The sequence below is a fragment of the Lagenorhynchus albirostris genome, chromosome 3 (genome assembly GCF_949774975.1).
Source record: "Lagenorhynchus albirostris chromosome 3, mLagAlb1.1, whole genome shotgun sequence".
Taxonomy (NCBI): Eukaryota; Metazoa; Chordata; class Mammalia; order Artiodactyla; family Delphinidae; genus Lagenorhynchus; species Lagenorhynchus albirostris.
The window spans coordinates 156,799,372-156,871,460 of NC_083097.1; the positions used below are offsets into that span (position 1 = coordinate 156,799,372).

At 40.3% G+C, this 72,089-nt stretch overlaps 1 protein-coding gene across 4 annotated transcripts; it reads right to left on the reverse strand.

Moving 5' to 3' along the window:
- Positions 1 to 1,973: 1,973 nt before the first annotated feature.
- On the reverse strand, positions 1,974 to 56,454 carry NLRP3 (NLR family pyrin domain containing 3). Of its 4 annotated transcripts, XM_060146608.1 has the most exons (9): positions 56,171 to 56,454; positions 52,436 to 52,545; positions 50,146 to 51,919; positions 45,918 to 46,085; positions 43,096 to 43,266; positions 41,877 to 42,047; positions 6,514 to 6,684; positions 5,839 to 6,009; positions 1,974 to 2,634 (listed from the first exon to the last, which is right to left on the reverse strand). In XM_060146608.1, the coding sequence occupies exons 1-9, from the start codon at positions 56,452 to 56,454 to the stop codon at positions 2,535 to 2,537; spliced, it is 3,120 nt and encodes a 1,039-aa protein (XP_060002591.1). In that variant the 3' UTR covers positions 1,974 to 2,534. The 4 variants fall into 4 exon arrangements, with proteins under 4 accessions (XP_060002591.1, XP_060002592.1, XP_060002593.1 ...); XM_060146609.1 differs by lacking the exon at positions 45,918 to 46,085; XM_060146610.1 differs by lacking the exon at positions 41,877 to 42,047.
- Between the last annotated feature and the right edge of the window lie 15,635 nt (positions 56,455 to 72,089).

Genomic DNA, 72,089 nt, shown 5'->3' on the forward strand with positions numbered 1-72,089 from the left:
AAAAATGCTCTTTGCTCTTCTTTTGTTTGCATACTTAATAATTCTTATTGCTATGATTAATGGGATTTTAAAAAATAAATTTATTCGTTTATTTCTGGCTACATTGGGTCTTCGTTGCTGTGCATGGGCTTTCTCTAGCTGTGACGAGCAGGGGCTACTCTTCGTTGCAGTGTGTGAGCTTCGCATTGTGGTGGCTTCTCTTGTTGCAGAGCACAGGCTCTAGGTGCACGGGCTTCAGTAGTTGTGGTGCACGGGCTTAGCTGCTCCGCAGCATGTGGTATCTTCCCAGACGAGAGCTTGAAACCATGTCCCCTGCATTAGTGGGTGGATTCTTAACCACTGCACCAGCAAGGAAGTCCCTTGATTTATAGGATTTTATTATATTTTAAATTGCAAGTGCTTAGAAATACTGCTGTTTTGATTATTTAAACCTTTTATTTGGAAATATGTCATATGTACATAAAAGATGCAAGAATAAGAACAGTCTAAAGAATAATTCCATAACCCTCCCACCCCAAGATTTACCCGTTGTCAACACTGACATTGACATTCTTGAAGAATATAGTCCCCTCCCCCTTTTAATAGAACTTCCTCATTTGCAGTTTGTCTGGTGTTTGCTGATGATTAAATTCCAGGTTCTCAAACAGAAACACACAGTAGTGATATTGGTTCCATCTCAAGTCATCTCACCTGAAAGCAGACATCCACCTGCCCTCACTGATATTTTTTATTTGATGGTCAGGTACTGTCCAATTTCTGCCCTTTATATAGTTACTATTTTTCTTTTGCAACTGATTAGCCAGCTGTAAAAAGATAATTTCAGACTACACAAGAATACTGCTTATCATTTAAATTTCCTATTAGGTTTTACCACCCATTGCTGCTTCATGTCTCACCCAATTTTAATTGTGATGGTTGCAACGAATGATTTCTTTCCAACTGCACGTGTTGATGTTTGTATATTGATTTTCTGTCCATCACCTTTACTTATTTTTTAGTTCTACTAGTGTGGAAAACCTCATGGAATTTTCCAAATTAATAGTTACATTGTGGGGTATTTATCTGTTAAGATATTCCTCTTGACCACTGAAAGGTAAACTCTTAATCCAGTTTTGAGATCTTAATGAACAGAAATTTTTCTTCTGTCTTTCCAGCTTAGCTGTGTTTTTCTAATTATGTTTTATCCTGCATGTCAAGGTGTTTGTGGCAGAGAGGCAGTCTGCAATATCTCACTTCACTAAGATGCAAAAAAGCAAATATAGAGATCAGAGTTACTCAAAAGTGCTAGTCCTAGACTAGAAAAAGAATTTGCACCAGAATATAAATCACATACTGCTTCCCTTACTGAAAAAGTCTTATCATGAAAAAAGTCAGCTCATCTAAAAAGCATACTTAGTAATTCGATTGATTTACATTCTTGCAAAATCTCCTTACATCAACAGTCCATAGGCTATACTTTGACAAGCAGAGGTCTAGATGACTCATTTGAAAAAGAAAGTGGTATTTCCATCCTGAAAAATTCCATGTGGTTTAAGAGTTGCTCCATGTGTGGAGAAGCAATCGTTCAATATATATTAATGATTTAATGCTATGTGAAGTGTGGTAGATGAAATGCTCCTGGAATGTGATAAATCCAAGATAAGTTCTTATAACTGAAGGCAAAATGCATCTTCTACGTAATACTTCTATTTATGAATATAGGCTCCCTCTACTCTAAAACTTTCTTTTGCATGATTTCAACCTCCTGTCCTACCAGAGCTGAAATTTCAACCATCAGAGTTAGGATAAGACATTTTTTTTTCCTTATTCATTACAATTGAATCGTTTGGCAAAGAGACTTTTTTAATACATGAAGCAATTTAATTTATCTTTAGTAGTTTAGATAAATAAGTAAAAAGATTTCTAGGCACCCTCTCTTAAAATTAAGGAAAGGAAACAAATTAACTCAATAAATACAATAAAGTTTTTCTATTTTCCAAATTTTCAACCAGCTACAATACAATAAAATGAATTATTTTATTAGAAAATATAAATGTTCAAAGATTAAAAATAAATAAGTTGCCGCCACAAAATTGCAACATAATATACAGTTAACTCATTCTGTTCTGGTCAGTTAAGAGAAAGATGGCAGGAGGAATGATACAGTCAAAAGTAACCAAAAAGGGGGGGGGGGCAAGATATGAGGGAAAGGAGAGCTAGAGCAAAAAGAGAAAAAGAAAGAAAAAGTGCTTTATTGAATGAGTTAGTTACATGAGGTCACCAAGAGGAACACATCCTCTGACTGAGGCACTATGGTGAGACCTGTGTTGTTTGATGATTTTATTGCCCTGGTGTCTTCAACCCAGAGGTAAAGGAGATGCTCACATCCTCTAGGCAAAGGCACCATCAGCAAGCTTCCACTCTTCCTCACTGGACCAGAAGAATCACAGTGTGGTGGTCTTAACCCTGCTGGAGGAGTATTCACTACCACTTATCCACACCTAGATGGCAGGGGAGGCAAAGAACCTTGGCGTCTGGCAGCCCTGCTTCCACCACTACCGAGCAGGCTCAAAGACAATGGTCAACTCAGGCTTTTCTTCTTGAAGTGTTTCTAACGCACGTTTTGTATCGTAATTGAAATACATTCCACACAACCTGTAAAAGTAAATAGAGAAGCTTTGGATTGTACTCTTCAAATAAACACTTTCAGTTTTTGGCTTTAAAAATCTCATCTCCTCACTTAGCCTCACACGTCTAAGCTTTCCAATGCTGCACTTCATGCCTAATGTGGTTTCTGTGATATTCAATATTTTTAACCTTCGAGTTTGGAAATGTTTAAACATGTGCAAATATCGAGAGAATAGTATAATGAATCCCATTACCCATGTTTGACAGTTAACAGCTCATGGCCAATCTTGTTTCATCTATCACCCACCCACTCCTCACATCAGTGGATTATCTTAAACACAGCAGTTCATGCATCTATAAGTATTTCAATGTGTGAAACTAAATGCAGACATTTAAAACATAACTGCAATGCCATTAGCACATCCAAAAAAGTTAACAATAATTTCTAAATATCAATATATGTCCAATCAGTGTTTAAACTTCCTCAATTGTCTGATAAAACTTTTATATTATGTTCATTTAATCAGGAGCCATATAAAGTCCACACATTGGGAATTCCCTGGCAATCCAGTGGTTAAGACTTGGTGCTTTCACTGCCATGGCCCAGGTTCAATTGCTGGTGGGGGAACTAAGATCCTGAAAGTCGCACAACGCAGCCAAAAAGAAAAGGTCCACACATTGTAATTGCTTGGTATGCCTCTCAAGTCTTCTTTGATATCAGTTCTTCCTCCTTCTCTCTTTTTTAAATTTCCCTTGCAACTTAACTAAGAAATCATACCATTTGTCCTGAATCATTTCTAATAATCTTGATTTGGTTGTGTTATGGACTGTTTGTGTTCCTTCAAAATTCATATGTTAAAGCCCTAACCCTCAATGTGATGGTATTTGGATATGAGGTCTTTGGGAGGTAATGAGGGTTAGATGAGGTCATGGGGGTGGGTCCTCATGATGGGATTAGTGCCCTTATAATAAGAGATACCACAGCACACACTCTCTGTCTATCTCTGTCTCTGTCTCTGTCTCTGTCTCTGTCTCTCTCTCTCTCTCTCTCTCTCTCTCTCTCTCTCTGTGTGTGTGTGTGTGTGTGTGTGTACACAGGAGGACACAACAAGCCCAGAAGAGAGCTCTCATCAGAAACCAAATCAGCCAGCACCATGATCCTGGGTGTTCCAGCTGCCAGAACTGTGAGAAATAAATGTCTATGATTTGCTTAAGGCACCTAGTCTATGCTATTTTGTTATGGCAACCTGAGCTCACAAGACAGGTTGACTGCATCCATGGATTCCCCAGTCTATTTTGAGCCTGTCCCTTATCTCCAGAGTGTCCTTCAGGGCTAGGTCAATTAGCCCACATACAGCAATGTCCCCAGCTTCATCCTGACCAATAATTCCTTTTGTTCCTATTTCTCTTAGCTCTAGAAATGGCTTTTCTTGCAAGAAACATGCTCCACTCTGTCCACACAAGGATACAACGCTGATCTGAACTACTGTTTATTCAAACCTGTATTCCAATTGGTTCTCAGCCTTGAGGCCATGGACAAGGACACAAATTTCTGGGCTAACAGAATTTATAAACTAGGGGTAAGATATAGATAATAAATAAACAAGAAAATGATATAGCATGTATTATGATGGTCAACGCTATGGAGGAAAATAAGCAGAGAAGAAGAAAGGCATGCTGGGCTGTTATTTTCAGTAGGATGGGTACAGTCAGACTCACAGAGAAAACCCTGAGCAGAGAATTTAATGATGCACAGGAATAAGGCATGTGGATATCAAAGGGGGGAAGTTCCAGGCAGAGGGAACTGCAAGTGCATAGTTTCGGAGGTGACAGTGTTTTTCGAAATAGCAAGGAAACCAGTGAGCGTGGAGCAGAAGGAACTAGCGTTAGAAGATGACTTTGCAAAAACAGCAGGAGCCAGATCACATGGGGCCTTAGACACTGCCATGAGTTTGTGGCTCTTACTTTGTGATAGAAGCATGTTGGTCGGAGTGATATGCTCTGATGTTTTAGCTACACCCTCCATCTGCAATGGTAGATGCAGAGTAGCCTGACAGAATGCTACCAGGACAGTCCAGACAAGAGGTGACGATGGTTTGAACTAGGGTAGGAGCCATGAAGCTGGCAAAAGTGGTCAATGAGTGGGCATGCTGTGAAAGCAGAGTTAACAGGACATGCCAGTGGATTGGATATGTGCATAAGGAAAAAGATGTGTCAAAGATGACACCAGGATTGTTTTGACCTGAACAATTCAGATTGAGTTACCATTGACTGAGATAGGGAAGAAGCAGATTTTAGACAGAAGGGAACAGCACAGGTTTGGATTTGGACATGTGAAATTTGGGAGGCTTATTAGACATCCAAGTAGAAAGGTGAGACAAGCATTTGAACATGGAATTCATGGAGATATGAACTGGGGGGAGGGGAACAGCACATATATGATAAAACCAGAAGACTAGACTGTGATGTAAACAAGGGAGAAAGTGTAAAGGAGAAAACTTAACCCAGTGATTGAGTCCTGGGGATTCAGTATGTAAAGGTCAGAATGATGAAGGGATGCCAGAGGAGACTGAGCAGAAACAGCCAATGTAGTAGGAGAAAATCCAGAGGAAAGTGTGTTGACCCTAAAACCAAGTGAAAGAAATGTCTTTAGTGGAGACTGTGATCGTCAGAGCTGACAGAACTTATGAAACTAATTAGGAAGCTTTTACTAGCAAGGTAATGTGTACCTCAGTGGTATCATTGATGATGGAAAGGAGCCAACGGTCCCAACACCCTGAAGACAGGCCAAAGTTTATGGAATTTCTAATCTTGATGTTTCTGGAGCACTTTCTATTTAGAAATTCTCCGAAACAAGACCAACAACACCCCTACTATGCAAGGACCTTTGCAATAAGGATGACCCATGGACAGGTCTAGTTCTACAAAGTATGATACCTTGCACAGAAATACAATTCCCTTTGGCTATTTTTCATTGGGACTTGTGTTTCTTTCAGGAATATGGATGAAAGGTCTTTTCACACCCAGATGAACCTTGATTATTCTAAATGTCTGGATGAAATTGAATACATAGTTCATGACTCAATTATTGTATACATATATAAATCTGCAACTGGCCCAGGCCCAACCTCACCCAGAGTGCAAATGAAACCAACTTGGATTTTGCAAACTGGCCAACTTTTCCTTAGCAATAGGAGCCCTGCCACACAAATCTCTACAGAGCACACTTACTTCAGGCATTTCAGGAGGCAGCCCTGCTGTTTCAGCACTTCACAGAGTAGCATGACCCCCAGATCACCCAGGTCATTGTTGCCTAGGCTCAACTTTCGCAGGCTCTGGTTAGAAGTCAGAAGTGTGGAAAGACCCCAGCAGCAGTGTGACGTGAGGCTGCAGTTGTCTAATCTGCAAGAAAGAAGGTGATTTCAAGAAAATGTCCCCTTAAATTATCCTCTGCAGGTCTTCCAGATCTTAGCCTGCAATATTTCAAATGCAGGAAAGGCTCAGGATTAACAAGCTTGGAACTGTCTTATGTGCCAAGGGTTATCATACTCTCCTCTTCAGATGAGAATATTTTTTCCAGTCTACTGGATTTTGTAGTTCAAATGATTAACAGCAGTTTATGAAATGATTTTTCCCAAATTCTGTGTCTCCCCCCAGATTTTCCTAAAACACTAGTGCCATACCACCCCCACTCTTTTGTGGTAGAGGGATTTATGGTGAAAGGAACTTCAGTATTTACCTTTACACCATCTAAAAGTACAGGTCCTCCTAGTCCCATAATCCTGTAAGAAGCCAAGCCCTAGGAAGACTCTCAGCTATAGATGATCTCATCAACATTCCCCTCAACTATCCCCTTCCCTGTAGCCACCATGCATTCCCATTACTGTAATAAGCTCAGAGACTTACTCCAACACCTGAAGCTTGCAGTGGGCATGTAAGAGTCCCTTACAGAGTAGCTTGACCCCCACGTCTCCAAGAGCATTGCCCTGTAGGTAAAGGTGTGTGAGATTCTTGTTTGTGCTGAGCACCGAGCACAGAGCTACACAACCACCTGACGTAATGCCAGAATTCACCAACCTGTAGAAGGAACAGGGAGAAGAATCCTCAGTGCCCAGACTTCCTTGAACATTGCACAGCTGTCTCAACACAGGAACTTCATTTTATCTGAAAAGCTTCATGCTTCAAGTTAAAGGCCAGCATCTTGGATATAATCTGAGGAGAGCAAGACTCTCTATCTCTTGCCCCATAAGAGAGACAAATGATTTCTTAGCAGATGCTTTCCTGGGATCAGCAGGAGAGACAGAGCAAAAGCAATTCCCTCCACATTCCTCCTTCTTACACGTATTCCCTCTGACCATACATGTTCCTCACTACCACTTCTTCCAGAAAGACATCCCAGATTGTCTCTTACTAATAATTCTCATTATTATTATATTAACACTGCAGAGGCCTACCTTATTTGATTCTTATACCAACCAAGCAAGGTGGCAGTGCAGCTGTAACTATTGAATATTTTCTACAGATTAGAAAGCTGAAGCTCATCAAATCATGTGTTGCTTTTAAGGTCAAAGAGAGAGTATTTGGTAGAGAGGGGACCCAGACTTACACCTTCTAGAGCCATCCCCTGCTCTATTGGCCCTTCTGTCCATTGCACACTAACTTCTGCCTTTTAAATGGCCTCTCAGAGTACAAAGCCCTAGGTTTGCATTATTTGCAGTGGAACTAAGATTTTTGATGTACTACTCTTGGGTCAAGTTGAGAATATACTATCACCTAACAAGAGCATAAGGGCTCTGAAATGGAGAGCTGTGTCACTCCTGCCTAGAAGCTCAGAGAGTAATATACAGTATACAGAAAGTCACATGGGCTAGGCCTTCAACAAAGCTTTGATTTAAGAATATCTCATGTGGTCACATTTCCTTCTTAACAATGACATGTTTTTAAGTTCCAAGGTGCCTTAGAATCAGAAAAAATAGAAAGACAGAAAGAAGTGGTTCAGACAGCATAGCATGAACAGATGACCAAAAGGAAACAGAAATAATTATCCATCCACTAGTCTCCATCTTCCCAGTGAAGAATGAATCACAACAAAAAAGACTGAGTAAGCAAGACAAAGAGGGAAACGAAGCCCAAGAGGGATGAACAAAAACAACCGAGTGGGTTATAGTAAGTTCTTCTTTCTAGCTAAGGAGAATCTTATCAGAGGATCTTCAGTGAACATGCAGAAGGGATTTTCAGGATTTCTGGCTGTCATAGACTGAATGTTTGTAGTCCCCCCTCCTCCAAATTTCATATGTTGAAATCTTAACTCTCAATGTGACGGTATGATTGAGTTGGCCACAAAGTTCATTTGGGTTTTTCTGTAACATCTTATGGAAAAATCCGAAAGAACTTTTTGGCCAATCCAATGGAATGTGGGGGCTTTAAGACGTGATTAGATCTTGAGGGTAGAATCCTCATGATGGGATTAGTGCCCTTTTAAAAGAGACCCCAGTGAGCTGCCTCCCCACTATCACCATGTGAGAACACAGCAAGAGTGGCTGTGTGCAAGCCAAGAATAGAGTCCTCACCAGGAACCAGGTGATCTACAGGCACCTTGGTCTTGGATTTCTAGCCACCAGAACTGTGAGAAATAAATGTTTGTTGTTTGAGCCACCTAGTCCATGGTATTTTTGTTACTGCAGCCCAAATAGACTAAGACACTGGCAAAGATGAAGACCATTCCAGAAGACTAGAGATGGTCCTCAAAAAGGAAAAGAAAGAATATTTTGAAAGTTACAGAATAGTAAGATTTACTACTATTTCCAGAAAAGGGCTAAAAAGTATTAGGAACAGCTGTTTGAGGAGAAGTGAAGTGGCAGCAATTACAAGTAGATAGGGTGGTTTTGTTAAGAATAAGTCACATCGGGATTATCAAAATGTTGGTAACCACTGAGACTGAGTGATGGGTACATAGAGTACATAATGAAATGTTTAGAAAATCAAACAACCAAGCCCTACCAACCAAACCACTAGATTAGAAGAATGTAACCAACATCATATATCTTGGTTTCACCCAATCCATTCGACTCAGATCTACATTTACTGAACATAGATGTCTTTCCATGTACTATCTTGTTACTGATTTTTTTTTAATTTACTAATGATATGTCTTATGTCACAAAAATGTCTCACAAAGAAAATTGAGGAAGAAGATTTAACATTTATTGAGTATCTACTAACTGCTTGGCTGTGTGATGATGACTTTAAATAGGATTACTTCATTGAATTATTACAAAACAAAGATGCACGTGTTGTTTTTATATCTATTTCTAAATAGAAAAACTGAGGATCAGAGAAATCAGTTGAAGAATAAGAAGGAGTTTTCTAGATGGTCAGTAGGAATGGGAGAGTAAGGGTAACCCTCAGGCAAAAGGAAAATGGTATACAAGGGTGAAGAAGGGGGAAAGAGTGGGCCAGGTTCTTAGAACTAAAACTTCAGTATGACTCAAAAGAGTGAGAGGTGTGGTAGGCAAGAGGGAAGAAGCAGCAATCTAGGGCTGATCAGGGATAGCCTTGTGTGCCAAGCTAAGATATACCAAATTTACCCTGATTTCAAAGAAGAACGTTTGAAGGTTTTTTGAGCGAAAGCCCAGTATTATCAAATTTGCATTTCAGAAAATTCCCTCTGTTGTTATGTAAAAGAAAGATGAGAGGCAGAGGAAATTGAAAGTAAACACAAGATTAGAATTAGCCTCTGTTTACTTGTCAGCTCTCTGGAAAGTCCCACTATTCAACAAGGCAGAATAGAGAGGACAAGAAAAAGGAGAGGGGTGGGAAAAAAGTTACAAGAAATAAAGAATTTTGCAAATGCTTAGTGTGTGATGCTTGTGTAATATTGTGGAAGGGGCAGGGGCAATATGCAGCCAGAGAGAAAGACCTAAAGTTCAAGAAAAGAAATGTTGGCTATACCTAACAAAATATAAAATGCCTCAAAGTTTTGCCTCATTAATTCCACTTGTAGGTATCTGTCTGAAAACAAATACACACACATAAAGTTGTATATATAAATATGCTTGCTGCAGAGTTATTTGTAATAGTGAAAAAGTAGAAACTCATCCAAAGGTTCATTATTCAATGAGCAGCTAAATATATTACCATAATGTATAGTATAGAGCATTATGCCAAAATCTGTAGATCTGTATATACCAGCATGACAATGTGTCCACAATAAATGAAAAAAGTAAAGCATGGAAAAATGGTCTCATAATGATTCCAGTTTGGATAGACAGAGTGTTTGGGGTTGAATCATGTCCCCCAACATTTCATATATTGAAGTCTTATCCCCCAGTACTTCAGAATATGACCTTATTTAGAAGTAGGGTCATCGAAGATGTAATTAGTTAAAATGAGGTCATTAAGGTAAGCCCTAACCCAATATGACTGATATCCTTATAAAAGGGAGATATTTAAACTCAAAGATAGACACACACCAACGCAGTGAGAACACCATGTGCAGATGAAGGCTAAGACTGAGGTGATACATCTACAGGCCAAGGAATGTCAAAGATTGCCGGTAAACCACCAGAATCGGGAAGAGAAGTATGGAACATATTCTTCCTCACAGCTGTCAGAGGAACAAATCCTGCCGACACCTTGATCTTGGACTTTTAGCCTCCATTACTAAGACAAAATAAATTTTGTTTGGAACATTTTAACAATAGCAGAACATTCTTCTCAAGTGCACATGAAACATTTTCTAGGATAGATCATATGTTAAGCCACAAAACAAGTCTTAGCAAATTCAAGAAGATTGGAATTATACCAAGTATCTTCTCAGACCACAATGGTATGAAACTAGAAATCAATAACAGGAGGATAATTGAAAAACTCAAAAATACATGAAAATTAAACAATGCTCTTCTGAACAACCAATGGGTCAAAGAAAAATTATAGGGGCAATAAAATATCTTGAGTCAAAAACAAATTTAAAACAACATACTAAAACTTATAGGATGCAGGAAAATCATTTCTAATGGGAAAGTTTCTAGCCATAAATGCATACATCAAGAAAATTGAAAGATCTTAATTAAACAACTAACTCTACACCTCAAGGAACTAGAAAAAGAGGAATAAACAAAGCCCAAAGTTAACAAAAGGAAGGAAATAAAAGATTACAGCAGGGCTTCCCTGGTGGCGCAGTGGTTGAGAGTCCGCCTGCCGATGCAGGGGATATGGGTTCGTGCCCCAGTCTGGGAAGATCCCACATGCCATGGAGCAGCTGGGCCTGTGAGCCATGGCCGCTGAGCCCATGCATCTGGAGCCTGTGCTCCGCAACGGGAGAGGCCACAACAGTGAGAGGTCCACATACCACAAAAAAAAAAGAAAGATTACAGCAGAAATAAGTAAAATAAAAAGTAAAAAAATAATAGAAAAAAATAACAAACTAAGAGTTGGACCTTTGAAAAGATAAAATTTACAAACCTTTAGCTAGAAACCTCCCCTCCCAAAAAAAAGGAGAGAGAGAAAGAAAACACAAATCAATAAAATTATAACCCAAAGAGGAGACATTAAAACTGATATCACAAAAATACAAAAGATCATAAGAACTGCTATAAAAAACTATAACAAACTGGACAACCTAGAAGAAATGGAAAAATTCTTAGAAACATACAAGCTACCAAGACTGAATCAGGAAGAAAAAGAAAATCTAACCAGATTAATTACTAGTAAGGAGATTGAATCAGAAATAAAAAAAAAACTCTGAGCAAAAAAAAGGTCCAGGACCAGATGGCTTCACTACTGAATTTTATTAAACATTTAAAGAAGAATTAACACCAATTCTCCACAGACTTTTCCAAACCTCAAAAAGGAGGGAACACTCCCTAACTCATTTTATGAGGCCAGCATTACCTTGATATCAGATAAGACACTATAAGAAAAGAAAACCAGAGACCAATTTCCTTGATGAATATAGATGTAAAAATTCTCAACAAAATACTAGTAAACTGAATTCAGCAGCACGTTATAAGAATCATGCGGGGGTAGAGAAAAAAAAAAAAAAGAATCATGCGGGACTTCCCTGGTGGTCCAGTGGTTAAGAATCTGCCTGCCAATGCAGGGGACACGGGTTCAATCCCTGGTCCAGGAAGATCTCACATGCCGCGGGGCAACTAAGCCCGTGCACCACGACTACTGAGCCTGTGCTCTAGAGCCTGCGAGCTGCAACTACTGAGACCATGTGCCACAACTACTGAAGCCTGTGTGCCTAGAGCCTGTGCTCTGCAATAAGAGAAGCTACTACAATGAGAAGCCCACGCACTGCAATGAAGAGTAGCCCCTGCTCACTGCAACTAGAGAAAGCCCATGCGCAGCAATGAACACCCAGCACAGCCAAAAAAAAAAAAAAAAGAATCATGCAATATGATCAAGTGGAATTTATCTCTGGGATGTAAGGATAGTTCAACATATGCAAATCCATCAATGTGATACATCACATTAATAAAATGAAATAAAAAATCACATGACCACCTCAGTAGATGCAGAAAAAGCATTTGACAAAATTCAACATCTGTTCATGATAAAAACCCTTAACAAATTAGGTATAGAAGGAACATACCCCATCATAATAAAGGCCATATATTACAAGCCCACAATTAACATCATACTCAACAGTGAAATTTTGAAGGATTTTCTCTATAATCAGAAACATGACAAAAGTGCCCACCTTCCCCACTCCTATTCAACATAGTACTGAAATTCCTAGCAAGAGCAATCAGGCCAGAAAAAGAAATAAATGTATCAGAATTGGAAAGGAAGAAGTAAAATTGACTCTACAGATGACATGATTTTTATATAGAAAATCCTAAAGACTCAACCAAAAAACTGTTAGATCTAATCAATGAATTCAGTAAAGTTGCAGGATACAAAATCAACATACAAATGTCAGTAACATTTCATGTAGCGTTGGTGGTATAGTGGTGAGCATAGCTGCCTTCCAAAAGCCAGTAGCATTTCTATACACTAATAACATTATATAAAAAAGAAATAAAGAAAACTATCCCATTTACAGTAGCATCAAAAACAATAAAATACTTAGGAATAAACTTAAAGAAAGAGGTGAAAGATCTCTACACTGAAAACTATAAGACATGGGTGAAAGACATTTAAGAAGACACAAACAAACGGAAAGATATCCCTTGTTCATGTATTGGAAGAATTAATATCATCGAAATGTCCATACTACTTGAAGACATCTACCGATTCAATGCAATACTTATCAAGACTTCACTGGAATTTTTCACAGAAGTAGAAAAAACACTTCTAAAATTTATATGGGTGAAAATAAACAAATAAACATTTTCAAAATTATAAAAAAAAATTTTATATGGAACCATAAAAGACCCAGAATAGCCAAAGTAATCCTGAAAGAGAAGAACAAAGCTAGAGGCATCATACCTCCTAATTTCAAAGTATATTGTAAAGCTATGGTAATCAATACAGTATCATAGTTGCATAAAAACAGACAATAGACCAATGGAACAGGATCCAGAGACCAGAAATAATTCCATGAATATGCCGTCAACATATATTTGATGAGGAGCCAAGAATACTCAATGGAGAAGACAATCTCTTCCATAAATGGTGCTTGGGAAATTAGATATTCCCATGAAAAAGAATGAAACTAGACCCCTTTCATACATCACTCACAAAAATCAACTCGAATAGGATTAAAGACTTAAAGATAAGACCTGAAACCATAAAATTCCTGGAAGAAAATATAGAAAACAAAGCTCATTGACATGGGTCTTAGTAATGATATTTTTTAAATATGACTCCTAAAGTATTAGCTGCAAAATTAAAAATAAACAAATGGGACTACATAAAACTAAAGCTTCTGCATAGCAAAAGAAATAATCAACAAAATGAAAAGGCAACCTACAGAATGGGAGACAATATTTGCAAATCATGTATCTGATAACAGGTTAATATACAAAATGTAAAGAACTCATATAACTCAATATCAAAAAAGCAAATAATCCAATTTTAAAATGAGCAAAGGGCCTGAATAGATATTTTCCAAAGAAGATATTCGAATAGCCAACGGGTACATGAAAAGATGCTCAACAGGACTACTCACCATGGAAATGTAAATAAAAACCACAATGAGATACTACCTCATGTCTGTTAAAATGGCCGTCATCAAAAAGAAAAGTAATAACTATAGATAACACTGCTGTATGGTATATTTGAAAGTTGTTAAAACAGTAATTCTAAAACATTTTTTGTAACTATATGAAGTGATGGATATTAAGAGTGGTAATCATTTTGCAATACATGTATGTCAAGTCATTATGCTATACACCTTAAACTTATACAGTGCTGTACTTCAATTATATGCCAATAAAATTGAAAGAAAAAAAGTAAAAATAAATGTTGCTTAAGCCACTCCTTTTGTGGTACTTTATTACAGTAGCCCTAGAAAACCAATACACAGAGTGTATTAAGATGGATGGGTAGATGGACAGATAAATGGATGGATGATTGTTCGTGTATAACAAAATGTCTGGAAGTTTGCTCATCAGTCTGCTGTAAATGGTTCTCTCGGGAAGTGAGCTGAAAAGGAGCTTTCAATTCTTACTTCATGTATTTGTATTATTTAACATTTTCACATTAAGCATGTATTACTTTTGTAATTAAAAAACTCACAAGCAGGACTTCCAGTTTCCAGGCCAGCATGTAGAAAGCTTAGAAGTTGCCATTCCGTCCTAACAACAAGGTAAAAGCTGAACAAGCTGACGAATCAACAATACTTCTTAAATCCACGAGAAGTATGGCCACAGCACAATTTGCTGCCCCCAAAATTGGGGAGACACAGAGGAAAATACAAATACAAAGAATCATAACTTCCTGAAACCCATGAGCTTAAACCTCTGAGGGAATCAGTGCCCAGGGAGGAAAACCTGAATTGTAATTGACAAAAAAATAAAGGCTAGTTTTGGACAAGTCTGAACAATAAAAACACCAGAGGACCCCGTCATAAGGGGACCTGCATACTTTTGTGAGTTTTACCTTCAGGAGCTCAACCAAGTTCTCACATTAAATATCAGGGGAAAATCCCTCTGTGCTTCCAGTATGGGGAGGAGTAAAGGAACCATTTTAAAATACAAGCATATGTCAGAGATATTGTCAGTTCAGTTCCAGACTACTGTAATGAAACAAATATTGCAACCAAATTAGTCACACGAATTTTTTGGTTTCCCAGTGCATATAAAAGTTATGTTTACACTGTACTGTAGTCTATTAAGTGTGCAATAGCAATATGTCTAAAGAAAACAATATGCATACTTTAATTAAAAAATACTTTATTGCTAAAAAAATGCTAACCATCGTCTGAGCCTTCAGTGAATCATAATCTTTGCTAGTGGAAGGTCTTGACTCAGTGTTGATGTCTGCTGACTGATCAGAATGGTGGTTGCTGAGGTTTAGGGTGGCTGTGGCAATGTCTTGAAATAAGACAACAGTGAACAACAAGGTCCTACTGTAGAGCACAGGGAACTATATTCAACATTCTGTGATAAACCGTAATGGAAACGAACATGAAAAAGAACGTATACATATGTATAACTGAGTCACTCTGCTGTACAGTAGAAACTAACACAACATTGTAAATCAACTACACTTCAATAATTTTTTTTAAAGACAACCATGAAGTTTGCCATATTGATTGACTCTTCACTTGAACACTTAGAAGAATTGTAGAGTTATTAATTGGCCTAATTTCAATATTGTTGTGTCTCAGGGAATAGGGAGGCTCACTGAGAGGAAGAGAGATGACACAGGAACAGCCAATCTGTGGAGCAGTCAGAAGACACACAACATTTATCAGTTAAGTTCACTGACTTATATGGGTGTGGTCTGTGGTGCCCCTAAAACAGTTACAGTGGAACCATCAAAAATTGCTGATCATATGGATCACCATAACAAATATAATAATAATCAAAAAGTATGAAATACAGCGAGAATTACCAAAATGTGACACAGAGACACAAAGTGAAGAAATGCTATTGGAAAATGGTGCGAATAGACTTGCTCAACACAGGGTTGCCACAAACCTTCAATTTGTAAAAATTGCAATGTCTGTGAAGCACAATAAAACAAAGATCAATAAATTAACCTATGCCTATATACCAGAAAACTCTGTTCTTTTCAACAATACTTGTCTTCAAGAGAAAATAGTTGCCCAAAGCCTAACCTGCTGGGATAATATTAGTCTAACTGATCTTAGGGAAGGGAAATACTCAGCTTCAGCCTACTCTAGGCATCCTGTTCTGCTAAGAAGGGGGGGAAAAAACTGAGAAGCAGTTGAAAAGCACTGAGAATTAACAGTCCAGAGGTATAAATTCACTAAAAGACTGAAACCTAATCATAGGATTATAGAATGCTTCAACTCTTCCCACACTTCATTACCACATTAGTAAAGTTCTATTTAGAGTAGTTCCTGCTACACAGTACATAATGTCCAGGATTCAAGAAGAAGTTACAAAACAGTTTAAAAGGCAAAAAATAAAGGTTGAAGAACAGAGGAAACATCAGAACCAGAGTCAGATATGGCAGGAATGTGAAAGTATCAGACCAGGCATTTAAAATAATTATAACTAATACCCTAAGAGCTCTAATAGATTAAGTAAATAGCATGGAAGAACAGACAGACAAAGTAAGCAGAGAGAGGACCAGTCTCTCCCAACAGGAAACCTGTACAAGCCTCTTAGACAGCCTCCTCCACCAGAGGACAGACAGCAGAAGCAAGAAGAACTACAATCCTGCAGCCTGTGGAACAAAAACCATATTCACAGAAAGATAGACAAGATGAAAAGGCAGAAGGCTATGTACTAGATGAAGGAACAGGATAAAACCCAAGGAAAACAACTAAATGAAGTGGACACAGACCACCTTCCAGAAAAATAATTCAGAATAATGATAGTGAAGATGATCCAGGACCTCGGAAAAACAATGGGGGCAAAGATTGAGAAAATGCAAGAAATGTTTAACAGAGACCTAGAAGAATTAAGGAACAAACAAACAGAGATGAACAATACAATAACTGAAATGAATATTACACTAGAAGGAATCAATAGCAGAATAACTGAGGCAGAAGAATGGATAAGTGACCTGGAAGACAGAAGGGTGGAATTCACTGCTGCAGAACAGAATAAAGAAAAAAGAATAAAAAGAAATGAAGACAGCCTAAGAGACCTCTGGGACAACATTAAATGCAACAACATTTGCATTATAGGGGTCCCAGAAGGAGAAGAGAGAGAGAAAGGACCCGAGAACATATTTGGAGAGATTACAGTCGAAAACTTCCCTAACATGGGAAAGGAGATAGCCACCCAAGTCCAGGAAGGTCAGCGAGTCCCATACAGGATAAACCCAAGGAGAAACACACTGAGACACATACTAATCAAATTGGCAAAAATTAAAGGCAAAGAAAAATTATTGAAAGCAGCAAGGGAAAAATGACAAATAGCATACAAGGGAACTCCCATAAGGTTAACAGCTGATTTCTCAGCAGAAACTCTACAAGCCAGAAGGGAGTGGCATGATATACGTAAAGTGATGAAAGGCAAGAACCTACAACCAAGATTACTCTACCTGGCAAGGATCTCATTCAGATTCGATAGAGAAATTAAAAGCTTTACAGACAAGAAAAAGCTAAGAGGATCCAGCACCACCAAACCAGCTCTACAACAAATGCTAAAGGAACTTCTCTAAGTGGGAAACACAAGAGAAGAAAAGGACCTACAAAAACAAACCCAAAACAATTAAGAAAATGGTCATAGGAACATACATATCAATTACCTTAAATGTGAATGGATTAAATGCTCCAACCAAAAGATACAGGCTTGCTGAATGGATACAAAAACAAGACTTATACATATGCTGTCTAAAAGAGACCCACTTCAGACCTAACGACACATACAGACTGAAAGTGAGGGGATGGAAAAAGATATTCCATGCAAATTGAAATCAAAAGAAAGCTGGAGTAACTATACTCATATCAGGCAAAATAGACTTTAAAATAAAGAATGTTACAAGAGACAAGGAAGGACACTACATAATGATCAAGGGATCAATCCAAGAAGAAGATATAACAATTACAAATATATATGCACCCAACATAGGAGCACATCAATACATAAGGCAACTGCTAACAGCTATAAAAGAGGAAATCGACAGTAACACAATAAGAGTGGGGGACTTTAACACCTCACTTACACCAATGGACAGATCATCCAAAATGAAAATAAATAAGGAAACAGCTTTAAATGACACAATAGACCAGATAGATTTAATTGATATTTAGAGGACATTCCATCCAAAAACAACAGATTACACTTTCACCTCAAGTGCGCACGGAACATTCTCCAGGATAGAACACATCTTGGGTCACAAATCAAGCCTCAGTAAATTTAAGAAAACTGAAATCATATCAAGCATCTTTTCTGACCACAACACTATGAGATTAGAAATGAACTACAGGAAAAAAAAAACATAAAAAACACAAACACATGGAGGCTAAACAATACATTACTAAATAACCAAAAGATCACTGAAGAAATCAAAGAGGAAACAAAAAATACCTAGAGACAAATGACAATGAAAACATGATGATCCAAAACCTATGGGATGCAGCAAAAGCAGTTCTAAGAGACAAGTTTATAGCTATACAAGCGTACCTCAAGAAACAAGAAAAATGGCAAATAAACAATCTAACCTTACACCTAAAGGAACTAGAGAAAGAAGAACAAACAAAACCCAAAGTTAGCAGAAGGAAAGAAATCATAAAGATCAGAGCAGAAATAAATGAAATAGAAACAAAGAAGAAAATAGCAATGATCAATAAAACTAAAAGCTGGTTCTTTGAGGAGGTAAACAAAATTGATAAACCATTAGCAAGACTCATCAAGAAAAAGAGGGAGAGGACTCAAATCAATAAAATTAGAAATGAAAAAGGAGAAGTTACAACAGACACCACAGAAATACGAAGCATCCTAAGAGACTACTACAAGCAACTCTATGCCAATAAAATGGACAACCTGGGAAAAATGTACAAATTCTTAGAAAGGTATAACCTTTCAAGACTGAAACAGGAAGAAATAGAAAATATGAACAGACCAATCACAAGTAATGGAATTGAAACTGTGATTAAAAATCTTCCAACAAACAAAAGTCCAGGACCAGATGGCTTCACAGGTGAATTCTATGAAACATTTAGAGAAGAGCTAACACGCATCCTTCTCAAACTCTTCCAAAAATTTGCAGAGGAAGGAACACTCCCAAATTCATTCTCTGAGGCCACCATCACCCTGATACCAAAACCACACAAAGATACTACAAAAAAAGAAAATTACAAACCAATATCACTGATGAATATAGATGCAAAAATCCTTAACACAATACTAGCAAACAGAATCCAACAACACATGAAAAGGATCATACACCATGATCAAGTGGGATATATCCCAGGGATGCAAGGATTCTTCAGTATATGCAAATTAATCAATGTGCTACACCATATTAACAAATTGAAGAATAAAAACCATATGACCATCTCAATAGATACAGACAGAGCTTTGGACAAAATTCAACACTCATTTATGATAAAAACTCTCCAGAAAGTGGGCATAGAGGGAACCTACCTCAACATAATAAAGGCTATATATGACAAACCCACAGCAAACATCATTCTCAATGGTAGAAAACTGAAAGCATTTCCTCTAAGATCAGGAACAAGACAATGATGTCCAGTCTCACCACTATTATTCAACATAGTTTTGGAAGTCCTAGCCATGGCAGTCAGAGAAGAAAAAGAAATAAAAGGAATACAAATTGGAAAAGAAGAAGTAAAACTGTCACTGTTTGCAGATGACATGATACTATACATAGAGAATCCTAAAGATGCCACCAGAAAACTACTAGAGCTACTCAGTGACTTTAGTAAAGTTGCAGGATACAAAATTAATGCACAGAAATCTCTTGCATTCTTATACACTAATGATGAAAAATCTGAAAGAGAAATTAAGGAAACACTCCCATTTACCATTGTAACAAAAAGAATAAAATACCTAGGAATAAACCTACCTAGGGAGGCAAAAGACCTGTATGCAGAACACTATAAGACACTGATGAAAGAAATTAAAGATGACACCAACAGATGGAGAGATATACCATGTTCTTGGATTGGAAGAATCAACATTGTGAAAATGACTATACTACCCAAAGCAATCTACAGATTCAATGCAATCCCTATCAAATTACCAATGGCATTTTTTACAGAACTAGAACAAAAAATCTTAAAATTTGTATGGAGATGTAAAAGACCCAGAATAGCCAAAGCCGTCTTGAGGGGAAAAAACGGAGCTCGAGGAATCAGACTCCCTGACTTCAGACTATACTGCAAAGCTACAGTAATCAAGACAATATGGTACTGGCACAGAAACAGAAACATAGATCAATGGAACAAAATAGAAAGCCCAGAGGTAAACCTACGCACCTATGGTCAACTAATCTATGACAAAGGAGGCAAGGATATACAATGGAGAAAATACAGTCTCTTCAATAAGTGGTGCTGGGAAAATGGGACAGCTACATGTAAAAGAATGAAATTAGAACACTCCCTAACACCATACACAAAAATAAACTCAAGATGGATTATAGACCTAAATGTAAGACAAGACACTATAAAACTCTTAGAGGAAAACATAGGAAGAACAGTCTTTGACATAAATTACAGCAAGATCTTTTTTGATCCACCTCGTAGAGTAATGGAAATAAAAACAAAAATAAACAAATGGGACCTAATGAAGCTTAAAAGCTTTTGCACAGCAAAGGAAACCAAAAACAAGACGAAAAGACAATCCTCACAATGGGAGAAAATATTTGCAAACAAATTAATGGACAAAGGATTAATATCCAAAATATATAAACAGCTCATGCCGATATTAAAAAAACAAACAACCCAATCCAAAAATGGGCAGAAGGCCTAAATAGACATTTCTTCAAAGAAGACATACAGATGGCCAAGAAGCACAAGGAAAAGTGCTCAATATAACTAATTGTTAGAGAAATGCAAATCAAAACTACAATGAGGTATCACCTCACACCAGTTAGAATGGGCTTCATCAGAAAATCTACAAACAACAAATGATGGAGAGGGTGTGGAGAAAAGGGAACCCTCTTGCACTGTTTGTGGGAATATAAACTGATACAGCCACTATGGAGAACAGTATGGAGGTTCCTTAAAAAACTAAAAATAGAATTACCATATGATCCAGCAATCCCACTACTGGGCATATACCCAGAGAAAACCGCAATTCAAAAAGACACATGCACCCCAATGTTCATTGCAGCACTATTTACAATAGCCAGGTCATGGAAGCAACCTAAATGCCCATCGACAGACGAATGGATAAAGAAGATGTTGTACATATATACAATGGAATATTACTCAGCCATAAAAAGGAATGACATTGGGTCATTTGTTGAGACGTGGATGGATCTACAGACTGTCATACAGAGTGAAGTAAGTCAGAAAGAGAAAAACAAATATCGTACATTAACGCATATATGTGGAACCTAGAAAAATGGTATAGATGGACCTGTTTCAGGGCAGAAATTGAGACACAGATGTAGAGAACAAATGTATGGACACCAAGGGGGGAAAGCTGAGGTGTGTTGGGGGTGGTGGTTTGATGAATTGGGCTATTGGGATTGACATGTATACAGTGATGAGTATAAAATTGATAACTAATAAGAACCTGCTGTATAAAAACAGATACAAAAACCTGAGCCTAGGGGCTTAGGGGAGGGATGGAGTGGGAGGTTGGGGTTAGCAGATGTAAGCTATTATATATGGAATGGATAAACAACAAGGTCCTACTGTATAGCACAGGGAACTATATTCAGTATCCTATGATAAACCATAAAAAAAAAAAGTAAGCAGAGAGATGGAAATTCCAAGAAGGAACCAAAAAGGAAAGCTAGAGATTAAAACAACAACAACAAAAAAAAACCCCAAAAATAATAACACTGTAACAGAAAAGATGAATGCCTTTGATAGGATTATTAGTAGACAGGACATAGCTGAGAAAAGAATCTCTGAGCTTGAGGATATCTTAATAGGAAGCTCTAAAACTCAAAAGTAAATAGAAAAAAAGATGGAAAATAAAACCCAGAATATCCAAGAACTGTGGAATAACTATAAAAGTTGCCATATGAGTGTAACACATACATAATGGAAATACCAGAAGGAGAAGAGAATGGAACAGAATAATTGCAGGAAACAAATAGGACCAAAAATTTTAACTAAGTTAATGTCAGATGCCAAATCACAGATCCAGAGAACACCAAGCAATATAGATACCAAAAAAAATGGAAAAAAAAAAACTACAGCTAGGCATATCATTTTCAGAACACAAAAAATCAAAGGTAAAGGAAAAATCCTGAAAGAAGCCAGAGGGAGGAAAATACTTTTTCTGTTTAGGAGCAAAGATAATAATTACAACTGACTTATTCTCAGAAATCATGCAAACAAGAAAAGAATGCAGTGAAATATTTAGCGTTGAGAGAAAAAAAAAATCCTAGAATTCTGAACCCTGTGACATTAGCCATCAAAAATGAATATTATTCAGCCTTTGTTTCTCATACAAACAAAAACTGAGGGCATTTGTAGCCAATAGAACACCTTGCAAGGAATGTTACTTTAAAAAGTTCTTTAGAGAGAAGGAAAATAATATACATCAGATGTGCATAAAGAAAGGAAGAGCACCAGAGAAGGAACAAGTGAAGGTTAAATAAAAACTTTTATTTTTATTATTCTTTTTTTTTTTTTTTTTTGCCGTATGCGGGCCTCTCACTGTTGTGGCCTCTCCCGTTGCAGAGCACAGGCTCCGGACACGCAGGCTCAGCGGCCATGGCTCATGGGCCCAGCCGCTCCACGGCATGTGGGATTTTCCCGGACCAGGGCACGAACCCGTGTCCCCTGCATCGGCAGGCGGACTCTCAACCACTGCGCCACCAGGGAAGCCCTATTTTTCTTATTCTTAATTGATCAAACAGATAACATCATGTTCAAAATAATAGCAACAATGTATTCAATGATTTATATTTATGTGTATAAATATCCTTATATATAAATTGAATGAATGACAGCAATTATACAAGAGACAGAAAGGAGGAATTAGGGTTACTTTGTTATTATAAGGTATTCATACTGTGAAGTGGCATAGGGTTATTTGAAAGTAGACAGATTAGTTGTAAATATGTATTGCAAACTCTGGAGCAACCACTAAGACAATTTTTTTGAAAGTAAAATGGAGGGAATCTTGTCTGTCCAGTGGTTAGGACTCAGCACTTTCACTGCCATGGGCCCAGTTCAATCCCTGGTCAGAAAACAAAGATCCTGTAAACCGGGCAGCACAGCCAAAAAATAAAGTATGATGGATGTGCTAAGAAAAGAGACAAAATGGAATTATATAAAAGGTCCACTTAAAGTCACAAAAGGCAGAAAAAGAGATGAAGACAAAAATAAGATAAAAGAACAAGAGCAATAAATGGAAAATGGGAAAAAATATGAGATATTAATCCAACAATGTCAATAATTAATTTATCAATGATCTAAATAAATCAATTAAAAGGCAGGTATCAGAGAGTGAACAAAAAATAAGACCCAACTGTTTATTGTCTACAAGAAATCCACTTTAGGACTTCCCTGGTGGCACAGTGGTTAAGAATCTGCCTGCCAATACAGGGACATGGGTTTGAGCCCTGGTCTGGGAAGATCCCACATGCTGCGGAGCAACTAAGCCCATGCACCACAACTACTGAGCCTGAACTCTACAGACCACGAGTCACAACTACTGAGCCCATGTGCCACAGCTACGGAAGCCCGTGCACCTATAGCCCTTGCTCCGCAACAAGAGAAGCCACTGCAATGAGAAGCCCACACACTCCACCAAAGAGTAGTCCCCACTCGCCACAACTAGAGAAAGCCCGTGCATAGCAACAAAGACCTAAGGCAGCCAAAAATAAATAAATAAATAGAAATCCACTTTAAATATAAACACATACAGATTAAAATTACAGGAATGGAAACAATGTTTTAAAAAATAAGTGTAAAGGGATAGAGAAAGATATAGCATGCTAACACTAATCAAAAGAAAGCAGGGGATATGTGGCATAGGTGATACATGATGGATAGATAGATAGATAGATAGATAGATAGATAGATAGATGTATACATATATGCAATGGAATATTATTCGTCCTTTAAAAAGAAGGAAATCCTGCCATTTGTGACATGAATGAACCCAGAGGACATCGTACTAAGTGATTTAAGCCAAAGAGAGAAAGACAAGTACCATGTAATCTTACCTATATGTGGAATCAAAACAAACAAACAAACAAAAAAACCCACCAAACTCATAATTAACAGAGTAGAATGGGGGTTACCAGAGGGTGGGGGGATGGGGGAAAAGGGGAGATGTTGATCAAAGAATATAAACTTTCAGTTATAAGTTCTGAAGACTGAATGTACAGCTTGGTGACTGTTCATTCACCAAGTTAATATGTTGTATATTTGATATTTGCTAAGAGTAGATTCAAGTGCTCTCACCACACAGGGACAAAAAAGTAACAATGTGATGGGTATGTTAATTAGCTTGTTTGTGGAAATTAGTTCACAATGTATACATATATAAAAACATCATGTGGTACATATTAAATATATATGACTTTTATTGGTCAATCATACCTCGATAAAGCTTGAAATTTTTTTTAATTTAAAAAATAAAGCAGGAATATCTATATTAATTTCAGACAGAGCAGCCTGCAGAGCAATGAAAATTATTAGGGATAAAGAGGGACATTATATGATGTTTATATTGGTCAATTTTCCAAGAAGACATAACAATCCTTAACATATGTGTGCCTAAAAAAAGTCAAAATATGTGAGGCAAAAACTGATAGAACTGCAAGGAGAAAAAATATATGTATCTATAACACATTGCTGGAGACTTTAACACACCTTTATTGGAAATTAACAGATCCAGCAGGCAGAAAATCAGTAAGGACATAGTTGAACTCAGCAACTCTATCAATGAACTGAAAATAATTGACATCTACGTGTGGTTGCCAAGGGGGAGTGGGAGTAGGGGAGGGAGGGATTGGGAGTTTTGGATTAGCAGATGCAAACTATTATATTTAGAATGGATAAACAACAAGGTCCCACTGTATAGCACAGGGAACTATATTCAATATCCTGTGATAAACCATGATGGAAAAGAGTATATATGTATATATCTGAATCACTTTGCCGTACAGCAGAAATTAACACAACACTGTAAATCAACTATACTTCAAAAAAATAAATTTAAAAAAATTGACATCTATGGACTACTTCATCCAACAACAGAGGAACACACATTCTTCTCAGGCTCACATGTAACATTCACCAAGATAGACCACATTCTGTGTCATAAGACATATCTTAACAAGTTTAAAAAACAAATCAGACTGCAATCAAATGAAACTAGAAATAAATAACAGAAAGATAGCTGGAAAATTCCAAAATACATGGACACTAAACAAGACACTTCTTTTTTCTTTCCATGTTAATGACTGTGTTTTAATTATTGCATCTTCCCCTTTACCAGAATATTTATGAATTATTCTTTGTGTAATCCCAAGGTGCATTATTAATGCAAATCAAAGGACAGGTTAGTTATAAATATTAATGACCCAGGCAAAGTACCTTTGGCATGGAATTTCATAACACAGTCAATTTACTAAACAACACACTTCTAAATAAAGCATGAATCAAGGAAGAAATCTCAAAAGAAAATTTAAAATATTTTAAACTAAATGAAAATAACAACACAACTTAAAATTTGTGGGATGCAGCAAAAGCAGTGCTTAGATGGAAATTTATAGCAAGGGATGCATATATTAATAAAGAATAAAAATCTAAAATCAATTATCTAAGCTTCCACCTTAGGAAACTAGAAGAAGAAGAGCAAGTTAAATTCAATGTAAGCAGAAGAAAAGCAATAAAAATTAGAGCAGGAATCAATGAAATTGAAAACAATATTCTTAACAAGAAAATCAGTGAGGGCTTCCCTGGTGGCTCAGTGGTTAAGAATCCGCCTGCCAATACAGGGGACACAGGTTTGAACCCTGGCCCGGGAAGATCCCACGTGCCGTGGAGCAAATAAGCCCATGCTCCACAAGTACTGAGCCTCCGCTCTGGAGCCCGCAAATCACAACGACTGACCCCATGCCACAACTACTGAAGCCCACGCGCCTAGAGCCCGTGCTCCGCAACAAGGAAAGCCACTGCAATGAGAAGCCCGTGCACCACAACGAAGAGTAGCCCCCCCTTGTCTCAACTAGAGAAAGCCCACACACAACAACAAAGACAAAACACAGCCAAAAATAAATAAATATATATAAATATTAAAAAAAAAAAGAAAACCAATGAATCTTGGGCTTTCCTTGTGTTGCAGTGGTTAAGAATCCACCTGCCAATGCAGGGGACAAAGGTTCAAGCCCTGGTCCGGGAAGATCCCACATGCTGAGAAGCAACTAAGCCCGTGTGCCACAACTATGGAGCCTGCGCTCTAGAGCCCACGAGCCACAACTACTGAAGCCCGCATACCTAGAACTGGTGCTCCGCAACAAGAGAAGTCACTGCAATGAGAAGCCCACGCACCACAAGGAAGAGCAACCCCACTTAACAGAACTAGAGAAAGCCTGCATGCAACAACGAAGACCCAACACAGACAAAAATAATTTTTTTAAAAAAAGAAAGAAAATCAATGAATCTAAAAGAATCCTGAAAAGATCAATAAAACTGATAAATTTCTAGCCAGGCTAATGAAGAAAAACAAAGAGAGAGGACACAAATTACTAATATCAGAAATGAAAAAAGGGAAATCTCTACAGTTCCCCAAAATATTAAAAGGATAATAAAGGAATCCTACAAACAATTCTATGTGCACAAATTTTATAAGTTAGACGAAATGAACCAATCCTTTAAGGACAAAAGTTGCCAAAACTCAAACAAGAAGAAGTAGTCTGAATAGAACTTTATCTATTAAAGAAATTGAATCAATAATTAACAAACTTCCAAAAGAGAAAGTACTAGACACAGATGGTTTCACTGATGAATTCTAACAAATGTTTAAGGAAGAAATTTTACCAATCCTCTACAACTTCTTTCAGAAGAGAGAAGCAAAGAGAACATTTCCAAACTCATTCTATGAAGCCAGCATTATAAATATCTCTTATGAGCAAAGGTGCAAAAATCCTCAACAGAATATTACCAAATTGAATCCAACAATGTATAAAAAGTTATATACCATGATCACATGGAATTTATCCCAGGTATTCAAGACTGAATCGACATTTGAAAATCAATTAATATAATCCATCACATCAACAGAATATAGAAAAAATTGTATGATCATATCAATAGATACAGAAAAAGCATTTGACAAAATCCAACACCAATTCATGATAAAAGTACTCAGCAAACTAGGAATTAGGGAAACTTCCTGGACTTGTTTTTAAAAATCTACAAAAACCCCTACTGGTAACAGCATACTTAAAGGTAAGGAACTTGAAGTTTTCCCACTAAGATTAGGAAAAAGACAAGGATGTCCCCTCTCACCACTCCTTTTCTTCATCAGAGTAGAAGTCCTAGCTAATACAATAAGACAGCAAAAGGAAAAATAATAAAAGGTATACAGATTGGGAAGAAAAAATAAAGCTGTGTTCACAGAGGACATGATCTTCCATATAGAAAATCTGAAAGAACTGACAAAAAAACTCCTAGAATGAAAAAGCAATTTCAGCATGGTTGAAGGATATAAGGTTATGAGGACACAGGGAGGGGGAAGGGTAAGCTGGGACGAAGTGAGAGAGCAGCACTGATACATATACACTACCAAATGTAAAACAGATAGCTAGTGGGAAGCAGCTGCATAACACAGGGAGATCAGCTTGGTACCCTGTGACCACATAGAGGGGTGGGATAGGGAGGGTGGGAGGGAGGCACAAGAGGAAGGGGATATGGGGATACGTGTATACATATAGCTGGTTCAGTTTTGTTATACAGCAGAAACACAACATTGTAAAGCAATTATATTCCAATAAGGATGTTAAAAAATGTGGTATATATATATATATATATAAAATGAAATACAACCCATCCATAAAAATAGAATGAAATAGCGACCTGGTGGTGCAGTGGTTAAGAATCCGCCTGCCAATGCGGGGACATGGGTTCAATCCCTGGTCCGGGAAGATCCAACCTGCCACGGAGCAGCTAAGCCTGTGGGCCACAACCCTGAGCCTGCACTCTAGAGCCCATGGGCCACAACTACGAGCCCACGTGCCACAACTACTGGAGCCCACGTGCCTAGAGCCTGTGCTCCACAACAAGAGAAGCCACCGCAATGAGAAGCCCATGCACCTCATCGAAGAGTAGCCCCACTCGCCGCAACTAGAGAAAGCCCACACGCAGCAACGAAGGCCCAATGCAGCCAAAAATTTAAAAAATAAAGCACAAAATAATGCCATTTGCAGCAACAGGGATGGAACTAGAGATTGTCATACTAAGTGAAGTAACTCAGAAAGAGAATGACAAATACCATATGATATCACTTACATGTGGAATCTAAAATATAACACAAATGAACTTATCTATGAAACAGAAATGGACTCACAGACATAGAGGATAGACTTGTGGTTGCCAAGGGGGAGGGTGTTGGGGGGATGGAGTGGAAGTTTGGGGTTAGCAGTTGCAAACTGCTATATATGGAATGGATGGACAATGGGGTCTTACTGTATGGCACAAGGAACTATGGTCAGTATCTTGGAACAAACCATAATGGAAAAGAATATTGAAAAAAATGTATATATAAATATATGTATAACTGAATCACTTTGTTGTGCAGCAGAAATAAACACAACATTGTTAATCAACTATTTTAAAAAAAGATGTGGTACATATATACAATGGAATATTACCCAGCCATAAAAAAAGAATGAAACAATGCTATTTGCAACAACATGGAGGGATATGGAAATTATCATACTAAGTGAAGTAAGTCAGACAGGAAATACAAATATCATATGATATCATTTATATGTGGACGCAAAAGAAAAAAATGATACAAATGAACTTATTCACAAAACAGAAACAGACTCACAGATTTGGGAAACAAACTCATGGTTAACAAAGGGGAAATGTGGGGAGGGAGGGATAAATTAGGATTTGGGGATTAACATATAACACCACTATATATAAAATAGGTAATCAACAAAGACCTACTGTATAGCACAGGGAACTCTACTCAATATTCTATAATAACCTATATGAGAAAAGAATCTGAAAAAGAATGGATATATGAATATGTATAACTGAATCACTTAGCTGAACACCTGAAACTAACACAACATTGTAAATTAACTATACTCTAATATAAAATAAAAATTTAATTTAAAAAAATCCATCCCTTTCCTATACTAGCAACAAACTAGTAGAATTTGAAATAAAACACAATACCATTTATATTAACACCCAAAAAACTGAAACATTTTAACCAAGCAGGACTCTATGAGGCCTTCCCAGAATAGACCTACACCCACGTCCTCCACCTGCCTTTTGTCTGAAGAAAAACTTTAGTCAAAGAATAAATTTAATCAGAGAAATGAGAAAATGCAGAAAGAAAGGAAAACAGTCAAGCAAGACAAAATAATAATACTTTAGTCATTAAACAAAGTCAAGGACCTTTAGTTCTTCCTCAAGGATTATAGATATTATTCTGAGCCATGTCCGTTGAGCTGTTTTGCAGAAACTGAAACCCCCACTAGGTGGAAGAAGTTAACTGTATGCTGCCCACAAGTGCGTAGACCCCAGACCATTTGGAACCAGTAGGTTGATGATGCTGACTCTTGATTACCTCACCACCAACCAATCAGAAGAATGTCCACAAGCTGACCACGCCCTGCTCCTTGAACACCATAAGGCTCCTTACTACACCCTCCAGTGTGGGACTCACAGTTCTGAGGACATTAGACCACTGCGGCCCCCTTTGCCTGGCAAAGCAATAAAGCTATTCTTTTCTACTTCATCCAAAACTCTGTGTCCACATTTTTATTCAGTGCAGGTGAACAGAGGCCGAATTTCAGCAACAATACTTAGGTATAAATCTAACAAAATATGTATAAGATCTACATAAGGAAAACTACAAAAGCCTGATAAAAGAAATCAAGAACTACATATATGGACAGATATTTCATGTTCATGGATAGGAAGACTCAATGTTGTCAAGATATCAGTTCTGTCCAATGCAATCTATAGATTCAATGCAGTCCCAATAAACTTCCCAGCAAGTTTTTTTTGTGTGTGTGGATATTGACAAAATGATTCTAAAGTTTATATGTAGAAGCAAAAGGCCCAGAATAGCCAACAAAATAGTGAAGGAAAAGAACAAAATTGGAGGACTGACACTATTCAGCTGAATGACTTACTGTAAAATAACAGTAATGAAGACAAAAGAATAGACAAATTGATCAATGGAACAGAATAGAGAGCCCAGAAATAGAGGAACATAAATATAGTCAACTGATCTTTGACAAAGGAGCACGGGCAAAGATAAGTCCTTTCAACAAATGGTGCTGGACAACTAGACATCCACATACAAAAACATGAATCCAGACACTCATACCCTTCACAAAAATAACACAAAAATTAACTCAAAACAGACCTAAAGGTAAAACACAAAACTATAAATCTCCTAGAAGATAACATACGAGAAAATCTAGAGGACTTTGGGTTTGGCAATGACTTTAGTTTGGCGATGACCAAACTCATGATCCAAGAAATAAATAATTGATAAGTTGGACTTTATCAACATTAAAATTTTCTTCTCTGAGAAAGTCACTGTCAGAGAATAAAGAGACAAGCTACACTGGGAGAAAATATTTGCAAAAGATATATCTGATAAAGGACTGTTATAAAATATACAAAGAACACTTAAAACCCAACAGTAAGAAAAGAAAAAATCCAGTCAAAAAATGGGCTAGGGTTTCCCTGGTGGCGCAGTGGTTGAGAGTTCGCCTGCCGATGCAGGGGACACGGGTTCGTGCCCCGGTCCGCGAAGATCCCACATGCCGCGGAGCGGCTGGGCCCGTGAGCCATGGCCGCTGAGCCTGCGCGTCCGGAGCCTGTGCTCCGCAACGGGAGAGGTCACAACAGTGAGAGGCTCGCGTACCGAACGAAAACAAACAAACAAAACAAACAAAAAATGGGCTAAATGCCTTAACAGACACCTTATCAAAGAGGATATACAGGTGGCAAATAAACTTATGAAAATATGCTCCACATCATATGTCATCAATGAAATGCAAATTAAAACAACAATGAGATACCACCACATACATATCAGAACAGCCAAAGTCTGGTACACTGAAAACACCAAATACTGGCAATGATATGGAACAATAGGAACTCTCATTCATTGGTGGTGGGAATGCAAAATTTTATACCCACTTTGGAAGACAGTTTTTCAGTTTCTTACAAAACTAAATATTTGTTACCATATGATCCAGCAATATCACTCCTTGGTATTTACCCAAAAGAGCTGAAAAGTTATGTCCATGCAAAAGCCTGTACACAGATGTTTATGGAAGCTTTATTCATAATTATCAAAACTTGGAAGCAAACAAGATATCCTTCATTAGGTGAATGGATAAATAAAGTGGTACATCCAGACAATGGAATTGTATGATATTCTGTTTAAGGCAAAATTATGGAGACAGTAAAAAGATCAGTGATTACCAGGGATTAGAGGTGAGGGTGGGATGAATAGACCAAGCATGGAGGATTTTGGGGTCAGTAAACCTACTCTCTGTGTTACTACAATAGTAGATACATATCATTATACAATTGTCCAAACCCACAGAGCATACCAAATGAAGAGTGAACCTAATGTAAACTATGAACTTTGGGTGATTATGATATGTCAGTGTAGGCTCATCAGCTGTAACAAATGTACTACTCTGGGGGGTGATGGTGATAATGGGGGAGATTATGCATATGTGAGGTAAGGGGCATATGGGAAATCTCTGTATCTTCCTCTCAATTTTGCTGTATCTAATTCCCCTCTAAAAAATGTCTATTTAAAAAGAAAAAAGCACAAGAGCAACATCTAGGTTTAAGATCTGTTTGGGGAGCCACCTGTATACAGGTTGTTTTCAAAGCTGAGGGGCATATGAGAGTTCCCAGAGAGTGTAGAAACATTTAGTGAAAAAGAAAACCAATCGTGAAATCCCCAGACCACAGGAAGAGAAGTCAATGCAGAAGCCAGAGAAGCAGAAGCCATAAAATTAGCAGGAAAAACTGAGCAGTGCCCTAAAAACAAGAAAGAAGGGTTTCAAGGAGCAGATGATGAACAGAATTAAAGGCAACAGATTTCAACTAGGATTAGGACTGAGGAGAATCTACAAGAGTCAGAAACAGGATCACTGAGGGTCAACTGAGAGTTTATGCTCTGGGCCTCTTCACTTCTTTTTGCTTTGTGTGGAGTGTTTTCCCCTGGCTTCCTCATGGCTCTCACTCTCAGTTTATTTAGTACCCAATCCCATGTCATCTGCAGGAGAGGCATTTACTGAACACTTGGGCAAGGAAGGAGTCCTCATTGTCACTCCAGTTTTTATTATACAGCTTACATATATTGTACATTGTTTTGCTTGTCTATTGTCTAGTGTTTATCACCCACTATAAGAATGTTTGTGAAACCCGGGTCTTGGTTTGTTTTACTCACTGCTACTATCAACACCCACAACTGAGCCCCCAGAGTACCTGGAAAATAAAGGGGATAAATCATATCTGTTGAACACCAAGAGTAGCAGAAGGCAAATTGCTGAGATAGAGTCATGATATAAGGGAAGGAAATGAAGGCATTGAATATAGACTTTTTTTGGTAAAGAGCTTGGCAATATATGAGGATGGGTCACTGGGACAGTTCCAAGGAGGTAACAGAGCTTTGTGAACATCTATGGGTTTTAATTATGGATTAACAGATTATCCCTCAGTAAAGACCCTTCCTGATGTATTTGGTGTGGATCTGGTTGGTATTTCTGTCAGTAACATTAATGAAGACATTTACAGTTTGCTTGTTATATGTCTAGGTAATACTGACTGGATCATGATTCAAAAATGCCTAGACAGCTCTCTCACTTGCCCACTTGCATCTCTTACAAGCATCCTACATTAATAAATCTAGTTCTTGCCTATCACTGTGCCTCTCGCTGAAGTTCTTCTGCACTGAGACACAAAGAACCTGAGCCTCAATAAGTCCAGACACCAGCACAGAGATTTCTTCAAGATGGCAGAGTAAAAGGAGGTGCACTCACTCCCTCTTGTGAGAGCACCAGAATCACAACTAACTGCTGAACAATCACGGATAGGAAGACACTGGAACTCACCAAAAAATATACCCCACATCCAAAGACAAAGGAGAAGCCACAATGAGATGGTAGGAGAGGCACAATCACAATAAAATCAAATCCCATAACCCCGGGGTGGGTGACTCACAAGCTGGAGAACACTTATACCACAGAAGTCCACCCACTGGAGTGAAGGTTCTGATCCCCACGTAAGGCTTCCCAACCTGGGGGTCCAGAAACGGGAGGAGGAATTCCCAAGGAATCAGACTTTGAAGTCTAGTGAGATTTGATTGCAGGACTTTGATAGGACTGGGGGAAACAGAGACTCCACTCTTGGAGGGCACATACAAAGTAGTGTGCACATCAGGACCCAAGGGGAAGGAGCAGTGACCCCATAGGAGACTCAACCAGATGCTAGTGTTGGAGGGCCTTCTGCAGAGGCGGGGTGGGGTGGCTGTGGCTCACCACGAGGACAAGGACACTGGCAGCATAAGTTCTGGAAAGTATTCCTTGTTGTGAGCCCTCCAAGAGTCCACCATTAGCCCCACCGAGGAGCCTGTGGGCTCCAGTGCTGGGTTGCCTCAGGCCAAACAACCAACAGGGAGGGAACACAGCCCCACCCATCAGCAGACAAATAGATTAAAGTTTTACTGAGCTCTGTCCACCAGAGCAACACCCAGCTCTGTCCACCACCAGTCGCTCCCATCAAGAGCTTGCACAAGCCTCTTAGATAACCTCATCCACCACAGGGCAGACAGCAGAAGCAAGAAGAACGACAGTCCTGCAGCCTGTGGAATGAAAACCACATTCACATAAAGACAGACAAAATGAAAAGGCAGAGGATTATGTAGCAGATGAAGGAACAAGATAAAACCCCAGAAAAACAACTAAAAGAAGTGGAGATAGGCAAGCTTCCAGAAAAAGAATTCAGAATAATGATAGTGAAGATGATCCAGGACATCAGAAAAAGAATGGAGGCAAAGATCGAGAAGATGCAAGAAATGTGTAACAAAGACCTAGAAGAATTAAAGAAAAACGACCTAGAAGGATTAAAGAACAAACAAACAGAGATGAACAATACAATAACTGAAATGAAAAACACACTAGAAGGAATCAATAGCAGAACAACTGAAGCAGAAGGATGGATAAGTGACCTGGAAGACAGAATGGTGGAATTCACTGCCATGGAACAGAATAAAGAAAACAGAATAAAAAGAAATGAAGACAGCCTAAGAGACCTCTGGGACAACATTAAATGCAACAAGATTCACATTACAGGGGTCCCAGAAGGAGGAGAGAGAGAGAGAGGACCTGAGAAAATATTTGAAGAGAGTATAGTCAAAAACTTCCCTAACATGGGAAAGGAAATAGCCACCCAAGTCCAGGAAGTGTAGAGAGTCCCAGGCAGAATAAACCCAAGGAGAAACATGCTGAGACACATAGTAATCAAATTGACAAAAATTAAAGACATAAAAATTATTAAAAGCAGTAAGTGAAAAATGACAAATAACATACAAGGGCACTCCCATAAGGTTAAGAGCTGATTTCTTAGCAGAAACTCTACAAGCCAGAAGGGAGCGGCATGATATACGTAAAGTGATGAAAGGCAAGAATCTACAACAAAGATTACTCTACTGGCAAGGAACTCATTCAGATTCAACGGAGAAATCAAAAGCTTTACAAACAAGAAAAAGCTAAGAGGATTCAGCACCACCAAACCAGCTCTACAACAAATGCTAAAGGAACTTCTCCAAGTGGGAAACACAAGAGAAGAAAAGGACCTACAAAAACTAACCCAAAACAATTAGAATATGGTAATAGGAACATACATATAGATAATTACCTAAAATGTGAATGGATTAAATGCTCCAACCAAAAGACACAGGCTCACTGAATGGATACAAAAACAAGACCCCTATATATGCTGTCTACAAGAGACTCACCTCAGACCTAGGGACACATACAGACTGAAAGTAAGTGGATGGAAAAAGATATTCCATACAAATGGAAATCAAAAGAAAGCTGGAGTAGCAATACTCATTTCAGATAAAATAGACTTTAAAATAAAGAATGTTACAAGAGACAAGAAATGACATTACATAATGATCAAGGGATCAATCCAAGAAGAAGATATAACAATTATAAATATATATGCACCCAACATAGGACTACCTTAATACATAAGGCAAATGCAAAAAACACTTATAAAAGAGGAAATCGACAGTAACACAGAAATAGTGAGGGACTCTAACAGCTCACTTACACCGATGGAAAGATCATCCAGACAGAAAATTAGTGAGGAAACATAAGCATTAATGACACAATAGACCAGATAGATTTAACTGATATTTATAGGACATTCCATCTGAAAACAGCAGATTACAGTTTCTTCTCAAGTGCACATGGAACATTTTCCAGGATAGATCACATCGTGGGTCACAAATCAAGCCTCAGTAAATTTAAGAAAACTGAAATCATATCAAGCATCTTTTCTGACCACAACGCTATGAGATTAGAAATAAATTACAGGGAAAGAAACATAAAAAACACAAAAACATGGAGGCTAAACAATACACTACTAAATAACCAAGAGATCATTGAAGAAATCAAAGAGGAAATCGAAAAATACCTAGAAAAAAATGACAATGAAAACACGATGATCCAAAACCTATGGGTTGCAGCAAAAGCAGTTCTAAGATGGAAGTTTATAGCAATACAATCCTAACTCAAGAAACAAGAAAAGTCTCAAATAAACAATGTAACCTTACACCTAAAGGAACTAGAGAAAGAAATCCAAAACCCAAAGTTAGCAGAAGGAAAGAAATCATAAAGATCAGAGCAGAAATAAATGAAATAGAAACAAAGAAAACAATAGCAGCGATCAATAAAACTAAAAGCTGGTTCTTTGAGAGGATAAACAAAATTGATAAACCGTTAGCCAGACTCATCAAGAAAAAGAGGGAGAGGACTCAAATCAATAAAATTAGAAATGAAAAAGGAGAAGTTACAACAAACACTGCAGAAATACAAAGCATCCTAAGAGACTACTACAAACAACTCTATGTCAATAAAATGGACAACCTGGAAGAAATGTACAAATTCTTAGAAAGTTATAACCTTCCGAGACTGAACCAGGAAGAAATAGAAAATATGAACAGACCAATCACAAGTAATGAAATTAAAACCGTGATTGAAAATCTTCCAACAAGCAAAATTCCAGGACCAGATGGCTTCATGGGTGAATTCTTTTAAACATTTAGAGAAGAGCTAACACCCATCCTTCTCAAACTCTTCCAAAAAATTGCAGAGGGAAGAATACTCCTGAACTCATTCTATGAGGCCACCATCACCCTGATACCAAAATCAGACAAAGATACTACAAAAAGAAGAAAATTACAGACCAACATCACTGATGAATATAGATGCAAAAATCCCCAACAAATACTAGCAAACAGAATCCAACAACAAATTAAAAGGATCATACACCATGGTCAAGTGAGATTTATCCCAGGGATGCGAGGATTCTTCAATATGTGCAAATCAATCAATGTGATACACCATATTAACAAATTGAAGAATAAAAACCATATGATCATCTCAATAGATGCAGAAAAAGCTTTTCACAAGATTCAAAACTCATTTATGAAAAAAACTCTCCAGAAAGTGGGCATAGAGGGAACCTACCTCAACATAATAGAGGCCCTATATGACAAACCCACAGCAAACATCATTCTCAATGGTGAAAAACTGAAAGCACTTCCTCTAAGATCAGGAACAAGACAAGGATGTCCAGTCTCACCACTATTATTCAACATAGTTTTGGAAGTCCTAGCCATGGCAATCAGAGAAGAAAAAGAAATAAAAGGAATACAAATTGGAAAAGAAGAAGTAAAACTGTCACTGTTTGCAGATGATATGATACTGTACATAGATAATCCTAAAGATGCCACCAGAAAACTACTAGAGCTAATCCATGAATTTGGTAAAGTTGCAGGATACAAAATTAATGCACAGAAATCTCTTACATTCCTATACACTAATGATGAAAGATCAGAAAGAGAAATTAAGGAAACAATCCCATTCACCATTGCAACAAAAAAATAAAATACCTAGGAATAAACCTACTTAAGGAGGTAAAACACCTGTACTCAGGAAACTATAAGGCACTGATGAAAGAAATCAAAGATGACACAAACAGATCAAGAGATATATTATGTTCTTGGATTGGAAGAATCGATACTATGAAAATGACTATACTACCCAAAGCAGTCTACAGATTCAATTCAATCCCTATCAAATTACCAATGGCATTTTTTACAGAACTAGAACAAAAAATCTTAAAATTTGTATGGAGACACAAAAGACCCCATATAGCCATAGCCATCTTGAGGAGAAAAAATGGAGCTTGAAGAATCAGACTCCCTGACTTCAGACTATACTACAAAGCTACAGTAATCAAGACAATATGGTATTGGCACAAAAACAGAAATATAGATGAGTGGAACAGGATAGAAAGCCCAGAGATAAACCCACGCACCTATGGTCAACTAATCTATGACAAAGGAGGCAGGGATATACAATGGAGAAAAGATAGTCTCTTCAATAAGTGGTGCTGGGAAAACTGGACAGCTACATGTAAAAGAATGAAATTAGAACACTCCCTAACACCATACACAAAAATAAACTCAAGATGGATGAAAGACCTAAATGTAAGACAAGACACTATAAAACTCTTAGAGGAAAACATAGGAAGAACAAATACTCTTTGACATAAATCACAGCAGCACATTTTTTGACCCACCTCCCAGAGTATTGGAAATTAAAACAAAAATAAACAAATGGGACCTAATGAAACTTAAAAGTTTTTGCACAGCAAAGGAAACTATAAAAAAGATGAAAAGACAATCCTCAGAATGGGAGAAAATATTTGCAAATGAATCAATGGACAAAGGATTAATCTCCAAAATATATAAACAGCTCGTGCAACTCAATATTAAAAAAACAAACAACCCAATCCAAAAATGGGCAGAAGACCTAAATAGACATATCTCCAAAGAAGACATATAGATGGCCAAGAGGCACATGAAAAGTTGCTCAACATCACTAATTATTAGAGAAATGCAAATCAAAACTACAATGAGGTATCAGCTCACACCAGTTAGAATGGGCATCATCAGAAAATCTACAAACAACAAATGCTGGAGAGGGTGTGGAGAAAAGGGAACCCTCTTGCACTGTTGGTGGGAATATAAATTGGTACAGCCACTATGGAGAACAGTATGGAGGTTTCTTAAAAAACTGAAAATAGAATTATCTTATGACCCACTACTGGGCATATACCCAGAGAAAACCATAATTTAAAAAGACACATGCACCTTAATGTTCACTGCAGCACTATTTACAATAGCTAGGTCATGGAAGCAACCTAAATGCCCATCGACAGACGTATGGATAAAGAAGATGTGGTACATATATACAATGGAATATTACTGAGCCATAAAAAAGGAATGAAATTGGGTCATTTGTAAAGACGTGGATGGACCTAGAGAATGTCATACAGAGTGAAGTCATTCAGAAAGAGAAAAACAAATGCCATATATTAACGCATATATGTGGAATCTAGAAAAATGATACAGATGAACCAGTTTGCAAGGCAGAAATAGAGACACAGATGTAGAGAACAAACGTATGGACACCAAGGGGGGAAAGCAGGGAGGTGGAGGAGGTGGTGGGATGAAGTGGGAGATTGGGATTGACATGTATACACTAATATGTATAAAATAGATTACTAATAAGAACCTGCTGTATATTTTTTTAAAAATTAAATTAAAATAATGCCTAGAAAATGAGTCAAAAGAAAGATATGAAGAAATTTAACAGACCTAAATGTGAGGTGCCACACAGGTTGGAGAGGGCAGGATATATTGTAGAAGCCTTCTAGAGAGCCTACTAGCAACTCATCATGAGGCAGCGGTGTGCTGGAGTTAAGGGGTGGGTGGTGGGTTACACTGGACTGTATCTGCATTGGGTTTTCCTGCCTTTAAGCTCTTTGAGCCTCACGTTCTCGTCTTTCAATTGGAGACACTGATATCTACTCAGTGTAGTTTTTATGAGGCCAACTGAGATAACCCAATGTAAAGAACATGGAAGAGCAGTGATACACGGTAAAGTGCACGTATCAGTGGGTATTTTTGTGGTAGGCACATATATACAATGGAATATTACTCAGCCATAGAAAGAAACAAAATTGAGTTATTTGTTGTGACGTGGATGGACTAGAGTCTGTCATGCAGAGTGAAGTAAGTCAGAAAGAGAAAAACGAATACTGTGTGCTAACACATATATATAGAATCTAAAAAAAAAAAAAAATTGTTCTGAAGAACCTAGGGGCAGGGCAGGAATAAAGACGCAGACATAGAGAATGGACTTGAGGATGTGGGGAGGGGGAAGGGTAAGCTGGGATGAAGTGAAAGAGTGGCATGGAAATATATACACTACCAAATGTGAAATAGACAGCTAGTGGGAAGCAGCTGCATAGCACAGCGAGATCAGCTTGGTGCTTTGTGACCACCTAGAGGGGTGGGATAGCGAGGGTGAGATCAGCTTGGTGCTTTGTGACCACCTAGAGGGGTGGGATAGCGAGGGTGGGACGGAGATGCAAGAGGGAGGAGATATGGGGATATATGTTTATGTATAGCTGATTCACTTTGTTATAAAGCAGAAACTAACACAGCATTGTAAAGCAATTATACTCCAATAAAGATGTTAAAAAATTTTAAAAAAGAAATACATTTGGTCTTTGTCCCCCATTCCCAGCTCAGAGGTCCTAAAACCCTGGGGACTTCCTGAGTAATAGGAGTGTCTCTTGTTATTCAAAGGAGCCCCTTTTGATCACACCTGAGTTTATGCTAATGAGGTAACTTAAGGTCGGTTCCCTAGATAGGCTCAGATGGGCTGATCATCAGAAAGCCCAAGTGATTAGAAAGTTGGAACTTTCAGCCCCATCCACCAACTTCCAGGAAGGAGAGGGGAGGAAGGCTGGAGATTAATCTCTATAAAATCTCTTGAACAATGAGATTTGGAGATCTTCTGGGTTGGTGAATATATCCACATGCCAGGAGGGTAAAGCACCCCAACTCCATGGGGATAGAAGCCCCTGGGCTCCAGACCCTTCTGTACTTCACCCTATGTGTCTCTTCATCTGATTATTTGTACCCTTTATAAAAAATGTAAATGTAAGTAAGTATTTCCCTGATTTCTGTGAGTCATTCTAGCAAATTTTCCCACCTGAGTAGGGGGTCGTGTGAATCCTCAATTTTTAGCCAAGTCAGAAAGAAGTGTGAGTAATCTGGGGACCCACTACTTGCAATTGATGTCTGACATTGACATCTTTTTGGACTGAGACCTTAGCTGAAGGGTCTGCAATAACTCTGGGTAGTTAGCGTCAAAATCGAATTGACTTGTAAGACACCCAGTTGGTGTCTGCAGAGAATTGGTTATTGGTGTTAGAAACACCCCCAAAATGTGTATTATTATCGACTGCATACATCCAGTAGAACTCATGATCTAATGTGATTGCCAGAAATATAAGGAAATCCCAGGCTTCACCGGTGACATTATAGTGCCCTGCCACAGGAGGTGAAAGTTCCACCACACATCTTTAGGAGTATCAGGTTCAGGTCTGGGCATTGTACTTCGAATAGAGACATTAACAGACCAACTCTCACCTAGGACAACGTAACTAAATAGGTGAAGGTGCTAAGCCATGTCCTAGTTAAGGGTTTAGAGACAGCCAGGCAAAAGATGAGAAGACCTAGAGTGTGACTGTCGTCTCTGAGGAATTCAGATCAGCATCTCTTAGCAGAACCTGGGGAGCAGAACAAGGACCAACGCACAAAAAACAAAGAAGGGGCTGCATAGAAATAAGAACTGCAGGCAGTGTAGGAATGACCAGCGTGCCTAGAAATTTTTACCCGTAAAATGGGTGACTACCCACGTGAATGTCTTAGAAGCAAAGGTTTCGCTGCTTCACTGGGCTGCACAATTCCTAAGCTTTCTTTCAACTCTGGGAATCTCCACTTCTATATGTAATAGAGAAGAACAAATCTGACTCCATATTAGATCTGGTTCTTTTACTTTAACCTTTGTGCCCTGTTGCCTGAGCTTAGTCATGCTTTGCCCCTTTGTATAAGAATGTTGCCTGTAGCCTGAAATATACAGAATAGCCTATTCTCAAGGCTCTGACTTTTAAGAGTCATCCATGTGGAGATAAAAAGTTGCAGAATACAGGGTAACATTTGTCTTGCTGGAGGTTTATGGGAACAGTGTGACCTGACCTACATGGACAGTGCAAGAACAAAGGATTATAACACCAAGAAGTCTGCAACAACTACCCACGCCCTTCCCTCAACTTGCCTTTAAAAATGTTTGCTGAAACCCTTAAAGGAGTGCAGGGTTTTGGGGTACGTGAGCCACCCATCTCGTTGCATGGCCCTGCAATAAACCTTTCTCTACTCCAAACTGCAATGTTCCAGTTTGTTTTGCCTCACTGTGTGCTGGGCACACGAACTTGCATTCAGTAGCATAGACATAACTAACTTACTAGCAGTTGGTAGTATCTAGTGCTTCAAACTACTTCAGATATTGTCTCTTCCATTCTTGACCCTCAACTCCATCTGATTAATCTCTTTTAGAGTAACCCCCATTCACATTTTCCAAACAATGTATCCCTAAAGATAAGTTGCTTTATTGCTGAGACACTCATGAAGACTTACCCCAGTTTCTGCAGGTTACATTGTGGATTCTTTGCTTTTTCACATAAAATTCCAACTCCTGAGTCTCCCAGAGCATTTTCTCCCAGGTAGAGTCTGGTCAGGGAATGGTTGGTGCTCAGAACAGATGCGAGATCATCACAACACACCGATGTGAGACAGCAACTGACCAACCTTCAGAGATGGCAGAATGTCACAACACCTCTCTCATCCCACTCCCCACTCTGCTGTGACTCAAGAAAGCACTTGTCCTGCCTTTGCCTATAATCCAGTCCACACATGGAAAGAGCACATCCAAGCCCTTTATTAACTTTTTGCTTCTTTTTCTGGTTGGTATAATAGCATGTAAACACCTTCCAAGCCCATGCAATGTTACAACATCTTCCCAGATCTCTACATGTACTTTTATTGTGGCAAAATATGTATAACATAAAATTTACCGTTGTAAACATTTATAAGTGTTCATTTATAAGTGCTACAATTCAGTAGCGCTTAAATAACATTCACATAATTGTGCAACACTACCGCTGTTTATCTCCAGAACCTTTTCATCTTCCCAAACTGAAACTTTGTACCCATTAAATAATAATTCCCAATTCCCCTCCCCCGAGCCCCTGGAAACCACCATTCTACATCTTGTCTCTATGAATTTGACAATTCTAGGTACTTCATATAAGTGAAATCATACAATATTTGCCCTTTTTCTTCTGGTTTATCTTACTGAATATGTAGTCTTGTTTTGCTTTGCTTTTTTATAATAGCCACCCTAATGGGTGTGAATCAGCCCTACCATTTTCAAGTGCTTTCTTGTCTTCTTCAAAATTCAAGTCTCCCAGAAGCATTTAATGAAGAGCCGCATAGAATGTCAAGTGTCTGCATTGCTTTAGCATCATTTTTCCTATTCTGTGTGGACCAAGGCCCTGTCATCAAGTCCAAAAACTCTTCTATAGCAATGCAGTACATTGGTTTTATTTTCTCAGCTAGGTTGTAAATACCTTAAAGGCAAGCATGACATTTTGGATTTTTTAAGTTCCCCTCCAGGGCTGAGTATATGGCTTTTACTACAACAAACACTAACTGAATTAATTATTGACAAACACCCAGAGATAAACAGAGGGAACCCTCTGAGCAGCAAAGGCCATTCTCACACTAAAATTCCAAACCATCGTGACTCATTGAAGCCACAGCTCATACTTCTTGAAGGAAATTAGTTCAGACTCACCAGAGCTTCTTCAGATTGCAAAATAGATGCCTCAGTCCCACACACAAAAGTCTGATTCCAAAGTCTCCCAGGGCATTGTGGCTCAGATCCAGTTCCACCAGCTTCTGATTGTTGCTCAAGACCGAGGAGATGTTGAAGCAGCACTGATGGGAAAGGCAACACTGCCCCAACCTTCATGCCAAGCAGAGAAACAGAAAACGTCAGAACTTGGGCTACTTTTCCGTCACTGTTTCTGGTCTAGATTGGTTTTTAGCACCAGGAAGGGGCACTGTGTTCTCATGTTACAAAGAGAAAGTTATAACTAAATTTTTATGAAAGAAAGTATCATCTTATCAGAACTCCTGACTACAGCTCAAGACATATTGGGAAGTTAGCTGTTGGGCTCACTGGCTCACAGTCTGAGACCACAGCTGCCAGTGAACACCCTCCATAAATAATGGGCATATATATGAGTATATAAATGGCAGGTTCCTGCTTTGTAAATGAAAACAATGGTGAACCTATGGGTTCCACCTCTTTACCACATGTCCCTAACAGCTGAAACTCCTTCAGATGGATACTGTTCTCTCTAGGGTTGTACCCATCTACCTTTTCTCTTTGCCAACCTTGTCCCTGCTATACTGTTTGATGATTTAATCCTAGCCCTTCAGCTAAACTGAAGGAGCAAGCATTCCTGATTCTTGATTTGCTTTACACACACAAACACACACTCTGTCCCCACCATCACCACCAGCAACAACAATTAGTCCCTATCAGAGGAGCGAGAACAATATTCCAGCTCATCTCCAGGCGAATAGTTCAAATGTCCTGGGGCTTGTTGGATCATCTTTTCTGCCTCCATTTCCACACCAACTAGAAGCAAATGGATAATAGATCTTATCTGCAAAACATCTCATTCTCACCCATGTCTCCCCATTTGTGTCTCACTTTCTGGAATCACACAGGGGCATCCACAGGGGCGATGGGGAGAGTGGCATGGGATGATGGTGGAGAGGAAGGTTAAATGTCAAAACTAGCCAGAGCCTTGAAGGCAAGAAGAACAATTTATGATTTGTCAAAAGAGCAAAGGTAAAGCACTTAAGCCATGATCAAAGTATACTTTTCTAAATAACACTCTGTCTTTTGTACAGAAAATGATTGGTGAGTGGCAAAAGTAGATGCAGGGAGACCAAACAGCCAACATTCATTCAATATGTATTTTTGGGGCATGAACCCATGGTAAGAACAATGTCTCCAGACGTTATAGAGACAATTGCAGAACAAACGTGAATCCTGTCATGAGAGGTTTATGGTCTTAGAGTCTATTGCACTATCCAGGCAAATCATGGTGGTTGTTGGACCTGGGCTGGTGGAGTTGAGATAGGCTGGGACCTGGGACTCTTTACTGCAGTACTTGCACCTGGACAAATATCTGCTCAAGCGACAGAATGCAAAGAAACTCTAAGGGACTAAACATAACTGCATTCATGTGTGCAGTTGGGGCAAATTATGAACAATAAGATACAAAAAAGTCAAAACCCAGCTGCCATTTCTGAGGTGCTGGGAGCAAAAGCAGGGTACTGCGCATGGTCCCTGAACACAGCGCCACCAGGGGGTGGCAGGCCACCTAAGCCACACCTCTGGCCCCTACCCTCACCGCATTTAAGGGACCGGCTCACCCCCCTCAGGGAGTGAGCAAGGGCACCTGTTACTTGTTTTTGCTCCCTTGTGCTGTAGCACGAGCCCCAATAGAGCCTTGCCTGAATTCCTATCTGGCCTCTAGTTACTTTCTGTTGATTAAGGAGTCTAAGGACTCTAGTCAGTAACAGAGTGAGGATGAGGAAAAGTGGACGATGGTTTGTGTAATAGGGAAAATAAGACTGGCGATGGAGTGGTTATGATGAACAAGAGAGGAAGGAATGAAAATCTCCTGGAGTGGTGGACTTTAACACTGGCTGTGTGGCTCATCAAAAATGCAGATGTGTGATGGAAGACGGCTGGAGGGGTGGCCAATGCGACTGTGTGCTCAACTCAGGGCATGCGAGTCTGATTCACAGTGTGGGCTCACAGCAAGCATTTTATTAATAAATCTACAAGAGATTCCCTGTGACAATTTAACCTATGCAAACTATTTTGATGGGTTCCAGCCCAGGTAGCCATTGCTGTATTTGATGAAACTCTTCAAATCTCATCGGTAAGCATGGCTGATGAAGAAATGGAAGATACTGAAAGTCACGTCCTTTCATAACACCAACAAATGACTTAATTTCAGTTCCCCTTTATTCTTCCCCATCTTAAACTTCCCAAACAACTGTCCTCCAATCAATTTTGCCTTCCCATTTGCTATGGGCTGAATTGTGTCCCCCTCAAATATTTCATGTTGAAGTCTCAACACTTAGGACCTCAGAATGTGACTATATTTGGAGACAGGGTTTAAAAAGTCATTAAGTTAAAATAGGTCATTAGGGTAGGCCCTAATCCAACATGACGTGTTCTTGTAAGAAGAAGAAATCAGACACACACAGAGACCATGTGAAGACACAAGGAGAGGACAGCCAAACACAAGCCAAGGAGAGAACATGCAGAAGAAGCCAACCCTTCTGACAACTTCATCTTGGACTTCTAGCCCCCAGGACTGTGAGAAAATTAATTTCTGTTGTTCAAGGCTCCCAGTCTGTTGTACTTTGTTATGACAACCTTAGAAAACTAATCACTAATCTGGTCCTTTTTCTCCCTTTGTCTCTCTCTCTCTCTCTCTCTCTCTCTCTCTCTCTCTCTCTCTCTCTCTCACACACACACACACACACACACACACACACACACACACACACACGTGTTCTTACCACAATCTGCGAATGTTACATCCAGGTTGCTGGAGTGTTTCACATAGTACCTTCATCCCTGGGTCTCCCAGGGTATTGCCACTGAGGTTCAATTCAGTGAGGTTCCAGTTATTGCTCAGGACTGAGAAGATGCCCCTGCAAATGCTGGAAGTGAGATAGTTCACCAATCTAGAAATTGGAAGGAAGGAAGGTCAGAAAACAAAGTCAATCTCTAAGAATAGCAAACTGAAGCAAGGGGCCAGGAGTGGCTGACACCAGTTCAAAGGCCTCCTGGGAATTAAGAAATGAGTCACAGAACCAAAGATTGTGCGCTGAGGAATGAAAAAGGTCAGAGGAGGGCTTCCCTGGTGGCGCAGTGGTTGAGAGTCTGCCTGCCGATGCAGGGGACGCGGGTTCGTGCCCCGGTCTGGGAAGATCCCACATGCCGCGGAGCGGCTGGGCCCATGAGCCATGGCCGCTGAGCCTGCGTGTCCGGAGCCTGTGCTCCACGGTGGGAGAGACCACAACAGTGAGAGGCCCGCATACTGCAAAAAAAAAAAAAAAAAGAAAAAGAAAAAGGCCAGAGGAGACTTGGTAAGACTGTTCTACACACCTATGATTCAAAGAGCCTATGATGAATGGATAAAGAAGATAGGATGTATACACACACACACACACACACACACACACACCACACAATGGAATACTACTCAGCCATAACAAATAATGAAATTTTCTCATTTGCAACAACATGGATGGACTTGAGGGTATTACGCTAAGTGAAATAAGTGAAAGACAAATGCTATATGATATCACTTATATGTGGAATCTAAAAAATAATGCAAATAAACTTATTTACAAAACAGAAAGAGACTCACAGACATAGAAAACAAAGTTATGGTTACCAAAGTGTGGGGGGAGGAATAAATTAGGAGGTTGGGATTAACATATACACACTACTATAGATAAAATAGATAACCAACAAGGACCTACTGTACAGCACAGGGAATTATATTCAATATTTTGTAATAACCTATAAGGGAAAAGAACCTGAAAAAGAATATATATATATACACATATATATGTATCTGAATCACTGTGCTGTACACCTGAAACTAACATGACACTATAAATTAACTATACTTCAATTAAAGAAATAAAAATTAAAAACTAAATTAAATTTAAAAATAATGAAATTTTGTTGTAACAACATGGATGAACTTAGAGGGTATTATGCTAAGTGAAAGAGAAATACTATATGATATCACTTATATGTGGAATCTAAAAAATAAAACAAACGAGTGAGTACAATGGAAAAGAAACAAACTCACGGATATAAAGAACAAACTAGTGGTTACCAGTGGGGAGAAGGAACGGGGAGGAACAAGATAGGGGTAGGGGATTAAGAGGTACAAACTACTATGTGGAAAATAAATACACTATAAGAATACATTGTACAACACAAGGAATATAGCCAATATTTTATAATAACTATAAATGGAATGTAACCTTTAAAAATTGTGAATCACTATGCTATACACCTGAAACTTATATAATATTGTACATCAACTATACCTCAATAAAAAAAATAATAATAAAATTAAAAGGAAAAAACAATTAAGAAAGAGCCTGTGACTTTGGCTGACTGTGAATACCCTCTGGCCCTTCCCTCAGGCATCCTTCTCCTCCCTCAACAGTCGGCTGTCCTGCCCATGGCCCTGGACACTCTGCTAAGTGACCCAGAGACCAGTTCTCACCAGTTCTGCACAATAGCAGCAGCAGTGCTTTCGAAAATCCCTAGGCCAGGGCATAGGAATAAAGTCAGAATCTCTGAGGTGGGACCAAGCATATTGATATTTTTAAGACTTCCAGGTGCTTCATGACATTTTTTTTTCTTAGATTCCATATATATGTGTTAGCATACGGTATTTGTCTCTCTCTTTCTGACTTACTTCACTCTGTATGACAGACTCTAGGTCCATCCACCTCACTGCAAGTAACTCAATTTCGTTTCTTTTTATGGCTGAGTAATATTCCATTGTATAACTGTGCCACATCTTCTTTATCCATTCATCCGATGATGGACACTTAGGTTGCTTCCATCTCCTGGCTATTGTAAATAGAGCTGCGATGAACATTTTGGTATATGACTCTTTTTTTTTTTTTTTTTTTTTTGCGGTACGCGGGCCTCTCACTGTTGTGGCCTCCCCCATCGCAGAGCACAGGCTCCGGACGCGCAGGCCCAGCGGCCATGGCTCACGGGCGCAGCTGCTCCGCGGCATGTGGGATCCTCCCAGACCGGGGCACGAACCCGCGTCCCCTGCATCGGCAGGCGGACTCCCAACCACTGCGCCACCAGGGAAGCCCCTATGACTCTTTTTGAATTATGGTTTTCTCAGGGTATATGCCCAGTAGTGGGATAGCTGGGTCATATGGTAGTTCTATTTGTGGTTTTTGAAGGAACCTCCATACTGTTCTCCACAGTGGCTAAAGCAGAAACGAACACACCATTGTACAGCAATTATACTCCAATAAAAATGTTAAAAAAAAAAAGACTTCCAGGTGATTTCAAAGTTCAGCTCTTGTTAAAATGCAGATTCTGACTCCATGGATCTAGGATCAGGCCTGCAGTCCTGCACTTCTAACAGGCACCAGGTGATGCCCACGCTGCTGGCCCTTCGAAGGCTCTAGAACACGCAAAGCAAGCTCCTGCCCTCAGAAGAAGGCAGCTGTCATCTAGCAAGATGGGCATCAGGCTTGTCATCAGGAGTTTTAGTCTGAGTCTCCGCCAGCCTTGCTCACAGCTGTGTGATCTCTGTCAGATATCTTGTTTACTCAGCTTCAATTTTAGAGCCCTAGAGAGCAGATCTTCTCCTCTTAGTCCCCCTCTCTCTTTCTCTCCCTCTCCCATCTTCTCTCTAGCTATTCTGAACTATTTGCCATTGTCAAAATGTACCCTGCTTTCCCACCTCCTACCCTTTGAACCCACTATTCCCTCAATCTGGGCTGCCCTTTGCACATCCACGGCTCTCTCATGCCCCATCGTTCAGGGTCCGGCTGTTCAAGGGCTCCACCCATGTGCTCCAGGTGCAATCCACCAGTATTCTTGCCAAAGCCCATCCTCTCTACCAACTGCCCTTGTTTCCTGCCTATCCCCACAACCCAACTGTAAGTCACTGTGAGCAGGACCTTGGTCTTAGCCACCACTGAAGCCCCAGCGGGTGGTCCTTGATGACCCGACAGTAAATAGAAAAGTCATCCTGGTAGTGGTGCTGAGGCAAAGAGGGGGAGCCGAAAATGTATTGCTGCCAGTGAAAGGGTCAGCTCTCTTTCTCCTTAATTTTGTCCTATGTCAGGTGTCTTCTATAGCGGTTAAACCCAAGCATTCACAGAGCAGCCACCTCCCCACAGCCACTGTAGCTGTGGCAGTTTCTGTGCAAGGACTTAGAAGTCAAGTAACTCAATCCCATCACTGTACACACACAGCAACTGGCGTCCAACCCCCTAGCAAGGGGGTGAACAGACCCTGAAGGGGGTGCTGTTGATAAATGCCTGGCTGCACACACAAGGTGGGAGCCTTGGAGCACTCTCTCCCTTCCAGCCCTATTTCCCTCGATTTCCCCTCATTGGTTGTTTCAGTGAAGCCATGTCCCTCCCCATTTTCTCCAACATAAGTACTCTTCCTCAGACCATATTCATGCTTTCTTCATACAAGAACCCATTGCACAAATCCCTTTACCTTCTCTTCCACTCACGCACATCCTATCAATCCTTCACGGCAGGCTCAAACTTCACTCCTCCAAGAAACCTCCCCCAAGCATCCAACACTGAGGGCCCTCTGTCCTCTGCGCTCCTGGGCAGAGTCAAAGGGGTTGTTTTGCCCCTTAGGTACTGATAGGGTATTATGCACTAAAGCCCCAAGTACATTACAAGCAATTTGAGTTTACATTTTTATTCCATTCTTTCCCCCACAGAATGCCTTGCGCTAAATTGGCATCCACCAAACATTTGCTTTTTGTCTCATTGGCTTTTTTCTCATGGCGTTTGTCCACCTACCCTTTCTCTACTAGTCAATGTCTGCCAATGAAGGGGTCTGGTAGAAATGAGCGGTGGTGGCATTATTATGTACCTGTGGCAACTGCATTTGCAAGACAGTTGAGAAGGAAGGAGAGAGAGCAAGAGCCAAGAGATAGGTGGCTAGAAAATAGAAGACATATACTACCACCTGCCTGAAGCAGAAACTCCTTACCGCTGAGAATATGCGACATGAGGATCAGAGAGGACACAATCGTTCACATCAGAGTGTTGAACTTCCTCCTCTTTCTCCTCCTCCTCTTCCTCTTCCTCCTCCTTGGATGAGTTATGGAGCAATCTCAGGGAAAGTGATTCCATGTGGTGACAGTTCTCAATACAAAAAGAAGAAACCACATGGTCCATTCTCGTGGAGAGCTTGATCTCAATTTTGGGGAAATAGCCCATGGCCCTTTGCACAAAGTCCTCCTCCTGCATCTCATACAAACAGTAGAACAATTCCAGCTGGCTGGGCTCAATCTGTAGCATCTTGGCCTTGGCTTTTGCTTCAATCCATTTTAGCAACTCCAGCCTGATTTTCTGAGAGATCTTGCAACTCAGTTTTTTCTCCAAGTAGGAGGTTCTCTCCTGGTTTATAAGGCCAAAGAGAAAACGGACAACAAAAATCAGATACCCTTTTTCAAACTTGCCATAGTTTTCGAGAAGGACCGTCACATCTCGGTTGGGAAGCTTCAAACTACTCCGCTGCATGTTCCTCATCTCCCCCTGATTCTCCTCTTCCAGCAGATAGTACATGGCAGCAAAGAACTCCTGGAAGGTCATGTGGATGAAGCTGTAGAATTTCTCACAGTCCACTTCCTTTTGGAATAGGTTCATCCTCAAGAAAGCAGACACATCTGCCTTCTGCAGGCCATGATTCCTGAGATCACACTCCTCAAACAGGATTTTCTGGTTCCAGATTCCATCTGCAGCCAATGAACAGAGACCCCAGAGAGTGGCAGAGTTGTGGTGCTCCTGGCTCCCTCCTTGGGACTGCAACAAACTGGAGAGGAAGAAGATATACACTGCAGTGGTGGTCTTGGATGTCCGAGCAAGACTCTTGCCACTGTCCATCTGCTGTTTCAGCCCCGTGCACACGATCCAGCAGACCAGGGGAATAAAGCACATGGTGAAGAGGATCTCATTCTCCTGAATCAGCCTGAAGGCTTCCCTGGCTTGCTGCTCATCTGAGAAATACTTAAAGAAATATTCCTTCTTTTTGACCTCTGAGAAACCCAGGATCTCCACATGACGAGCCCGGCCCAGCAAGTGCTGAAGTTTCTCCAGGGCCACAGGTCTTGTGGTGATGAGCAGAGAGGCCTCGGGAAGCAGTCTTTTTCTGATGAGACTGCTCAGGAGAATGTCTCCCCGCTCTACCTTCTGCCAGTTCGTGCAGAGTGCTTCTGTGCGCTCATCAAAGGCACCTTGAAGCTCATCAAAACCATCCATAAGGAAGAGGATCCTGGAAGGTTTGCTCACAATCTTGCCTATGGGTGGGTTTGGGCCAGGGCAGCAGCTGGCGATCAGGTCCCCCAGGCTCCTCTGCATCCCAAGGCTCACCTCCCGACAGTGAATGTAAAACAAATAGTCAAATTTGTCCTGGTAAAGTTCCTCTGACGCCCAGTCCAACATGATCTTCCTGGCCAGTATTGTTTTCCCAATGCCCGCTGCTCCCTGGAATACCACCGTGTGCACAGGCTCAGAGTGTTGGTCCTCAGGATCAAAAAGCAATTCCAAGTTCACGGAACTCACGGGGCCATCCTGCATCTTGGCTGAGGTCCTACCAATGGCCAGGAGCTCATGTTCTCTCTCCTGCTGGCTCCGGTGCTCCTTGATGAGACGTAGCCTGGTGAAGCGTTTGTTGAGGTTCACGCTCTCACCCAGACGGGCATTCCTGTCTTTGATACACTGGAATCTGCTTCTCACATATTTTCTGTACTTCTTACAGTAATCTGTGGCAGAGACAGAAAGTTAGATTTTGGAAGAAGCCTGAGCACATCCACCAGAGATGAGCTGTCAACAGGGGCCGGTGGTCTATAAGGAATGGTAACTGGAATTGAGGAATGGGAGTTGCAGTTTCTCTCCACTGCCTGGGTATGAACAGCCCCAGAAAATCTAGAGTGTCAAAATCTTCCTAGACACGGTGAAACAAAAGAACAGCAAAGCGTCATATGAACTGGCCCTGGCCAGGAGATCCTTTTTATTCAATCTTACTCCTTTAGGTAGTCTGCAGCTCATGCCTGATAAAACCTGAAACATTCAATTGTCTCCCCTTGGTTCTGGGACTCCAAGGAGCCATGCAAACATGAATCTATTCCTTAAGCTGAAGTGGATTTCCTGAGACAGGCCTTTTCACCCCCAAGGGGCAGGCACATGTTAGGATCACCAAGTTATCCACCTTCCTAGCTTCAAGTACCTACAGAACCAGGTCTCCAAACCCAACTAGAAGTGTCACCCCCATTGCTTACCTTTCTTTTTTTTACAAATAGAGATTCTGGAAAGGCACCCCAGTAAACCCATCCACTCCTCTTCAAGGCTTTCCTCCTGGCTTATCACAGAAACATTTGCATTGTCTGAGAGTAAAAGGAAGAAAAATTCAAAGTGTCAAAGGTGATGTCATTGAGATCCAATATCTAACACATGGCACAGGTCAAAGGCACCTGCCCTGAACATCTCCCAAACCAGAATACAGCTCAGTTGAATGTCCAGTTGGAGGCATCCCTGTACTCCTAATTTCAAAGCAATGGATACCACCCAGATTTATGTCCACACTGTATCCAGTCTTGGAATCTGTCTCCCAAGCCTGGAAATCAAACAGTAAACATGTGAGGCATCAAGGTTTCTTATCCTCATTTGTCTTTGGCAGACTCCCTCCCTGGTGCTCTGGTTTTGAGCCCATCCCACACACTTTCCAATATCCCCAAGATGGCTAAAGGCCGGCAATATCATCCTTCTTTGACCCCAAACACCTGAAATTCATCTTACCCATATCCTGAGTCTTCAAGAGTAAGAATAACCAATCTGGCTTATGTCTATTTCTCTGTTTCAGTATTCAGAATCCTGGCTGACTTTAGATTCACCTAGAAAGCTTTAAAAACACTGATTCCAGGACTCCACCCCCGGTGATCCTTTGTCAATTCTCTGAGGTGGAGCCCAGGCACCATTATATTTTAAAAGCTCCAACATGCATCCACAGTTGAGAATCACAGATCTAAACAATCGCTGAATAACACATCCCAAAGAAGCATCTCACAGGAGAAATTAGACACAGTAGAATAAGAGCTAGGCACCAAGGGAAACACATGGGACAGAAAACTTTAGGTGGGCAGGAACCGAAGAGCTACATAAAGGATTCCTGATAGGTGTCTACTTATTCTGAATGGCAATGCTGTTCAAACAACACACACAAAACCACAAAACAAAATCGAAACATCAACTCCAACCAAGACTAAAATTTAATTCTTACCTAAAACCTAACCCTAGCCAGCACCCCCCCCATAAAAACAAAAAACTTCTAACCCTAGTTATAATTCTTCCACCCCAAAACCCAGATGTAGAAGCCAAATGGCACAGTGGTTAGGGGCCAGGCTTCCACCAAAGACACACTTGGCATTGAATCCCAGTCTTCGCTCTGATTAGAACAGAGTCGTGGGCAATCAAAACCTTTTCCAGGCTCACTTCACATGGTTGTGCAACCAAACTCCAGAATTATTTTTCATCTTGTAAAAATGAAACTCTATACCCATTAAACAGCAATTCTCCATTCCCTATTCCCTGCAGCCCCTGGCAACCACCAGGGGCTGTGGCTGGTTTATTTCACTCAGTATAATAAAACTGAAAGTTCATTTGAAAAAGCACAGGCTTCCTGGGGTTCTTGTGAAGAAAGAATAAAATCCACAAAAACTGCTTAGTGAACTGCTTCTGCCACTATGATTATTATACTTTAAAAAGGTTACTGAGTATGTAAATACTGACACATTTATATCTGTGTTATACACAATTTGTTTATAACATCCCACTGGTGTACGCCCTTGCTCTCATGCCCCCATATTATTTTTATCTCCCTCATTAGACCCATATTGCTTCCCCAGTTCACCGTGCTTCTGACCTGATGATTCATTTTTTTTTTTTTGCCAGTAGAAATACATTTTAATTGACTTTAGACACACCAATATGGACAGTACCGGGTCGGAAGAAAAAACAGGGTAAACATTCATTAGAAAACAGAAGTTTAAATATATAAAACTGACTTCAAATAGCACGAATATACTACATACACACCACCATTTTTGTCTGACCATTTCAGAAACGCTGATTCATTTTTATTCCCCCTTTCCGCTAGCTCAACATCATCATCCTGTGATTTTCTAGATTCCTCTGAGCCCATCCCTGTACCCTTCCCTTGCTCAGAACCAGAGCCAGAAGGCAGAACCTCACCCTCAGCATGTCCACAAGGATGAAGAGTATTTCTTTGATCATTCCAACACCCAAAGTAATGCCCATAGGAAAAGTTTTTCCCTAGAAATTACATAGTTCTATAAGGTGAGAGATGATTGCCCCCTGAGCCATGGGAAGCAGAGATTCAAGTTTGTTGACTATGCAGGCAGACACATGAGGAGCTAGATGGAGACCTGGAGGAAGTTTCAGGCACAGGAGAGATTTGGATAAAGTGTAACTAATCAGAGAAGATTCCTAGCGGTATATGAGCCCTGACTTAGGTTTTTAAAGGAGTTAGAAAAAAGTAAACTGCTTTCCTCCATCTTCTCATAGCACTATCATGAGAAGAAAAAAGAAGATGAAGCCAAGATAATAAAACAAGTGATTAAAAAACAAGCATACTGGGCTTCCCTGGTGGCACAGTGGTTAAGAATCCACCTGCCAATGCTGGGGTCGCGGGTTCGAGTCCTGGTCCAGGAAGATCCCATATGCCGCAGAGCAACTAAGCCCATGCACCACAAGTACTGAGCCTCTGCTCTAGAGCCCATGAGCCACAACTACTGAGCCCAACTGCTACAGCTACTGAAGCCCATGCACCTAGATCCTATGCTCCGCAACAAGAGAAGCCACCGCAGTGAGAAGCCCACGCACCGCAACGAAGACCCAACACAGCCAAAAAATAAAATAAATTTAAACAAACAAACAAAACAAATAAACAAACATACTAACTTTGATTCGTCAAAGGATACCATCAACAAAGTGAAAAGACAACCCATAGAATGGGAGAAAACATTTGCAAATCATATATCTGATGAGAGGTTAATATCCAGGATATATAAAGAACTCCTACAAGTCAACAACAAAAAAGACAAACAACCCAATTAAAACATGGGAAAGGGACTTGAACAGGCATTTCTCCAAAGATAAACAAATGACTAACAAGCACATGAGAAGGTGCTCATGTCACTCGTCAATAGGGAAATGCAAATCGAAACCACAATGAGATACCCTCTCACACCCATTAGGACTGCTACTACCAAAAAATATAAATATATATATAAAATAAGTGTTGGTAAGGATGTGGAGAAACTGGAACAATTGTACACTGCTAGTGGGAGTGTAAAATGATGCGGCCATTATGGAAAACATTCCTCAAAAAATTAAACTAGAATTACCAGTAATTGTAATGTAATGTAAATGTAATGTAATGTAATATAATCCAGTAATTCCACTTCTGGGCATATACCCAAAAGAATTGAAATCAAGGTCTCAAAGAGATTTGTACAGCCATGTTCATAGCAACATTATTCACAATAATCAAAAGCTAGAAGCAACCAGAAAGTCCACTGACGGATGAACAAACTGTGGTATATACATACCACAAAACATCATTCCACCTTAAAAAGGAACGAAATCCTGCCATACGTGACAACACGGGTGAAGCTTGAGGATGTTTATGCTGAGTGAAATAAGCCAGACACAAAAAGACAAATACTGTATGATTCCACTTATAAAAGGTACTGGAATAGCCAAATTCATAGAGACAGAAGGAGGTTGCCAGGGGCTGAGGGGAGGGTAGAATGAGGAATCGTTGTTTAATGGATACAGAGTTTTGCAAGATGAAAAGATTTCTGGAGATTGATTGCACAAAAGTGTGAATGTGCTTAACACCAATGAATCATACACTTTAAAATGGTTGACAGTAAGTTTTATATTATATGTATTTTATCACAACTTAAAAAAATATACTGTCTTCCTTCCACTCACCCCATTCTGGCTCATCCCTCTTAGCTTTCTCGTAAAGGTCTCTCCTGTTGATTGCAGCAAAAATCCACTTGGCCATGGCCCATGCTTTCTCCTCTCCATTGAAATCAATCATCAGAGTGGCTATATCCACGTGATCTGCTTTCTCTGTCTGACCCCGAGGAAGCGACGTGCAGCCCTTCTGACTAGGATAGTCTTCTAAGTGCATCTTGAATTTCTTAAAGTCTACGTCTTCCAGATCCTCCAGGTAACGAGCCAGCTTGCAGCGGACGCTTGCCATGCTCATCTGCAGCCCTGGTCAGAGTCCTTGGGCATAGGTCCACACTGGGAAATCGGGTGGTGAAAACAGCATATGGATAAGAAGTCTTTTAAGAAGTCTACCCTCAGAGAGAACTAAACTATCAAAAACCCAGAAGATTGAAAGGAAAAAAAAAAATCACCAGACTCTAACAAGTTGCCATCTTTAGTTTTGAAAAGTGAGTCAAATACTTACCAGAGAGTTTTCCTATTGACTTGACCCAGGAGTGTGTCCTGAGCCATGGAAAAAAAGGTGCCCCTGTGGAGAGAAACAATTAAACCCACAAACACAGTCACATTAACATTGCAATGTGTATCTTAAACCACTTCCTGATGCCACCTTGATGTATCACCAAGAGAACTTTGGTCCCACTGATCACTGGCTATGTGTGACCTTGGACAAATTCTTCACTATTCTTCAACTTCAGGTTCCTCTTCTATAAAATGACAGAGTGGAAAATATGTTTTTTACATTCCTTCCAACTGAAAGACTGGTTTCTTGTTTCTGTTTTGAACCAAGGAAAGATGAGTAAGGGACAAAAGAAGAAGGATGCCAGGAGTGAGTAACTATGGCGATAACAGGGAGCATATGTCTAGAGAGAGAAAAGGAGAGAGAACATAAAAGCATGTAGAGGAGAGGATGGTCTGCAATAGCCCTTTTAGCAGTCCACTGATTGATAAAAACTGAAATGAGATGGAACTTGGGGTGATAAGGGAGAATAATAAACACATATATTTCTTTAATGTCTCTTTGCAAAAATCACGATTATAATAATTATTAGAACTCACATTTATTGAGAGCTTCTCATGGGCTAGGGGCTGCACTGATGCACAAAGCCCAAAGGTTATATTCCTAGTCCCATGGTGTGGAAGTAGAGACTGAGTCTTAGGCTAAGTGACTTGCCCAGGGTTTCACAGCCAGGAGGGACAAAGCCAGGATTTGGACCAGGGTCATTGATTTCTGAGTCATGCCCCTAACGTTGCATTTTTCTCAGCTTAAAAAGTGTGAGACCGTTTCTTCCACCACTTAAGTAGGTATCTCAGTCAGATAGGAGGAAAAATTATCGAGGATGATAAAAATAAATGGTTAAAAGGCAAAGACATTTTCCCAGGTTTTATCACACAGAGTCTTTCATTAAAGTGTTCAACAACTCAGTTTCCTAACTAGAGTTTGAGTGCCACAAAGACTAGAAATAAGCTGCTATATCTTTTGATCATACACATCTCCTAGATTTTAGATGGATGAACACATTGGCTTTGTTTGGAATTGATCCCTTCATATTACTGAATTTGGAAAAGCACAACATTAGCCCAAAGACATAAATGATGTTAAAGGAAGGGAGGGGCCCTGCGAAGCTTTGGAACTCTCCAAAATGGAATTTATAAAGAACACAGTTTAATGTTCAAGACATCTCAGACATGTTCATCTCTCTTTCTATCTTCATTCTTGCCTCTCCACTCCTGGCCTCGTGCACCCCACGCCAAATCCATTCCCTATGCATCTGGCAGGTGGCAGGAGGGGAGGGGGCACTCCAGACAGATCCACCAGCTCTGCAGACCCTCCCAGGTCCCATTCCATTGATCTTTCCATCCACATCAGGACTCTGCCTTTCCTCTGTGCTCCCCTATCCCTAATCCTAGTGCACCCCACCCTGACCTTTACCTTCTCTGTCCCTTGGTTTCTAAAATACTCATTTGCTTTTATGCATCCCATCTATCCTCTCCCTGGGGGAATGCTTGGCAAATCTGCTGGAGTCATGGGTGTAAGCAGTGGTTTCTGCTCCTGTCCTCACCCCCCATCCCCCCACACACACTCGCACTCGCACACATAGCACCCAAATACTGATAAACATAAAAGAACATTCCAGAAGCATTGTTGAAGGACAGACCTGAAGGCTGGCAAAAGAAATCTCTAGTCAGGTTCTGGCCCTTGACACAATCTCCCCATTCTTCCCAAGACCATTTCAGCCATCCCGCTCCACAGAGCTGGACTCACCCAGACGCCAGCCTCAGGAACAGCCAGAGAGGAAACTGGACGAATTTTATAGCAGTCACAGCCCAGCAGGAAGGATGTGGTCTCACTATGGAGTGAACAGGCTTGCATCACAGACAAAGGCAGAGACTAACGATTACTCACATCACTGGATTTTCCAAACTGAAGTTCTCAAAGCCGAGACTGGTTGTAGCCAGAGATGTCAGCCTCTCCTCCGTGGCCACTGGGGTAGAGAATGGGAGGAAATTCAACTGATACTCAGTGGATGTTCCCTGTAACTCTGTCAGCAGCCACGTGAGTGTTTTGTTGACACAGAGGGGAGTACGTTGGAGAATACCACTAGAGCTGGTAAATAGAGAATTACAAGCATAACCTGGCCATCAGACTGCAAATCCCATGCACTTTCAAGCTGTCACGTGGAGGCAGTCTGCAGACAGTACAATAACAATTGACTGTTATATTTTTAACCACTTTATTAAGGGTAAGTGTATACCTGTGAAACCATCACCACCATCAAGGCTATAAACATATTTATCACCTCCCAAAGTTTCTCCCCACCCTATTATGATTATGATTTTGTGTGTGTGGTGAGAACACAATATAAGATCTACCCTTTTACCAAATATTAAGTACAGAATACAGTATTTTTTATATAAATTTATTTAGTTATTTATTTATCTTTGGCTGTGTTGGGTCTTCATTGCTGAGCGCGGGCTTTCTCTAGTTGCAGCAAGGCGGGGGCTACCCTTCATTGTGGTGCGCTTCTCTTGTTGCAGAGTACGGGCTCTAGGCACGCGGACTTCGGTAGTTGTGGCCTCTGAGCTCTAGAGCACAGACTCAGTTGTTGTGGTACATGGGCTTTGTTGCTCCGCGGCCTGTGGGATCTTCCCGGACCAGGGCTCGAACCCATGTCCCCTGCATTGGCAGGTGGATTCTTACCCACTGTGCCACCAGGGAAGTCCACAATACAGTATTATTAGCTACAGGCTCTATGCTGTACAGCAGATCTCTAGGACTTTTTCATCTTGCATAATAGAAACTGTCCACCCTCTGAGTAATATTTCCCCTTTTCTTCCTCTCCCTAGCCCCTGGCAACTGTCATTCTACTCTGTTTCAGTGAGTTTGACTATTTTAGATTCCACATGAGTGATTTCATTCAGTATTTCTCTTTCCTGTCTCATTTATTTCACTGATTTCATTCAGTATTTATCTTTCCACCCATGTTGTTGCAAATGGTAGGATTTCTTTCTTTGTCACGCCTGAATAACATTGCATTGTACATATATACCACATCTTCTTTATTCATTCATCTACTGATGGACGCTTTGTTTGTCTTTATCCATTCTTCTATTTATGGACATTTTATCCATCTTCTATTATGGACAAGGTTGTTTCCACATCTTGGCTATTGTGGATAATGCCACAATGAACATGGGAGCAGATATCTCTTCAAGATCCTGATTTAAATTCCTTTGGATGGGCACAAACTCTGTTCTCTGACTCACTGACTTACTTGTTCAACTAACAAGTAAGTTGAACAAAGAAGTACCTAGTGTGTGTCAGGCATGAACACAAAGCTGAAAAGCACCTTGCCTTACCCAAGAGGAGCTGGAGGACAGAGAAACACCCAGACCTACTTTCCTAGCTCTCACCATGGCTGCAGGACCACAGTCCAACAGTGGCATGAGTTCCATAGAGCATGGTGAGTGAGAAGCGCTCAGCACCCCCAGGAGAGTGCAGGAAACTTGGAGCAAGAAGGAAAAGCATCCAAGTCTAACAGAGGGGCACTGGTATGCTACTTCATGCCTCAGTTTGCTCATCTGTGAAATGGGGGTGACAAGAGCACCAACAGGAGATGGTTGTCATAAGGACTGAGCAAACGGGTAGATGTGAGGCCTTTGGAACAGAGCCTGAATCAAAGAAGCTGGCATCCGTGGTTAGCTCCTGTTACTACCGTTTTTACAGAATTATGTGCAAAATGCCCTGAGAGATGAAAGAGAGGCATCTACTCCCACTGAAGTAAGGGCAGGATAGCAAGACCTGAGTCTAAAGATCTGCATGTTGTTAAGGGCCAGGGTGCATGCAGGAGCAGTGAGGAATCCAGATGCTGAGGCCAGAGAGGGAGACAGCAGATCAATCAACCAATACCTGAGAGGGAAATGCATGGTAGAAAGCAGTGTTCAAATGTCATTCCAGAATTTTGAAAATATACTCTAATCATGTATAAAAACTAATCAGGAAAAAAGATCACCATGCTTTGCTTGTTATTCTGCCTCCTTCCTTGCTAAAAGGACCCCAATTTTGTGCAAGAATTCACTTTTTCCTTACAGGACTCAGGAAAAGTTAATCCTTTTCTCCAAATTAAGGGGGGTTTATATAACCCAATAATTGGATCTTGCTCTCCTAATAATGATTGTTTAAGGAGTGGGCTGGTGAGTAAGTTCTGGTTATAAGACCAGGACTTCACATAAAACAGTCTGTGCTCTGAAGAAAGACTTTCCATAAGGTTTGGTCCTTTGCTGCCAATAGATGTGGTCACATCAGGTTATGATGCCTGGAACTGCTGTGGCCATTTAATGACTATAAGGGAACATGAAAGACTCTAAGGATGGCAGAGCCAGAGATGGAAGAAACATGTCCACTGAAGCAACCAGCCCAACAGTGAAATGCTCTGGTGTTTAAGCCAATTAATATGGTTTCTCTGTTCCTTAAATCCAAAGGCAACTTATACATAGATGCCATTGTTGAGGTGTGATTGACTATTCTTCTCTGTGAGTTTTGATTTCCCTGAGGTCAACACTGAGCTAATACTCACCAGTACAGGTGTAGCATGGCTATCGACTTGTGCCTGGGCTAACAGGTGGGCATCGGTGTCCTGAAGATTGTTAAATAGTTCTACAAAAGACCCTAGCTGTCAGCCACTACCATTTCCTCACCATTTGCTCATCATCGTTTTTCCCTGTGGCAACATGGCCACAAAATAAGGAGTTATCAGTCAGCTCTGAATTTCAAGGTAGAACAATGGTCTTGAATGGAAGGCTTTTATGATAGAATGGAGGCTTTTTGAGAGAGAAACTCTTCGTTGAGCTCCAAATAGCATGAGCATTCATGAATTCATAAAATAAATTTTATCTCATAAGCTATAGCACAGGGAAGATTGTAAGGTGATATGAGAACAATTTCAAAGAACATGAACATTTCAACAGGAGACTGAATTGGAGAAATGGAGAGTCCCTGCAATGGTTAATTTAATGTGTCCATTTGGCCAGGCCATGGTACCCAGACATTTGGCCAAACACCATTCTGGATGCTGTTGTGAAGGTATTTTTTAAATGAGATTAACTTTTAAATCAGTAGATTTTGAGTAAAACAGATTACCCACCATAATGTGGTTGGGTCTCACATAATCAGTTGAAGGTATTAAGAGAAAAGACTGAGATCCCCCAAGAAAGAAGGAATTCTGCCTGCGATTTGCCTTCAGACTCAACAATGCAACATCAACTTCTCCCCTCCTGCCCTGCAGATTTCAGACTTGCCAGCCTGCACAATCACATGAGCCAAATACTTAAAATCCTTCAAGATAGATAGATAGATAGATAGATAGAGATGTTGATATAAATATAGACGTAGTTACATATATATAAATGTGATATATATACTTATATATATATATATATATATACAATATATATATATGTACATATATATTGTCTGAGTGTGTGTGTTCAGGCTACTATAACAAAAATACCATACTAAAAAACTGGGTGACTTCAACAACAAACATTTATTTCTCATAGTTATGAAGGCTGGGAAGTTTAAGATCAAGGAGCCAGCAGATTCAATGAGTGATGAGGGCTGCTTCCTGATTCATCGAAGGTCATCTTTTTACTCTGTCTTCACTTTGCAGGAGGAGTGAGGGACCTTTCTGGGATCTTTTTTTTTTTTTTTTTTTTTTTTGCGGTACGCGGGCCTCTCACTGTTGTGGCCTCTCCCGTTGTGGAGCACAGGCTCCGGACGCGCAGGCTCAGCGGCCATGGCTCACGGGTGCAGCTGCTCCACGGCATGTGGGATCTTCCCGGACCGGGGCACGAACCCGTGTCCCCGGCATCGGCAGGCGGACTCTCAACCACTGCGCCACCAGGGAAGCCCAGGGATCTTTTATAAGAATAGCAATAATTGCATTCATAAGGGTTCCCCCCTCAGATATAATCACCTCCCAAAGGCCCCACCTCTAAATGCTAATCACACTGGGGATTAGGTCTCAACATATGGCTTTTGAAGGGACACAAACATTCAGTATATTACACACACACACACACACACACACACACACACACACACACATCTGTTTCTCTGGAGAGCCCTGACTAACACAGTCCCTGGGTAAGGACCAAAAGCCCAACAGCGTACCTGCAGCCCAAGCCCCAGGATGAGGAGTTACAGAAACTACTAGTGGATGCAGGGGATCTGAGAATAGAGGAAAACATGCCTCACTGTCCCAGATGTAGCCCAGAGAGAGTACACACCTCCCAGAGAAATCTCTCTTCTAAAACAAGGAAATGGTGCCTGAGATGCCAGGTGGGCAGGCCATGACATATTCACAAAACCCTACCTGGCCCAGACCCAAGGAGCGAGCATGCATTCTGGGACAACCAGAAATGCCGAGGGACCTAAGACTGGGATGAGGATGTGGTGCCAGAAGCAGCTGGGAAGGACGCTGGTACCCAGGGGAGATTTCAGAGGGGCCCAGAAAGGACAGAGATCAGCCCAGCAGCTAGACACCCTTCCGCTACTAGGGAGAAGAGAAGAGACAGGAGGTAGAGAGTCCCAAGGCAGCTGAGCTTTCTTAGAAAGAGACTGCATTTTAAACTGAAAGTGACTGTTGGACAAATCACATGGCAGGAAGGGGCAGTGATGCACAATTTGAATTGGCACAAAGATAAATTCAATTTTTGAAAATAAAGTTACAATTTAGAATTACTGAGTCTTCGGGATCTCTTGTAGGGAGAAGCCTGGCATAATCACTTTATGTTGCAACTGTGCTCTTCCCTCTTTCCCACAAGGTGTATTTCCCTGGGGCTCAGAATGCTGGGAACACACCCTTGTCCTGGCAGTCACCATCCCCAGTTGAGATGGGTTTCCATGGTCTTATGAGCCCAAGTGTTTCAAAGACCCCCAATTCTTGGACCTCTACATCTTCTGAGTAATGGATTGAAGAAGAATTGACTGACAATTGTGAAAAAAGTTGTCAAGTCCTGCTTTTTTTTTTTTAACAGATTTATTGGGGTATAATTGCTTTACAGTGGTGTGTTAGTTTCTGCTTTATAACAAAGTGAATCAGCTATGCATATGTTCCCATATCTCTTCCCTCTTGCGTCTCCCTCCCTCCCACCCTCCCTATCCCACCCCTCCAGGCAGTCACAAAGCCCCGAGCTGATCTCCCTGTGCTATGCGGCTGCTTCCCACTAGCTACCTACCTTACGTTTGGTAGTGTGTATATGTCCATGCCTCTCTCTCGCTTTGTCACAGCTCACCCTAATTCCTGCTTTTTAAGGGACAAGTCCTCCACACAAACATCCCATGAACCATATTTGGAATCAGTTTCTTTGTTCCCATTTAGCTTTCCCTTTTTCTGTGTTCATAAGCTTTTCTCTAGAATTACTTTTTATAAACAGCATTAGGGTCAGAGACCCTTGTCATGGGGCTCCAACTATGGCTTACTGTCTCATCTACCTTTAAACGAGCCCCACCTCCGCCGTCAGTGCTTCCCTATTCTGGAAGACACATTCCAAGTTGAAGCAAATCTAGGAGCTTTTACTGCAAACTCGAAACCAGAAGGAAAACAGATAAACATTTTGAGAGGAAAACCGATAAACTACTACTCAAGAGTACAGTTGACCCTTAAAAAACTGGCAGGGGTTAAGGGATGCTGACCTTCTGCAGAGTCGAAAATTTGCCTATAACTTAGAGTCGGCCCTCCTTATCAGCAGTTCCTCAGTATACTACAACGTGACCATGATGACATTACGCTAAGTGAAATACGCCAGTCACAAAAGAACAAATACTGTTCCACTTACATAAGATTCTTAGAATAGTCACATGCACAGAAACAGAAAGAATGGTGGTTGGCAGGGACCCAGGGGAGGGGGGAATGGAGACTCATTGTTTGATGGGTACAAAGTTTCAGTTTTGCCAGATGAAGAGTTCTTGGGATTTCCTGGCAGTCCAGAGGTTAGGAGTCTGTGCTTCCACTGCAGGGGGCATGGGTTTGATCTCTGGTCAGGGAACTAAGACCCTGCAAGCCACACAGCATGGCCAAAAACAACAAAAAAAGAAGAGTTCTGGAGATGGACGGCGCCCAACAATGTGAATGTTCATCACACTGCTGTACTATACACTTAGAAATTAGTAAAATGGTAAATTGCATGTTATGTATATTTTCTACAGTATAAAAGAAGAAAATCAGTTGTTTTATACATTTCCACCCCTGATTTTCCCTCTCTCTCATTTAACCCAGAAGAGAGTAAAGAAAAACTGTAGTACAAGTGCTACTCCTAGCACTCAGTTAAAAGTAAGCAATTATATTTCACTTTACCAGTTACATCTATATAAATTGTGGATGGATTGGATACTTTAAATGTTTATATAAATATATAGAAAAGACTGGAAAATAGACACACATCATATTTTTGCTTCTGATATCATCCCTAAAAGAGGTCACTATGTGGTAAGTAGGAGACATTTCCACTCCATGCAATTCTGTATTGTCTCTATTTTAATGAACTTCAGCAACTTTTTAAAAGTTATGGAAAGAAGCTAAAAAGATTTCCTATTAACGATAGCAGAAGAGAAACCTCTAACTCTTGTGTCTTCTCTGAAATCAACGCAGAACAACAAAGAGAAATGAAAAAAGAACTTCCACTTCTATGAAGTCACCAATCATGACAGGGCCCTTATGCTCTTGGGGCCTGGGACTGGAGTGAGAAGGGACACAATGAGAGAGACCATCTGCAGGAAAATAAAGAGAATCCAAGGTTTTCCAGAGTAGGGAACACACACTAGTGGGAAACAGCAATCCCAGCCCCACCCTCCTTTGAATTGCAAGGTCTGGGTATATGGGCAAATCACCAAACATCTTTGAACCCTGTGGACCACAGTAGTGGAAGGATGTTGGGATGAAACAGGGACATACGTTTTCAAGAGGGGTGGTTGTCTGTTACCAGTGTGGGGAGAAACTGTGAGCGAACCGCTAGGAGCCTGATCCTTTCTGACACGGGATAGCTAAGGAGAAGTCCAAGCTAAATCACCCAAAATCTGTGACATGCAGGGTTTTGACATGAGTCAAGGGGACTTCCTGTTTTCTGAAAGGGGACCACACCCAGCAGAGAGGAACAGCAAGAACAGGGCAAAAGGCAGGAAGGCTGGACCCACACTGCAGCCTGCTGATGTGCATGGGTCCCTCTCAGAATAATATTTTCAAATGCATAAAATAAAGCACAGAAGATTACAAAGGGAGACATATTGAAATACAGGTACCAAAATATTTTTTTTAAGTTTGTGATATTTATGCCTCAATTAATGAGATCTAGCAGTGGGCCTAATAACTGTTATAATTTGGAAGAAATGATGAGCGTAACTGGTATTTCAGTATATCTGTAAAGTGATATCAAAATATCTTTAGGGACTACTCTGGTAGCGCAGTGGTTGAAAATCCACCTGCCGGGCTTCCCTGGTGGCGCAGTGGTTGAGGGTCCGCCGGCCGATGCAGGGGACGCGGGTTCGTGCCCCGGTCCGGGAGGATTCCACATACCACGGAGCGGCTGGGCCCGTGAGCCATGGCCGCTGAGCCTGCGCGTCCGGAGCCTGTGCTCCACTAACGGGAGAGGCCACAACAGTGAGAGGCCCGCGTACCGCAAAAAAAAAAAAAAAAAATCCACATGTCAATGCAGGGGACACAGGTTCAAGCCCTGGTCTGGGAAGATCCCACATGCCGCAGAGCAACTAAGCCCATGAGCCACAACTACTGAGCCCATGTGCCACAACTACTGAAGCCTGTGCTCCTAGAGCCCATACTCTGCTACAAGAGAAGCCTGCGCACTACAGCGAAGAGTAGCCCCTGCTTGCTGCAGCTAGAGAAAGCCCGTGAACAGCAACGAAGACCCAATGCAGCCAGTAAGTAAGTAAATAAATAAATAAGTTTATTTTTTAAAAAAGAAAATATCTTTAATTTCTACTGGTGACAAATGTATAGGATCTATGAATACTACTGGCTGTGTTGCCTGCCTTCATTCGAGAAAATCAAGATTAAAATTTTTCCCATCCAAGTTAACAGACCCCCTGAATTATATCCACAGAAGCCTTGGGGATATATGCTACCTCTTCCTCCAACTACTTTTTCAAAAAGAGCTGTCCAGGAAAAACGCCATTACTTCAAAGAAAAGTGATAAATTTTTTAAAGGAACTATCATGGAAACTATGTAAAGATAATGCAGGAGGGAAAAACAAAAGAAGAAAAGGCATCTGGCAAATAAAAGATAATGAAAAACACTTAAATACAGTAGCATGGTGGAAGTTAGTAGCATTCCAAAGCAGGTGGAAGTTAGTGGGGCAGGCACAATAGTGCACACCCACCCCCAGCATGTCTACATGCTGGTCCCCATAAACCATGAATATATAAACTTACATGACAACAGGGAATTAAGGGAGCACATGAATCAAGTTTGCTAATGAGGTGACAAAACTGGGGAGAGTCTCCTGCATCATCCAGGTGGGACTAATATAATCACAAGGGTCCGTATAAGTGGAAGAGGGAGGTAGAAGAGTTCAGAGTGATTTGATGTGAGGACTCAAGGAAAAGAGACCTCTAGAAGCTGGAAAAGGCAAAGAAACAGGGTCTCCCCTAGAGCCTCCAGAACGGAATGCAGCCTTGCTGACACCATAATTTTAACACCCTGAGACCCATTTTTTTTTGGCCGTATGCGGGCCTCTCACTGTTGTGGCCTCTCCCGCTGCAGAGCACAGGCTCCGGACGCGCAGGCTCAGCGGCCATGGCTCACGGGCCCAGCCGCTCCGCGGCACGCGGGATCCTCCCGGACTGGGGCACGAACCCACGTCCCCCACATCGGCAGGCGGACTCCCAACCACTGCGCCACCAAGGAAGCCCCTGAGACCCATATTTGACTTCAGACCTGCAGAAGTAGAAGATAATCATTTTTTATTGTTTCAAACCAATAAGTTTGTGGCAATCTGTTATGGCACCCATGGAAAACTAATAGAATTAAGAAGCCCTAGTCCTCCCAGAATAGAGAGTCCAGAAATAAACCCACACACCTGTGGTCAATTAATCCTCGACAAAGGGGGCAAGAATATAAAATGGGAAACAGACAGTCTCTTCAGCAAACTGTGCCGGGAAAGTTGGACAGCTGCATGTAAATCAATGAAGTTAGAACACACTCTCACACCATGCACAAAAATAAACTCAAAATGGCTTAAAGACTTAAATATAAGACATGACACCATAAAACTCCCAGAAAAGAACATAGGCAAAACATTCTCTGACGTACATCGTAGCAATATTTTCTTAGGTCAGTCTCCCAAGGAAAAAGAAATAAAAGCAAAAATAAACACATGGGACCTAATCAAACTTATAAACTTTTGCACAGCAAAGGAAACCGTAAATAAAATGAAAAGACAACCTATAGAATGGGAGAAAATATTTGCAAACAATGCAACTGACAAGGGATTAAATTCCAAAATATACAAACAACTCACACAACTCAATAACAACAACAACAAAAAAAAATCAAAAACTGGTCAGAAGACCTAAATAGACTTTTCTCCAAAAAAGACAACAGATGGCCAACAAGCACATGAAAAAAATGTTCAACATGGCTAATTATTAGAAAAATGCAAATCAAAACTACAATGAGGTATCACCTCATGCCAGTCAGAATGGCCATCATCAAAAAGCCTAGAAATAATAAATGCTAGAATGGGTGTGGAGAAAAGGGAACCCTCCTGCACTGTTGGTGGGAATGTAGATTGATACAGCCACTTTGGAGAACAGTATGGAGGTTCCTTAAAAAACTAAATATAGAGTTACCATATGAACCAGCAATCCTACTCCTGGGCATATATTTGGAAAAGATGAAAACTCTAAATCGAAAATATACATGCACCCCAATGTTCATAGCAGTACTATTTATAATAGCCAGGACATGGAAGCAACCTAAATGTCCATCAACAGATGAATGGATAAAGATGTGGTACATATATACAATGGAATATTACTCAGCCATTAAAAGGAATGAAATGGGGTCATTTGTAGAGATGTGGATGGACCTAGAGAGTGTCATACAGAGTGAAGCAAGTCAGAAAGAGAAAAACAAATATCATATATTAACGCATACATGGAATCTAGAAAAATGGTATAGATGATCTTATTTGCGAAACAGAAATAGAGACACAAACATAAAGAACAAATGCATGGATACCAAGGGGGAAAGGGCGGGGGGAGGAATTGGGAAACTGGGATTGACACATATACATTATTGATACTATGTATAAAATAGACAAGTAATGAGAACATATTGTATAGCACAGGGAGCTCTACTTAATGCACTGTGGTGACCTAAATGGAAAGGAAATCCAAAAAAGAGGGAATATATGTGTATGTATAGCTGAATCATTTTGCTGTACAGTAGAAACTAACGCAACATTGTAAAGCAACTATACTCCAATAAAAATTAATTTAAAAAAAAAACTAGGACTTCCCTGGTGCTGCATTGGTTAAGAATCCACCTGCCAATGCAGGGGACATGGGTTCGAGCCCTGGTCCATGAAGATCCCACATACCATGGAGCAACTAAGCCCACGCACCACAGCTACTGAGCCTGTGCTCTAGGGCCCACGTGCCGCAACTGCTGAACCTGCATGCTGCAACTACTGAAGCTCACATGCCTAGAGCCCATGCTCTGCAACAAGAGAAGCCACCACAGTGAAAAGCCTGAGCACCACAATGAAGAGTAGCCCCTGCTCACCGCAGCTAGAGAAAGCCCACACGCAGCAACGAAAACCCAATGCAGCCAAATAAATAAATAAATAAATAAATAAATAAATAAATAAAAATAGAGTTAGCATATGAAGCAGCAATCCTACTCCTGGGCATATATTTAGAAAAGATGAAAACTCTAAATCGAAAATATGCATGCACCCCAATGTTCACAGCAGTACTACTTATAACAGTCAAGGCATGGAAGCAACCTAAGTGTCCATGAACAGATGAGTGGATAAAGATGTGGTACATATATACGCTGGAATATTAGCCATAAAATAAAATGAAATAATGCCATTTGCAGCAACATGGATGGACCTAGAGATTATCATACTAAGTGAAGTAAGCCAGACAGAAAAGACAAATATATGATATCATTTTATATGTGGAATCTAAAAAATAGTATAAATAAAGTTATTTACATAACAGAAACAGACTCATAGGCATAGAAAACAAAATTATGGTTACCAAAGAGGAAAGGCGGGAGAAGGATAAATTAAGAGTTTGGGATTAACAAATACACACAACTATGTATAAAATAGATAAAAAACAAGGATTTATTGCATAGTACAGGGAATTATATCCAATATCTTGTAATAACCTATAATAAAAAAGAATCTGAAAAAGAATATACATATATGTATAAATGAATCACTTTGCTGTACACCTGAAACTAACATGATATTGTAAATCAACAATAATTCAATAATTTTTTTTTTAAAAAAGAGCCCCTAGTTCTCCATGAAATCATTTAATTTACCAAAAGCAGTATCTATTACACATAAGAGTCTGAAGAACAGGCATAAAGGCTTGGACAACATGAAGAAAGGGAGATAAAACAATGAGCCGACAAACTCAGGTCAAATGGAAAGGGGAAAGCCTCGCAGAAATGAAGATCACCATAAGAGCAGCAGAAAAGAAAGATAGAACCCGCTAAATCATTCAAGCATGGAGAACATGCTTGAGAAATTGAGAAAAAGAAAGAAGAAAGGACAAAGTGTTTAAGAGAATTTTAAAGCCAAAGGAACGGTATATAAGACAAAGGAGATCCAACATATACATAAATTTTGTCCCTGAAGATAAGAGCAAATGAAATAGGAAAAAATATCAAAGACTTAAAGAAAACTTCTTAAAATAAAGAAATGCTTGAATTTACCAATTGAAAAGGCACAGTGTGTCACAGGGAAAACTGATTTAGAATGTGCAACATTTGGGAATACCTTTCAAAGACTGAAAAATAATCCTATGGACAAAAATAAGCAGGTAAAAGCATTTATTAAGAATAGCAATTGAGGGCTTCCCTGGTGGCGCAGTGGTTGAGAGTCCACCTGCCGATGCAGGGGACACGGGTTCGTGCCCCAGTCTGAGAAGATCCCACATGCCGCGGAGCAGCTGGGCCCGTGAGCCATGGCCACTGAGCCTGCGCGTCTGGAGCCTGTGCTCCGCAACAGGAGAGGCCACAACAGTGAGAGGCCTGTGTACCACAAAAAAAAGAAGAAAAAAAAAGGATAGCAATTAAGCTGCCCACAAACTTTTGATCAAAATCTCAGCAATATTTAATCAAAATCTTAAAGCAAAGTTTGGCTTAAGAATTGTATATAGAGCCAACATTCTTTTAAGCAAATAGTCAAGAGAAACATATTTTTTAAAAGATTTTTTTGACATGGATCATTTTTTTTTGTTTTTTTATAAACTTATTTATTTATTTATTTTTGGCTGCATTGGGTCTTTGTTGCTGCGTGTGGGCTTTCTTTAGTTGCATTGAGCGGGGGCTACTCTTCATTGAAGTGCACGGGCTTCTCATTGCGGTGGCTTCTCTTGTTGCTGAGCAAGGGCTCTAGGCATACAAGCTTCAGTAGTTGTGGCACGCAGGCTCAGTAGTTGTGGCACAGCGGGCTCTAGAGTGCAGGCTCACTAGGTGCAGTGCACGGGCTTAGTTGCTCTGCGGTATGTAGGATCTTCCCAGACCAGGGCTCGACCCCGTGTCCCCTGCATTGGCAAGCGGATTCTTAACCACTGCGCCACCAGGGAAGCCCTGACGTGGACCATTTTTAAAGTCTTTGTTGAATTTGTTACAATATTGCTTCTGTTTTACGTTTTGGCTTTTTGGCTACAAGGCATGTGGGATCTTAGCTCCCCGATCAGGGATCAAACCCACACCCCCTGCATTGGAAGGCGAAGTCTTAAACACTGGACAGCCAGGGAAGTCCCAAGAGAAACATTTTTAAATAGATAAGAACTTTTAAAGTATCTTTTCCAGGGCTTCCCTGGTGGTGCAGTAGTTAAGAATCTGCCTACCAATGTAAGGGACACGGGTTTCAAGCCCTGGCCCGGGAAGATCCCACATGCCACGGAGCATCTAAGCCCATGTGCCACAGCTACTGAGCCTGCGCTCAAGGGTCCACAAGCCACAACTACTGAGCCCATGTGCCACAACTCCTGAAGACCACGCACCTAGAGCCCATACTTTGCAACGAGAGAAGCCACCGCAATAAGAAGCCCACACATCTCAACAAAGAGTAGCCCTCGCTTGCCGCAACTAGAGAAAGCCCGTGCACAGCAACAATGACCCAACACA

What these genes read in the sequence shown, in the direction of transcription:
- NLRP3 (XM_060146608.1), bottom strand. Translation starts at nt 56,454, where the DNA reads ATGAGCATGGCAAGCGTCCGCTGCAAGCTGGCTCGTTACCTGGAGGAT. An exon ending in TATTTGTAAAAAAAAGAAAG is followed by an intron (nt 51,920 to 52,435) that starts GTAAGCAATGGG and finishes TCTCTGCCACAG; the next exon opens with ATTACTGTAAGAAGTACAGA. An exon ending in CATGTCGCATATTCTCAGCG is followed by an intron (nt 46,086 to 50,145) that starts GTAAGGAGTTTC and finishes TCCAATTTCTAG; the next exon opens with ATTGGTGAACTATCTCACTT.